This window comes from Larimichthys crocea, chromosome X (genome assembly GCF_000972845.2).
Source record: "Larimichthys crocea isolate SSNF chromosome X, L_crocea_2.0, whole genome shotgun sequence".
NCBI classification, from domain to species: domain Eukaryota; kingdom Metazoa; phylum Chordata; class Actinopteri; family Sciaenidae; genus Larimichthys; species Larimichthys crocea.
Window position 1 is genome coordinate 18,057,310 of NC_040020.1, and position 72,089 is coordinate 18,129,398.

A 72,089-nucleotide genomic window follows, 5' to 3' on the forward strand; every position below is an offset into this window, starting at 1 on the left:
GCGTCAAACAGTGTGAGAAGCATTCACCATTTCAGTCTGTTGAGGAAACCATGTTCTCAAGTCAGAACAAGCCAATAAGATTCAGTCAGTCTGAACTCCATCTGATGACAGTGGCTGACTCCACCTACAGGTGGATCACTGAAAAAAAAAAAAAAAAAAAAAAAAAAAGAAGCTGGATGTGCATGTGTCTGAATCCCAGACCATCAGCACTATTTCTCTGGGCACCATCATGTCTCCTCTGCTCCATGTACACCACCAGCTGCACTTCCAGCCATCAATCAGCCAACACCACCCTCACTTACAGGTGGGAGATTGACCATGTGGTGACCTGGTGCAGACAGATCCAACATGGAGCAGGAACAGGAGGAAAGGTTTAGGTGAGAGGAAGAGGCAAGAGAGAACTGATGGTTTTTGCTGCCATCTAGTCTCAAATGAAAGTAACCACAACGCTTGGAACAACATTCATCCATCAATCTATTATCTGTAACCACTTATCCCCATCAGGGACATGGTGGGGCTGGAGCCTATCCCAGCTGACCTTGGGCAAGAGGCGGGGTACAGCCTGGACGAGTCGCCAGTTCACAGAGACATGGGGAGAACATGCAAACTCCACACAGTGGTTGTCATTTTGATTTATTTAATCATACAAAACCTATAACTCAGTATTTGCTGAAAGATGAGAAAACATTGTATTTTATATTGAAGTCATGTTTGTTTCATAGAGTGTTCATAAGGAGGGTTTAATTGTGAATGTTTTAATAAATCATCTCTCCCTCTTTCTGCTGAGCGAGATGAAAAACAGACGCAGAGTTCGCCCTGTCTCACTTCTTTCTCCTATTTCCAGAGAGAACATATAAGCTGTCTACATGGTGCCAGCCAGTACCTGTAACAATATAAATAATCCTGTAAATATTACAGAGCCGCCTTATTACTGCCATCACACATGATAGAAATATAAAAATCTGTAGATCCTGCACTAATCTATGTTTTTAGTAAGTGTTCAGTCAGACATGTTTATGGATCATTGGACAGATTTGGCTCAGAGTGTCTCATTTGAAAATATGTTTTTAAGTGAAAGGCTACCGATCTTTATTAAATCACTCGATAACGAGATGAAGAGGAACAAAAAAAAAAAAAAAAAAAACCTGTACAAAGCTACACACACCTCACATATATACACACATAACAGTAGCTATATGCATAAATCAATATACAGAAGAGTCAAACTTGTTAATGAACCAGTCCAAAGAGACAACACAGCAAATCCTTTAGGCTCTTTAAATGGTGGACCATGAGACTATCCATAGGTTAACCCTTTGTAGTGTAAACTCTTAGGTTTTGTTATAGTTAAATTTACATGGGTTTGTTGTTGCATTTTAATCTGTGATCAACTTCCTTTTTAGATTGATAGATAAATTGTAATGTAACGAGAGTAAAAATATAAGTAAGACAATCAAAGCCTTAACAGTGTGAATCAACAAGTGTGAAGATGTGGAATGAATAAAGGCCAAAGTTAAAATAAAGTTGAACACGGTATGTGTCAGCAGTTATACACTAGGCTAACAGTTTAAGAAAATGATTTGAGTCCAAATGATTTGATACTGAGAATCATGTGATTTTCATATTATTATTTTGTTGAAGGAGAATAAAAATGGGTGGTACCAATGTTGCAATTGGGGGTGAGTTGGAGCCGAGAACGAGGGTGGTGGAAGGCGTGGAGGGGTTTAGGCCAGGGCTGAAGGGCGCGGTAGCCGGATGGCGAGGAGGGTGAAGAGCTGGAGTCTGCAGAGAGAAAATATAGGTGAGCAATCAAAAAATCTCAGATAACAATTTCTCTAGGAGCCTGGAAGATCTACCACGCTTACTACCACGCAGGGGCAGATCCTGCCCCTGCCTCTGCAGGATCTGCCCCTGCCTCTGCAGGATCTGCCCCTGCCTCTGCAGGATCTGCCCCTGCCTCTGCAGGATCTGCCCCTGCCTCTGCAGGATCTGCCCCTGCCTCTGCAGGATCTGCCCCTGCCTCTGCAGGATCTGCCCCTGCCTCTGCAGGATCTGCCCCTGCCTCTGCAGGATCTGCCCCTGCCTCTGCAGGATCTGCCCCTGCCTCTGCAGGATCTGCCCCTGCCTCTGCAGGATCTGCCCCTGCCTATCTCAGCGCCTTACTAAAGGCTCACGTCCCGACCAGGGCGCTACGCTCCGCTCATACAAACCGTCTAGTTGTACCCTCGCCTCTCGCAAAGCGAGGTCACTCTAAACTCTTCTCTGTGGTCGTCCCCAAATGGTGGAATGACCTACCAACAGCTACTAGAACAGCAACATCCCTTTCTACCTTTAAAAAAAAAACTCTCTCTTTCAAGACTGCTTCCCTGCCTAACAAAACTAACAACTACTCTGTGCTCCTTTACACCTTTCTCAGCTTATGTCCTCCTCTGTAAGTCGCTTTGGATAAAAGCATCTGCTAAATGCAATGCAATGCAATGCAATGCAATGCAATGCAATGCAATGCAATGCAATGTAATGTAACTATGCAGTGACAATCTGGCAGTGAGCATGCAGGAGGCCAGCTTCTAAATACTGCTCGAGAAGACGATGATGATCTGATTCAGGTGTGTGCAGTCAGCTCCACAGCAAACCACACCCATCTCTGCAAAGAGAGCACATGGAGCCCAACCCCCAGCCTAAACACACCACACTTTGAGACAAAAAAGAAGTTTGATTCTATTTTGTGTGAAGAGAATAAAACCTCTGCTGCACTCTGAAGCTCTCCGATATCTTCCTTCAACATAAGATTGGATTTATAAACAAATGTTGCGGGCTCAGGACTTGGTCTCTGAATCAAGATCCAGACTTCTGACACACATCGCCTTTCAGAATAATGTGCGAACACCAAGTAAAAAACACAGACACAGCGTGAATGCAGTATTAGGCCCAGTATGGCTTTGAGCTAAAGGTTCACCTCAGCAGGTCTGATGTATGTTCACCATCATAGTAAGCATGTTAGGACGCTAACATTTACCATAAACCAAAGTTTAAACCAAATGACATTCATTTTCCTGATGATGACGCTTGAAGAAAAGTCATGAGAGTCAGAGGTCATGGTGGACATGAGTCGAAGGAAGGAGGGAAGCTTTTCCCTGCCACTGTCACCAAGTGCTTGCTCATGGTGGCATTGTTTGGTCTCTGTAGATAATATTATAAAGAGTACAGTCTAGACCTGCTCTGTATGGACCATGAATGTCATGGTAAACTATATAATTGTCATTGAGACAGTCTGGACCAAAGAGGTGGACCAACCATCCTGAGAGCTCAGATGTTACAGTAACATGGCCACAAACACCATGACATGAGTGGATTTGTGCTGTATGTTTGTGCACCTTGGACAGCTGAGTTTTCGATCTGTGCCAGGACAAAACTGTAACATCATCAGTGACACAGAGACAAAGACAAACAGAGTGCAGACAGAAGAGCAGCAGTGTGTCTGGCCTGTCTGAAAGACAGACAGCAGCAGCAGCAGCACACACAAGCAAAGCCTGGCCGAGCGTGACTCATGGCCTCAGAACAAACACTGAGCTTTAATACTGATGACAAACAACACGCTGGCCTCGCTGGGTCACTGCAGTGCAGGCTGGGTTAAAGCAGGACAAGAGCCTGTGTTACTGCTCAACAACACACTCATGGTTTACGCTTAATGTGCTTCGCAAGTCTCAAGAGGGAGTCGTGAGACCGTGGGATGATTTTTATCTTATTAGAACTTGTTTTGATGTCAGACTGGACCTCAGTGTGGTGTTGATCTTTTACCTCCATGTTGCTTTTTGTGAACGCTCAGTTGGAAACAACAAAGTGAAACTCTTTGTAGCAGTATGGTTGGAGGACTGACCCCGAGTGCATTTTAAGCAGAATGCGTCTGTGGCCTAAGCTGGCACATTCATGCTTCATTTGTTCCCACAGTGTAACCCAGGGGCACTTGTTGGGCCCTCTAGTTAGCCGAAGTGCTGCTGTGGTCAGCTCCACTGCCTCACAGTGAAGTGTGTGCACGCTGTACGCATTCTAACTCAGTTAGAGAACTAGTTGGAAAACATCTAGGCAGGCGTGCATATAAAGGCAAAGTCATGCAACTATTTCTGACTTCACAGTCTGGCACACTTTAACCATTGCAGCTGAGACTGTTCTGTACATGATATCTATAGTCTACACAAACAAGCAACAAAACACCAAACTAGTTATAACAAAAAGTCAGCCATGTCAGTTCATAGAAAGAGAGAAAACAACTTCTTGCATTGGATTGAATGGTCACATCTGAAAGTAGCTATTGAAACACCACCGATGGATTGTGAAGGCAAAAGAAACTGCAAAATGGCTGCCAGGCAAACACTGGCTCTGCTCTCTCTCCCGGACCTGAAAACCTCTTCCGTGGTACAAACACAGCTCACCTTCCGGGCAGGCGAGCTAACAAACTTAGCTAACATTAGCTAACAGCAGCTACAGTTGGCAGCAGTTTACTTCACTGTCCATCATAAACTCTGTAAATCACAGAGAGTTGATGTGAAGCAGCTGGAGGACATCAGAGGGAAAACCAGAAAACATTTTCTCCATAAAACATGATCCAGTTTCACCAGAATCAGTCAAATAGTTGGTGGTGTGTGACTTAGTGCTGTAAAGTTACATAATGTGAAAACAGACGTATGAATGACAGAGACACCATTCACCTGATCTCGAGTCAGTGTAACATCAACATGATTTAAAATCTGTTAGTTCATGAGAGAATGAAATGAAGACAGAGGCTCCACTTCTCCTGATCACCCTCTGACAGACAGCCCAGAATCCTCTGCTGTCAGCTGTCAGACTGAGCACTGATTGGCTGTTCTGCTGTCCTGAATCCAGACTGGATCACACACTTCACTTTCATTTTCTGTGCGTGTGTCTGTGTGTGCACGTGCACATGCTTCAGAGTGCTGAACTCATACTGAGCTCTCTGGCATAGTTGCCATGGTGAATTTCTAACAGCCAATCAAAGCTGTGTCTGCTGTGTGTGTGTGTGTGTGTGTGTGTGTGTGTGTGTGTGTGTGCAAACGTAGCACACAGTAACATTAGGCACACTATACTATATAAAGACACAGTACATAAACACACAGATTGCATTTGTGCGCAGATATGTGTAATAAAGCTCGTCTCTGTCAATCCACCCACCCCCAGCCTCCCTGCTCCCTCTGCTCTCCATCCTGGTATTGCCATGGAAACTCAAGTGAGATTGCAGGGTTGCAGCAGCAGCATGAGGGGAATAGGTAGAGACTGAGGGTGAGTGAAAGAGGCAGAGACAGAGGAGGAAAACACGGGTAAAAACAGATTGTAAAGGAGAAAACTCCATCCCTTTATCTCTTCCTTTTTTCTCTCTGTCCTTTCTTCTCTCTCTGTATTCAGGTCATCGATTATCTGACTTTCTTACTCTGCTTCTCTTTTCCCACAAAAAATCTTCATGTCGTTGCTTCCACCCACGGTGAGAGCACATGTGAGCACAGCCTCGGTAAACACTGTGTTCCTCTGTCAAGACCGATCCAGTTTTATATGACCTTATAATACAATAACTAGGTCTTATCACTGTCACTCAGTGTGCTATTAATAGACTGAAATGCTCCTATTAACACACCCTCCTCCTCCTCCTTCTCCTTCTCCTGGAGATGATTATCTGACACGGCAACTTTAAAGTGACTGTAAACAACATCATCACATCACGAGAGCAAGAAACAATCAGACATGACAATTGTTACGACCTCGGCTCTTGGGAAGCAACACCGGTGACAAAGAACAACCAATGCGGCCAACGTAGCTTTTATCATAGCCAAAAGTCAAAACCAAGGATGACAATAACGACAAAATGTGGAGGCTGGTGGTCAACCTACAACTCCCTTCAACACTTTATTTACCAGACGCTGAATCGTAGCTGGTGCATTCCACATTCCGAAAGCCATGACAGTGTACTGACAGAAATCGTCTGGTGTCACAACAGCAGAGATTATACAGGCTCGCTCAGTAAGAGGGACTTGCCAGTAACCTTTCAGAAGGTCTAACTTGGTAACAAAACCTGCAGATCCCACCCTGTCTATACAATCATCCAGTCAGGGAACAGGGTAACAATCAGGTTTGGTTACAGAGTTAACTTTGCAAAAGTCAGTACAAAAATGATCCGACTTCTCAACAAGCAGACACAGGGAGCTCCATGAGCTAGTATTGGGTTCAGCAATACCATGCTGCAGCATATACTTACGTATAATTTGTCGCTTAACAGGATTTACCCTGTAGGGATGCTGCTTAATAGGAGCATCACCTACATCAATGTCATGCTGAAGAACATTTGTGCGTGTCGGCACATTAGAGAACAGGGCAAGATGTTTATGAATCAACTCAGTGATGTCAGAGCATTTGGGAGAATCCAAGTAAGAAAGATGGAACTCTAAGTTAGTCAGAACTTTAGAATTTGGCAACCTACCCTGAGAAAATTCTAGACCACCAGTAACCTTAGGATACTCTGGAACAACATCATTGCCCTCTGCAACAATGACAACATCAGTGTCCTCACCTACATGAGTTGGAGTGTTTAACACAGCACTGATTTCTTCCACAGTAAGGCTTTAACAGGTTCACATGGCATAAGCGTGTTTTTCGCTTACGATCGGGAGTCTTAACCAAGTAGTCACACTCACCAACCCGGCGGTCAATCACATATGGTCCGCTATACTGAGCCTGCAAAGTGGAACAGTAAGAGGCAAAAGTACCAAAACGTTGTCCCGTGGTAAAAACACTCGATGCCTCGCCTTCCTGTCATAGCATCCCTTCATCTTTACTTGAGCTTGCTCCAAGTTTTTCTTGGCTAGGTCACATGCCTTTGTTAGCTTAGACTGGAAGTTACACACAAAGTCTAAGAGGTTGATAGGAGCAACATTGTCTTGAGAGTCTGGTGGAACCTCTCTAGGGCTCTCTGAGACTCTGGATGATAAGCAGACGAAGTACAATGCTGGATCGACAACTGCTTGAGCACTTGAGAAAAGACAGAGGACATGAAATTTGACCCTTGGTCTGTCTGAACAACCCGGGGAAGGCCAAACACCGTGAAGAACTTAATTAGAGCTTTAGAAACTGCTGAAGATGTAATCCGGCACAAAGGAATGGCTTTAGGGTACCGAGTAGCCATGCACATGATAGTAAGTACTGGTTACCTGACTTGGGGTGGACCAACACAATCAATCAATATATGCTCAAAAAGTTCCCCGAAAGCTGGAATGGGGTGTAAAGGTGCAGGAGGTATTTTTTGATTAGGTTTACCAACAGTTTGGCACACATGACATCATTTTTCACTCCAGGCCTTCCTAACTCCCATATGCCCCGCAAGACAATGATCATGGGCCAGATGCAAGAGGTCAGGACAGTAAGCACTTGGAACAACAATTTGAAACACACTGCTCCAATCATCCTGACAAGACATTTTAGGAGATGTCCACTTTCTCATCAACACTCCAACGTTCACAAAATACCCACATGAGACAGCTTTAAGTTTATCCTCAGAAATAGCCTCTCCAAAACAGTTAGACAGAGTTGCATCCTTCTCCTGTTCAAGCCTAAGTTCTTCTCAGATTTTTTGCCTAGGTCTTTCCTGAACATGGCACGTGTAGTAACACATACTGGAAAGGTGTCTGGAAATTTCTCCTCAAGCTCATCTGGACTTTTAATAGCTACAGGGAATAAAATTACTTCAGGAGCAGTAAATACTCTACCCCCAGCCAAGTCATTCCCTAGGATGAAGGACACACTGTCAATTGGGAGATATGGGCACATGGCTACAACTACTTTCCTGAGACCAGAGCTGTTTGAAGGTCAAGGTTGTGTAGAGGACAGGCCAGATAACCCCCTCCAAACCCCTCGACCAGGACGCTAAAGCCCAAAGTGGATTCATCTGTAAACTGGAGGCCATCCTTGAGAATCAAAGACTGAAAAGCTCCAGAGTATCTCCAGATCTTAACAGGCCGCCTATTTGAAGGGTCAGACTCTAAAGAAACAAAACCATCCATAAGAAAAGGTGAAGAGCCAGCTAACTCTTTCTTTTGAGTTGGATGCTCCATAACTGAGGTTCCAGTGGAACCTTTTACAGTTTTTTTTTTTTTTTTTTTTTTTACAGTTATTAAAGCTACAGATTTAGATTTTTGTGTCCTACTCAAGACAGGACAATCAGCAGTGAGATGGCCAGGTTTCTTACAATAAAAACAAGACTTCTCTGAAGTGCCCCCAACAGTTGGTTTACTAGTAAAGGAGGGGTAAGACGACGTAGGCTTTGAAAAAGGAGGTCAATGGAACAAAGCTCTCCCTTTTTGCTCGCCTTGTTTGTCAAAGACAGTCTTATGGATCAAGCTAAACTCATCTGCCAAAACAGCAGCTCTATCAAGGGTGGACACTTGTTGCTCATTTATATATGTACAAATGCTATTAGGCAGACAGTTTTTAAACTCTTCCAGCAGGATCAATTGTTTGAGATCCTCTTTCGTTTCAGCCTTCTGAGATTTGCACCATCTACTGAAGAGGATCTCTTTTTCTTTTGCAAAGTCAACATAAGTTTGTTTGTCAAGTTTATTGAGACTCCTAAAGCGTTGGCAATAAGCTTCAGGGACAAGTTCATAGGCTCTCAGAATAGCCTCTTTAACTGTCTCATAGTTCGTACTTTGCTCAGTGCTTAAAGCAGAGTAAGCCTCCTGCGCTTTCCCCACCAAAACACTCTGTAAGAGCAATGTCCACGCATGCTCAGGCCATTTTGAAAGTGTAGCCACACGTTCAAAATGAGGGAAATATTTCTAAACATCTTTCTCTACAAAAGGAGGAACCAATCGAATATTTTTAGCTGCATCAAATGCAGACAACTCAACATGAGAGGGACGCGACAAAGCAGCATGTTTAAGTTCCAATTCTTTAAGGAAACGTTCATGCTCTAAGTGCATTTGCTTCTCTTTTAGTAACCGCTCCTCTTGCCTATCTTGTAGTTGCAATTCTTGTAAGGCTAACTCTTTAAGCCTCAACTCAATAGCAACATCTGTTTGAGGAGGTTTTGAGACCATTTCTTGAGAAACTGACAGAGGCACAGGCTCTAACACACCTTTCTCAATCAACATAGCTTTAAGCAGGGCAACTCATAGTAGCTGGCGAGCTTTAGGAGCCGATCTTTAGTTAATTGCTCAAGCAGCTCCTCTGAAGGTGCACTAATGAAATTATCAAGCGTTGCCATCCTGGATAACTTCCTCACATTTACACAACTGGTTAACTGCACCTTACACTAACCAATATACACAGTGCACACAGCACTACTCAGTGTCCCACACGAAACGGCCAAAACACAATTGCTCTCTCTAATGACCACCAAGGTCATAGTCAAATATGTAGGCCTAGAAATAACCCATGAAGCTACTAATGTAGCACCAAATATTACTCAAACAAATACCACTAAACAAATGGCACCTGCTAGCAATCAAAACCAAAGGCAACGATCTAAGGGAAAACTAGCCTACACAAAGTCAGGTTACACACACTACAACCTGACAGAACAATAGACTGCACGACACAAGGTGGGGGACAGGACACATCACCACAATGGTACCAAACAGAGCACCATCTTTAACACCCCTAACCTAATGATAATAATGATTTTCTGACACGGCAACTTTAAAGTCACTGTAAACAACATCATCACATCACGAGGGCAAGAAACAATCAGACATGACAATTGTTACGACTTCGGCTCTTGGGAAGCAACACAGGTGACAAAGAACAACCAATGCAGCCAAAGTAACTTTTATTATAGCCAAAAGTCAAAACCAAGGATGACAATAACGACAAATTGTGGAGGCTGGTGGTGTTGCAGCAGGCCGGGCTGCAGAGAGAGAGAGAGAGAGAGAGAGAGAGTGGGTGGAGCTACCCAGAGCTCTTAAAGGCTTCCAAACAGAGATCAGGAGGGAAATGATGAGGAGCCTCTGATCACCTGAAAACTGAGATTAGAGAAAATTTAGAGAAGTTAGAAAAAACTTAGAGAGATTAGCCTTGGACATAACACAATGAATAAATAATAATAATATAATACAGTGTTCATTGATGAAGCAATGTTAAGAAGAGAGGTGTCATATGTAGCTAACAGGGTTGGATAGTAATGGATTACATTACTGTGACTATAATCAGCCCAGATGACATTTGAAAAATGTGTAATTAGATCATAGTTACATTGTCATGGAATGACTTTTATCGTGTCTTTAAAATATGGCAGTCTTAAAATGACTGAATGCCTGGGCAGACTTCACTGTGGTGAAACTGATGGAACGTTCAGTGAATTTCTTTGTAGTGAAAATGTTTTGAGATGTTTAATGTTTTCAGTTTTGAAGTAGTCCAAAAGTATTCAGATTAGATTCTATTTTCTTGTGTAATCCAATCAATGATATTCCTAATCTAATCTATTTCAGACCCAATCCTGCTAGCTAGTTAGCTAACCTGCTACTCAGGGCCTAGATGTTGTCCTCTGTAACATTTCTGGTAATACATGTATTACATGTAGGTATGTGTTGTATTACTTGAGCAAAAATATGTACTTATCACTCCCGAAACACAGTCACTGTGTTAAGATAGCATCCATACATCCATACTCTGACTGTAAATGAAGTAATAAAAACAGAAGAATTCAAAATTGTTGGTAGGTGGAGTTACAGTATGTTGTTACATCCCTGTAGCTACATCCATAAAAAGTAGCGACGAAAACTACTATACTATAAGAATGGCGACAGTTTGTTTGCTGCTGTAGGTCGACATATTTCTTTGTTCATTTGTCATGAACACTGCAGCATCTGTGATATCTGTGGAATAGACACTGCTGATTGGTTCAGAAACAAACAGCAGATTTTAACATAGTAACCCTATAAACAGGGTTATTCTATATAGTAGTATTCTATACTGTAGTGATGTGTAATCTGCAGCAGAATGAGATGCACTCTGTCAAAGTATCTCTGACAAGCTGATACACCATCAGGTGACACGTTTCACAGGTACAAAGTGAGACAGACACGTTTGATATCAAACCTTTATTTTGTTACAGAGACACCACTGAAAACAGATACTTGGGATGTCTGTCACTGCCAGTACACTGTCACTGTTGTACGTGTTCACAGAGTCAGTTCAGATGCAACAGTTCAGTCTGTTAGTCACACAGTTTACTCATCCACACTGCAGTTAGCCCTCAACTTGGTCCCGCTAGCCCAAATATGATGGCACAGTAAAATAATCGTAGTCCCAATAAAAGTCAGTACTTTCCAGCATTCCAGCTGTTCTGCTGTCCACACATCTGTCTAGCCACCCAGAGAAGGAAAATAAAAACAGGAGTGTACTGTGTTTTCTTATGAAGTGTTGCAGCGTTACAGTTTGTAGGCATACACATGAAGAATGTATGAGACGGCTTCATCAGTAACTATCTTTACATGTACACGTTTCAGTTTCATTAGAAGCTTCTTGTTCTCATACTGAGCCCTGCAGGGTCAGGAGATCTGCTCAACTGGCTCATGGTTGGTTTGTTATTTAGCCTGTAGGAATTCAACAAATGATTTAGTTTGGAGCGTGGTGCCAGCCTCAGAGCTTCTTGGAGTTACTCTAATAGGACATGGTGCAGATAGGATATGAAGTTAAACAGACTCAATTCTCTATGATGTGTTGTCTCATTTTGGACTTACATGAAATAATATATAATAGCTCCAATGTTCCAGTAACATAGATACAGTCATGTTATTTTTAGGGTTCTCTTATGAACTGCAATAATGCATAACTTTACGGTATAACAGAATCAAATGTATAGAGTAATGAACAGTATACATGTAAACGTAGCCCTGAGAGCGACCACACAAGATACAAGTTGTGACATCATTTTCTGTCTCCAAGCAACTTCTTTATTAACCAATCATGCTGCTAGCTACAGAGAACACTACACTGTGGATACCTTTGACTTGTTTCTGGATCTTGCAGCTACAGTGTGCATGTTGCCTACAGCTATCAGCATGGATGGAACAGACAGGTTTAAAACCAAGATCCCAAACTTCCAAAGTGGAAAACAACCAAATAACAACATAGAACTTGTCAGGACTGAAGCAGACAGCTGGTTTTCAGCATTTGTACAAACAGACATTTTAAATGATATCCTGGATTATGAAACAAAATGGAAAATTACACCTAAAATGGTGGTCCAAGGTATTCACATGACAGAAGCTTTTGATAACCACTTTCTATTAAACTGTTAGGTGTCTTGTAGAGTAGCAAACCGATGACAGCTGGGTTCAGTCGATTGGAAATGTGATTGCAGTCACATTAACCAACACATAAAAACCAGTGGGCTACAGTCTGAACACTGGTGTGGTGTGTGTGTGTGTGTGTGTGTGTGTGTGTGTGTGTGTGTGTGTGTGTGTGTGTGTGTGTTTGGGTGTGTTTGGGTGTGTTTGAGTCTGTGCTAAACATTAGCATTTCCCACCGAGCTGACAACCCAAAGCATCAGTCTGGGTTCACACACAGGATACAGTGATGAGTATAAAGATACAAATGTCTATTTACAGCAATAGAAACAGCAAACTGTTATTGTGTTTGATCATTATAAAGAGCGAGTAGCTCATGTCAACGGATTACTGTAGAAATCTGATAGAAAAAAGAAAACATCAAACCTAAACCTACAAGAATCCAATAAGACAGCTTCACAGAGTCAGTGTAGAATATCGGGTAACTGCTGGATTCTGTTTATTACATCTTATAATAACAATCTTACATTTTAGTTACATGATCATCATATTAAAGAAACAGTGCAAAACTGTGGGAAAATATGCTAATCTGCTTCCATGAACTGTTTGAGCATGAAGCAAACACTATTTGTACACTTGTCTTTGTGTACAGAGTTAGGTAGTCAGCTTTAGAGGTGCGTTTTTAAAAATCTGGACAGAGCAAGGCTAGCTGTTTCCCTCTGCTTCCAGTCTTTATGCTAAGCTAGGCTAATCAAAACCTGACTCCAGCCCTACAGATGCGAGATTGATCAATCTTCTTATATCATGCTCAAAGTGAATAAGAGTATTCTGTTTTTTTTTAACACAGATCTTATTCCACAAGTTAGTGAGTCTGCTCACAACCGTCCTGTAGAGTCCTGGTATGATGAGAAGAAAACCTAAACTGCTTTCATCAGTGTGTTGTGAGGGCATGTTCGACCTACAGCTATGCTGATCTGACCCGTCTGCCGCGAGGCAACGGCGGTGAGTCACACAAAGTCGTAGAAAATGATCTGAAGCAGCAGCTTTGTGCGCTGACTTACAGTACAAATGCAAAGTGTTGTTTACATTTGATTTGATTTGATTTGATTTCAGGATCCTCAAGCAGCAGTTGCAGAATACTACCATCAGTGTTAGTGTAAGATTTTTCTCAGCTAGCTGTAGGGCTAACTGTACGGTATACCCACCATACACTCATACTGTGTGAGTGCAGATGGTTTCCATGGCAACAAATTTAGATATAAAAAGTTTTCTTTGACATACACTAATCAAAAATATCTGTCCATATATATATATATATCTATATATATGTACTGTATATCATATAATAGAGATTCAATGAAAGAAAAAAGACAAAAATAACTGATTATTAGAAATAAGACGCAAATATTAAATATTATCTGGATCGTTCACATTCATCAGATTCACATTTTTATAACAAACAGCTGGTTAAATATATGAAATATGTGTTATAACCAGGAGGCCAATAATTGTGTAACAATAGGTAGTATGAAGGCTAGCTATGTAGCTGCTAGCATAACAAACAACACCAACCCAGTTACCCTCTGTACGCAAGTGAAGCTAATAAACCACTACCCACCCTGCTCATGTCCACATCAGCTGAGTCCTACCCGTTTTAATGTAGTTGTCATTTATTATTTTCATAAATGAAGTGAACTGAACTGATATCAGGAAGAGGGCTCATTAAGGCTACAAACAGGTTTTGAGTGTTGTGGTTTTCTGCAAACTCAAATCAAACAATACAACTAGAATTAAAATATCAAATCAAAACGTGTCATTACTACAAAGTCAAAGGCTGAAATAGTAATAGTGCTGTACTGGGGTGAATCAGGTCTGGCCCCTGGTTCCAGCTGTTGGGGGTCTACCTCTGTGGCAGTAATGACCGGGCGCCGTGACATTCTTTCAGTTAATGCTCATTCTTGGCCTTAACATGACATTGTGTGCAGGGAGCCGGGCACACTGCACATTAAAGGGGAGGGTCAGCGTAATCACTGTACTTGAAACCTGTGTCCACATATTGCCTGGACGCTGTCTTCTTATCAAAATACATACTTTAGCACAGATCCAGATCCTTCAGTTGTGTTCTCACAGGGTCCATAATACCATAATCCAGCAACCATGTCACTTCTTATTATGAAACTAATAATACTACTTCAGAATAGTAAAAATATGAAGACATCATAACATGAGATATGAACATAAACATGCTGTGAGGGTTCTGATAGTGCCTTTAGGATATAATCCACAGGTTTCTCTCACAAACACAGATCAGTGTCTCTCATGTCCACTGCAGCATATCTTACAAAGCTCATGAAGTGTTCATCAATACATATTTCCTTGTTGCTCTTGTTAAACACATCAAACTTTACTCAAATGTGCCGTTTTAACACTATGATACATTCACCTTAAATATTTGTACTACTATCTTATTGGACTGACTCCACTGACATGCCTTTCACATCAAATTATAAAACATCTCAGCGTTTGATTACAAAATCACATTCCACAACATTGATCATCATCTAAATATACTTCTGAACACTTTGTGTCATGTTGAACACAGTTTGACTGAAATCTGGTGAAAATAAACAAATAGGCCTCGTTCATTAAATCTATCCATCATCTGTAGCCGCTTATCCTCATCAGGGTCACGGTGGGGCTGGAGCCTATCCCAGCCGACTTTGGGACAAGTCGGCAGCTCTTCATCAGATCTATGTATGTGAAAATAATGATGTGATTGTTGTTTTCTGGGTTACATTCCTACAGATTGTGTAGAGTGATAACATGATTGTGTCCTGCCAGTTAATGTGCTCGTCATGAAGAAACAGATTCAGGCAGGTAAAGCAGCTTTGGTTAAGGGATGGGTTATGTGTAGATTATTAAAACTGAAGATGTCTTTTATGTGTATGAAACCAGGTTTTTGGCTGTAATCCAGCCATCCATGGCAGCTAATGTTAACGTTAGCTTTACAGGCTGACAGGACGAGCTGCTTCCGGCTGCAAATCCTGGAGATCATAATTTTGAACTTTTAAGGTGGCAACTTTACAACGAGGCGCTTCAGAGTTTCACAGGTTTGATCCAAACTACTGTTCACACTCCACCGTGTAAACTTGTTTCAACATGCTTGGCTGAACAGTACAGAGCATATCAGACAGTCAGAGTTTCATCTTGTGGTCGTTTAACACGAAAAATCGTCTTGTCTATGTTATTTCACTCCATAGAACTCGTGCTGCTCTACAGTGGCACATTCACTGTGATTTTGTCATTATGGTGGCAAACAACATAAAAATCAACCCTACATTTTAAATACTGAAAATATCCTCTAACATCAACATTAAAATATTGTGTCAGCACTTCCTAGCTGTTCACAGCCGACTTTACAGTGTCAGACTTCTGCTTCACCTCACAGTTGCTGTGAATCAAATTCATTACTGAGAAAATTCAGTTGTAAGATGAACCAACAACGTCTCCTTTATGCTGTTCATCCTTTAAATATTGGAACTTTTGTCTTTCATAGAATATATCTCTGTCCTCTATATTTGTGTTCATACATGTGGTAGAAATCTTGGGAGAGGACCAATTGGATTTATTAGTGTTGACCTGAAGCTGCAGGGTGGAGGAGATTAGACATGTTATGGAGGTCCAGAGGAATGTAAAGGACTCCCAGATGTGGACTTTGCCAAACGTATATAAAGGCTGTATGTGTCTTTGCTATATGAGATTTTGAGACTGCGTTCAACTGATTCAACATCTGGTCTCTTGGTCCAGAAGATCCTTCCTATCAATCTCTGTTTGAACTGAAACTGGCAAAACTAAGCAAGGTGTTTTACATGAAACCTTCATGATGCTGCTTTATGAAGTCAACAATCAGGTGACAAGCGTTCACACCGTCTGCTGCCTGTTCTCTTCTGGCTAAAATGAATAAATGACAACAACAGAACCAAGAAGCACAGAACAAACTGGACTCTGGTTACCACAAGAGCAGGCACAAAAACCTCCTGAATCCTTTCCATCAAACATCGTCAGTGTTTCTTGATGACCAATCAGGTCTCTGCTTTGCAAGCTTGTCCTTTCTTTATTGTTAGCTAGAAAAACACATGTGAAGGAGCAGAGTCGGACTTAAAAACATCTGTCAGCCATATAATCATGATTCATCAGCTTGTTTAACTAAAATACTCCCTATAACTAATGTTGATTATCCTCTTCACAGACTTTTTGTGCATCCCATTAAAAACACTTGAATAGATCTGTACCACACCATTCAACAGCAGCAGCATCACCTAAATCTCCATCGTGGCCCTGCACCTACAAATGCAACAAGCAGAGACATCTGAGCAGAGGAGGGAGCAAACAGATATCATATGTATACTATGTACAAAGCTATAAATATCCACCGTCACTTGTGCTTTCTCAAATTGTAGGTGATCCAAACATGAGGATCTTTGTGTTTCCAGGCAGATTTCCATCAAATGCTGACTGCAGAGTTCTTCTAACACAGTTTATCTATGTGACTAGCCCACAGCCACATGACTTCTCTTCTCATGGCACTTGGGCACTAAGTTAAACAAACAATGTAAACACTGGACTAAGAAAATCATGAAGTCATGTCTGTTGAATAGTCCAGATGTGGTCTGCTGTTGTGTCTGGTAATCAGCGCAGTGTGTTTAAAGGTCCAGTGTTTCAGATTTGTTTATCTGCAGAAGATTGCAGGAAGTATGTTTTCATTGTTTGTTTGGATCATCTACTACGGAGTCTGCCGTGTTTCTACACGACTCCATTCACCTTTTTTTTTCACAGCCACTAGTTCCTGCTCCACGCTTGGAAGAGCCCACACTGGACCTTTAAAATGTCATCCAAACACTAAAGCAAAGTTTCTGTAAAATGTCACACTCCTGCTGCTCCGAGGCAAGTCAACAACTGATTTTAAATAAATTAGGGAGAGAAAAAAGTCATGTTTTAAGAATTTCATGAAACTGTAACATGAAGTCGTAGTTTTGACAGAAAGAAGTCACATTATGAAAATAAATTTCATTCAGTCATTTTCTGAGAAAAGAAATATTTCCAGAATAAATTGTAAAATCCTTTTTAAAATTTTTATATGAATATTCTATTATAGTAAGCAGGTGAGAACAGCCTGTTGAATCTATTCTTGTGACATTATGATAATATTTTACTGTAAAATTATCTGCAATGATCTGGAACATTTGCTTGTAGAATTACATTTTTCTATTACTTACTTACTCTTACGTTTTTTTCTTGTAATGTTAATACTCATATATTATGTTACTATAATACTTCAAAATGTACTGTTATGACTTTTCATTCATAACTTTATTCTTTTAATATTGCACTTTTGTGTAAAATTAATTTTTTTATTTTTTTATTATTTATTTATGCCTTTGATTTATGGCTGTGTTCTTGTAATATTGACTTGTTATCTTAAATTATATTTCATTATTGTAATATGTTCCTCTTTCTTCCTATTTTCATAACATTGTAACCTTCTTCTCTAAATTGCTTGACTTTATTCCTAAAAAATGTTGGATGTCTTTTTGTTTATGGTCATGATGACACCACTGGGAGGCACAATGAGTTGATCAAATGAACCAAACAAAGAAAATAATAATTGTGTGTGTGTGTGTGTGTGTGTGTGTGTATGTGTGTATGTGTCTCAGTTTGTTCAGATGACTCTCATGCTGCATGTGTCAGTGTACAGTTACTACACAGTCAGAATAAAAATTCATATACTGCACATCATTAAAACACAGCATGTAAAAAATGTTTACTATATTTAAACACCATGTTTGCCCCATGATATTGTTCTTATGCAACACAAACACAATACCACCATCGACTAAAAGATACTGTTATTGCCCAAAGGGACATTTTGTAGCCCAGACACTTCAGATCGTGGATTTCATTTCCACTGTGCCCCCCCGCCCCCCATAATCATATGTACAAACACAGCACAGTTATGGGCTTTGAATGCAAACTTCCATCTGATGTAAAGTTTATATATCAATATTGTTACCTGTGTTTGAGAACAGGATGACAGCTGAGAATATACTGTATAAATACTGAGAGGACAATGTTTTCAGTCAGAGGAAAGGGGGGCAGAGTCATGAGGCTGAATCCATCCTCGCTGGCAGGGAGCTATGGGACAGACTGAGGCTGGAGCCTCTTCAGTTTATTTAGCCCATTATCGTTGTGCCTATAAAGCAATTTATTACATTTACAAAATCTGACTGCTGTCTCTAGCAGTCCAAGATTTAAAAAACACACAAGGAAACATGTTGAATCAAACTCAACCCTCATATGCTGGGTCACGACTATAGTCCTTTCTTATTGGCTACTTGGAGATGATCGTGGCAGGGCTAATTGTGATTGTACTCTGGCTTGTGACCCAACGTGGATCATGAACCCATTGCGATTAGGTTTTAATAAGCCTACAGTTCGTCTCCTAGTATGACAACAATCATCCGGTTGGTTACTAAACCAGCTGGGATGCTGCAGGGACACAATTAGCCATATACTGTGCCCTGATTGGCCAAGTGAAGAGGGTTATGGGTGGGACTAACAAGTCTGTGGCCATCCCCTATTGACTGACCCTGGGGGGTTGGCACATTTAAGCAGATTTCCTCAGCATCTTAGTTGAAAATGGCGCCCATTTTGATCACGGGTGTAAATGAACGAACTTAGCGTGTTATTCTTTATAGGCCAACCCCAGAGTAGGAGGCGGAGTGTGAGTCAGGATGGGGCGGGGTAAGGTAGGGGGAGGGGTTGGGCTGGGACGGCCATACATCCCCTGCATCTGCCTGTTGGGATGGTTGGGGTGGTTGGGGTGGATGGGGTTTTCTTGAAAACTCCGAAGGTTTTCGTGGAACCGGTTGCTGCTTTCATTGTCAAGGCGGTTATTGTCGTCACAGAAGCGGTGGTTGTTGTGGAGGTCAGGGGTCGGCCCTCGATCAGGGATGTGGACCATATGGGAGCCGCTCTTCCTCCTCAGGGTCGACTCGCGGCTGGATGAGGCCACCGACTGGCAGTCTGAGCCACCATCACTGCTGGCGGCCGTTCCCTCCACTGGGGTGACCCTGATGGTGGTGATGGCCTGAGGGCTTGGGTGGAAAGGAGGAGCAAAGGTGACGGTGGGGGTGAACGGCATGTTGGAGTTAGTAGAGTTGGGGTTGAAGTGAATGTTATTAATGTTAGGATTATTGGGATTGTTCGGGTTAAAGTTGGGGTGTTGGAAGTTGTTGGAGTTACTGGGATGAAGGGGATGTAAAGGGTGTACAACATGTGGATGGTTTGTGTATACACCTCCTCCACCCCCTCCTGTTCCTCCTCCCCCTCCATCTCCTCCCCCTTCACTCTCACTTTCGGTCCCTGCCACACTCCTCCGCCCATCCATGGACCCTCCATCTTTCAGCGAATCACAGCTGTCTGTGTGTCTGTTCAGGTCGTTGAGGGTGAAAGCTGACTGTCGCAGTGAAGCTCGTTGATCTGGTGGTTTCCATCGCCAGGAACCACTACCGTCGGTGCTCGGAGGCTTCACAATAGGTTTGTGTTGTCTGGACTCTGGGTGGGCTTCAACACGGACTATGCTGCCACTTCTTTCCAAACCTTTAAGGAGAAGAAGACAAATGAATGACTCAATAATTATCTTCTACTGCTAACAACAGTAATCATCATCTTGCTGAAGATGATAGACCGTGAACTGTGAACTGTAACTGCTGTTAGTTAATGTTAGCTCAGTTTGTTAGGTAGACAGCACCAGCATCATGCCAAAACAGGAGCTGGGCAAACAGGTATGTCACCTAAAGACTGAAGAGGATAAGAAGAGAATTCAAAAACTTGGTCATCCAGAGTCTGATAACTTAGGTCCCACTCTTTGCCATGGTTCATACTACCCAAGCCTTATTCAGTCTTAAACACAAAACTAAGCTAGCTCCTTTCCCAGCTTCCATTCTTTGTGTGAAGCCACCACAGTGCTGTAAGCACGTAGTTAAACTTGATATATCCAATCAATCGTTTGATTCTGTGAAAGTAACAAATGTGTCTTCCTGAATGAGAACTGTTACCTTAAAGGATCAGGCTGGTGATATTCTATTTTTGTTACTGCAGAGAAAAAGACAAAAATCAACCATGTGTCTCAGTACTAGTCTACATTCTTCCCTTCACAACAAAAACAAAGTTTAATCAAAAAAAAGAGAAGATCTTAGTCATTTCCTAAAACAGCTGCTTGCTGTAGTACAGTGTGTGTGTTCATGGTAATGAAGGAATAAGAGTGTGGCTCACTGATGTGTTTTTAATAGTTTTTGGACGACATTGGAGCTCTATGGCACCACAGAGGAAGAAGATATATCATCCTTTGACACACACAGGAAACATTCACTGTTGGTTTTGGTCTTTTTTGGGATTTGTGCATGAATTGTATGAATTGTACATAAAGGTTCTACATGTATCACTTTAAATATATAGTCTTTCCTCCACCTGATGGTGTTCTTCTATAACATGAATATTTGCTGTGATTGGCTTAAGAGTACCTCCTCCTCCCATTGCTCCGGTGGTGGAGGCTGGTGGTGATGGGTCCTGGTCCGTCAGGGCTCGGTACCGAATGGATCCGGTACAGCTGACAGTGCTGCCACCATCCTCTGACCGAGGAGAGTGAAGCAGACCCTGCTGTTTGGATAAGGCTATCACCTGGAAACAGGAGGATGACAGTGAAATGTGAGCTTTGGAACACTTCCTCATTGTCAGCTGACCTGCTCCTCTCGTAGTTTCTGCTGCTTATCCCAAATACGCATTTCTTTTTTACCTTTCAGGGAAGGGCTGGAAGTATAAAGACAGACAGGAAATGAGGGAAGACAGAGAAATATACCATGCAACAAGCACACTCATCCAGGACGCAGCCCTGGTTTACATCCCACCGACAGCTACCAACCTGCATGAGACGAGGCTGTCCTCCAGCACTGAGTGGCCTGCAGGGGATGGTCGTCTTCTCGGCCACTCTCAGCCACTTTTCTCTCACTGACCCACCCCCGTCCATCATGCTGTCTTCTGATTCGCTCTCGTGATCCCTGCTGGTGAGGTTTTCCTCCTCAGGAATGTGGACCAGCTGTGAAGATCCAGGTCGGGACTGGATAGACACTCTGGCCCCACCAGCCAATCCGGTGCTGCCATTGAGGGCCAGGTGATTATGATTAGCCATAGGAACAGAGCTTGCTGCTAATTTCATATACTGAGCTGGGATATGGGCCCCAGCACGCAGCTCTGCTTCCTGAGCACTGATTGAAGGCAGGTGTGTTCCTCCTCGGAGCTCTGCCTCCAGGCCCATGGCTGAAGGTTCAGAGGAGCAGCGCAGTTCCATGTTCCTCTGAGGAGATGAAGAGGAGGTTGGTCTTATTCCATCCATCACCTGCAGCGACAGCTTCCTGTTATCATTCTTATTCTTCCATTGGCTGAGCAGCTGTTTGGATCGGGTGGAGTCCATCGAGGCATGGATGGAGGCGTGGCGTCGAGGGATGCGCCCCTCTTCAAATGAGGAGCCTCCGTGGGACCTGCAGGAGGAGGCAAAGAAACGTTATGAGCAACAAGAAAGACGATTCAAGAGTGACTCAGCATTTTATTGATGTGATCGCACTGCTGACTGCAGCTAGCATGCTAATCACAGCAATGTTATGAGCTGAAACAACCATCCGTGAGAAGAGCCCAGCGGGTGTCATTGAGAAACACAAATGATTAATTTATGCACACAAATTATGAAGTCATGCTCTCAGTAAAATAAACTGTAAATAAACTCTCAGCTTAATAAACCAAGTGTACAAATGACTACTTTGTGCTCCCAAATGAACAAATTGCTTTCTCACATTAATAAATTGTGCACACAAACGACCATTTTGCTCTCAAATGAATCTCGGACAACATTCTGTGACCTTTACGTCCTTGAACAGATGTTAAAATGTTCAAAATATTGTTGTAAGTTATGTTATGCTAATTCCTGCAGATGAATAATTTATATTGAGAGCAAAAATAAAGACATTACTTTTGGGAATTACATTGTTTTTCCACCAGACTGAGTACCTCAAAATTCATAGAGGTTTTCTGTGGATTAGAGCAAACACACTGCAGTCAAGTCTAGTTATTAACTCTAGTATTGTGAACAGTGCTGCTCAGTGCACTCATGCTCCGACTGGCTGAATTTTGAGTCACTTTTGTCAATTTTGAGGCCAGTGGCGACTTTAAAACAGTTGGAAACAAAGTGGAATCTAGAGTGTGTCAGTCTCTTCAAAGCAGTGCACCGTGTACCACAGTCTGTGCTGAAGAAAATGACCCAGTGTGAAAGCTACTTCCTCTGATTCCATTCTGTCTGAAGTACAGAATCACTATGAGCTAATACAGATTTTTTTAACAGAGAAATTAAATTAGCTCAGGGAGCAGATAACACATCTGTTCACTGTGTTGTTCTGCACCATTTCAATTCTATTTAAAAAAATAGTAATTAGACACAGAGCAAAAACAGGACCACAGGGACAATGTGCATGGTCACCACTGTCAATGTCTTGCAGGTGCTGAGGATGAGGCCGGTTCAACAACCTCATTTTGTGGCTCATCCTCCTTCACCTCTCTCTTCTTGGAGATTACCGCACGATCTTTCTATCAGCGCTGCTTTTGTGTGGTGTTTCAAATGAATTGTCTTCTCAGTGACCCACACAGACACACATGCATCTTCCTCACATCAACAGTCATTTCTATCTCATCTTGAATCACTTATCCTATTCCCTCAGTGTTTAAACCACAGACAAAGATGACAGGTGAGCAGACAGATCGCTTGTGGTAATAAAAGAGCTGTAAAAAAAACACTGCAATGGAAATGATGAAAGATAAACACAGACACACACATTATTTACACACAGAGGACAGACAGCTGTAATGAGACAAGCTGTTAAGAGACAAAGATGAACTAAACCTTTCAGTCAAAATTTTAAGCTGTAGCCAATATGCTGTAGCCAATACAGATTGAGTCAGCCACTGTGTGGGATATTGCTGATCATCATCATCCTCATCATCATCATCATCATCGTCATCAACACTAAGCTTTTCACCCACCCATACCCTGAAGCAAAAGACATAAAGGCTGGTTTCTCGTTTCCATCAGAGCTTCTAAATGTAGTCACCATTTCACAGCATTAAAAAAAGTCAATAAACTCAAGAGTCAAAAACGTATTCTGATCTAAGTCTCCTCCATCTCTTCATATATGCGTAGTACATCCAAAATACATACTTTTATGGCAGTATTTGTAAATGAATCACTGCAAAATCCTCCCAATCCTCTAACCTGATTCCATGTAGCCACAGCTAAAGCTACATCCAATGAATGTGCAAGATTGACCAGGGTAGAGAATGACTGAGCCACCAAGGGTCCTCATAGGTATTAGTATTTGGGCTAAATACTGTGAATTTACATCCTGTTATTTCCTGGGAATTCTCAGCATTCTCATTTAACATTTGTATGTATCGTACTGAAATAAGGAACCTCATTAATATTTCAGTGCTTCTGTCATAGATGTGGTCTGATCTTAAACTGCCATCACTGCAGTAAACAGGATCAACTTATCTGCAGTGGTTTCTTCCAATTAATTTTTTATCTTAAAATACAGTCCTCTGTTCCTAAAATAGAGCTGTAAGGCCGATAACAGAACAACATTCATCAGGTGGAGGAGTATGTGACAACATCTAAACATGATGTAATATGAGTAAGCAAAGTTCTAGTGCCTTGTTTCCCCTTCCAAACCAAATATTACCTCAACATTACAAATATTACCTTGGCAGTGTACTGCTGCTGAAGGTCATCATGTTGTCATGGTTGCCCAACGGACTGGATGGAGTTATCACCTCCACCTCAGCACTGGCTCTCTTCAGGTTGGACAGCGAGGGCTCTCGGTAGGAGGAGCTTCGTGTCAGGATGGGTTCTGGTCGGTTGGGGGACAAAGTGTGGGAAGAGGTCCTTGTGATGATGGGCTCTGGTTGACTTGGAGCTAGGGTGTGGTGACCTATAATTGGACAACATGGAGAGGTCAAACTTCTGATCCATCCATCAGTCTATCCATCATCCATCCATCCATCCATCCAATTAATTTTTTTACTCTTATTTGTGGCAGTGGGTGCAGGCTAAAAAAGGTAGTCCAGACGTCCATCTTCTCAGCAACATTTTCCAGAACCCTGAGGTGTTCCAAGGCCAGAAGGCTTCCAGCAAGTTTTTGGTATAGCCCAGGTTCCCCTGCGAGTTAAACTTGCTGCTTGAAAAACCTCTTTAACTGGCTTCTTTTGAGGCAAAGAAGCAATGTCTCTGGGCTCCTCACCCTAACTCTGAGGGTAAGTACCTAACCTACGGAGCAGCATTTCAGCTGCTTGTATTTGCAATCTCATTGTTTCTGTCACTACCCAAAACTCATGACCATGGGTGAGGATTGGAACATGACTGATCGAAAGCTTTGTCTTGCAGCTCAGGTCTTTCTTTAACACAGCACACCAATCTGCCTATTCATGTCATGTATCATTTCACCATCAATTGTGAACAAGACCCTGAGTCACCCGAGAGATCTTCATTTGGTACAGTGACTTGCTCGCAACCCAGGTCACAGTCTGAAGCCAACAGAACATCATCTACCAAGAGTAGAGACACAATTCTGAGGTCTCCAAACTAGACATACCCCTCCCTCCTCATTCTGATGTTTGACAGTTGTTTAAAGCCTCCGTTCCAGCAGCCTGCAATAAACTTTCCTAGGGATGCTGAGCAGTGTGAAATACTAATAATTGGAGCACATCTTCTGGCCCCTCTTTATAAAAACATCTAAGAGCCTCAACAATGTCAAGGGCCTTTAGCATCTCAGGGCGAATCTAATCCACAAATGTGTCTTGCTGCTTCTTAACTACCCACAGACCTCTGCATCTTGAAACTCTGCCTCTTCCAAAGAGAACATGTTGGTTAGGTTCAGAAGGTGCTGCTGACCCAGCTATGAAGAAGGACTTATCAATGGAAATTTCAATTGCTTCCCTTGGTTGGCCTCGATTTGCCAATCTCAAGCTGTAAAGTGGATCCCTGATGGTGAGGTCTGTATCTGAGGCTGCTCACCATAGCAACTGGTTATGGTGTAAAGAATAGCGCTCCTCCTTCAGGGCTTTAGGGCATCAGCTGGGCTTTCATGATGTATGAAGTCTCAGTAACTAGGGGGGTGTTAAAGCACATGAGGATATTCTTGAACACCCCCTAGTTACTGGGACTTCATAAATCATTAAAACCGAAAGGATGCATGCTGGTAGATCCAGGCTTTGACTCTGTCAGGTAAACCTGATTTGTTTTACTGTATATTAGCCCAGACTCCATTCAACACCAACATTGCTCATTTCAGGAATTCTACCAATCTGGAATCATTAACAAATTAGCTCCAAGTGAAACACATTGAGACACACAGACAGGCCCGTTGTACTGATATATATAATATAATATACATGATATAATAATAGTATAGTCAATAATTGTGAGTCAATATAAAAACTGGATGCCAACAATTATTCTTCTACCAGCTGCACACTACGCATAGAGACATCTTAAACTACAGTGAAAAATAGAAGACTGCTCAAATGACTAAAAATGTTTTATGTAGCGGATTAATATAAAAAACGGTTAAATGTAAGCAAAGACCTATAATTATATGCCTTGTTTTCTGTGCTTAGCATTTTCCTAACAGAGCAAACATTTATTTTCTCCTTTGACTCCGTTTTGTGGCATTTCACCTTGTTCAAAGTCATTGGCCTGTACACAGTGTGACTGTGCTCATTAGCATGACCAAACTCAGACATTTAGGAATAAGCAAAGCTGACCCACAAGATCACATCATGATGTGGGTTATGTGTCGTACTTTTTCTGAAAATGTATTCTAGCAGATGACATGTCACTGTGTTGTAATCTGAAATTCTAAAAAGCCACCTGGCAGGCACGTCTTACCTTGGTGATTGTTGCTAATTGCTGATTGGCTGATATTAGGTAGGGAGGAGAGGGGGGGCTCCCTCAGGGTCGGGGGAGATGGTCGACTTCTGGACCGATCCTCACTGGGCTGGAAATTCCCCACTGCATACACACCCTGCATGTAAACACACACACACACACACACACACACACACGCACACGCACACACACACACACACACACACACACACAGTGAAACTCAAAGACTCATGCAGCAAAAACAGAAGCATAAAAAGAGTCTGGCATATCCATTTTGCAGGAAACAGCCATGTCTCCTCAGTCCTTTACTAAAACCTTTACTAGAGGGATTTTAGTCAAATCCCCTAGAAACGGGCCCACAGCCACATTATTTGTTTTCAGTTTTACAGGGTGTAACGAGTCCTCAAAAATATTTTGGTGTTTTACAGGCTGAAATCCGCACACAAACCTCCTTGTTTGATATTGCTATGCTAGCTACCTAGAAGCTAATATCATATCATTTATATTATAGATATTGTCATGTAACAAGAATTAAATGAACAACAGGGAACTTGTGTCCCGACTCTTTAAAACTGACTTCACTAGTTTTGCTGATGGTGGGATGCAATTACATAAACAACAAAAACCAGTGAACAAGTGAAGGTCATTAGCTAAAAGCCAGCATCCATCTTGCAAAATGCCTCATTCAATTGGTGTATGCTTTTGTTTGGACTAATGACAACATACTTACAGTTACTGCCTTCATAAAATGACCTGCACAATAAACGCTGCACAGTGAATGACTTAATGCAGACAATAGGACTTGTATGTTAGTACTTACCTGTGTTGGAGCGTAACAGCCTCAGTGACAATAGACTTAATAACACTAGACGTGACACAGTAAGTTTTTATTATTTGAATGTAAACTGAACAACAACTTTCTTATTATCGAGTATTATACTTTAAGTGAGACCATGCACAGAAACATCTGAAAAAAGAAAGAACACATTCTTTCATTTTCAAATGAAAATCTAAATCAATACGTGATAAAACACAGCCTTACTCAATTAATTACTTTTCTCATTAAAATAGCAAATGTATACAATATTATCCTTAAATTGTATTGCTAGATAATGTTAGCTAACATTACACATTCAATGTTAGATAACACAATGTAATCGATATTGAACAGTAAATGGTAAATGGACTGTACTTGTTTAGTCTTGCGACCGCTCAAAGCACTTTTACACTACATATCTCGTTCACCCATCCACACACATTCACATATTCATTTCAAGTCATTAGGTGCCAACTGCTGATCAGTTTTTAGGAGCTAACCATTCATATGCATTTCTATATAGTCATATATATACATTCATATAAAGAGTACGGTCCAGACCTGGGGCCTCATGTACAAATACTTGCGTGGATTACCTACTAAAACTTGGCGTACGCCAGAACCCGAAAACTGTTGTACGCACAAAAATATTCAGATGTATCAAAGTGTGCGTTCGCATGGATCCAAGCACGTTTCTTTTGTACATGCCAATCAACGTGGAATTGAGCGCACGTGCAACTCCTCCCTGTCCACGCCCCCATTTACATATGCAAATCTATTTAAATAGGCCCTGGACCTGAGATTCACCTCTTTGTCCGATCAGATAACGCGATGAACAAAGGAAAGAAAATGAATTTCACAGAGTCTAAGCTAAAGATTCTAGTGAATGAAGTGGAGATTCTGTTTGGTTCCCTGTCAACAGGGATAAATATGACCAAAAAAAAAGACGTGAGTGGGAGCGTGTGTGTGAGGCTGGAAATGCCGTGGGATGCGAGCAGCGCACACACAGGTGTGGACAGGTGTGGCGCTGCGGCTGACATTTTACGCCCGCTTTTACTGACAAGAATACTGAACACAGGGAGACAATCAGGGGCTTGTTAGAAAGCTCTGCAGCTCTAATTTCACCAGCAGAAAATAAAGAAAACCAAAAACATGATATTTGAATGCGCACATGCCCAAATATGCACTGGCACACTGGCACGGCTTCTGGGTAAGTAAAGAGTTTATTCGTTTAATTGTTTCGTATGTAATCCAGCGTTACATACGGGACAATTAAACGAATAGAAGCCACCCATCGCGCACCGTGCCAGTCTCCAGCCTGTTCTCAGCAATGCTGTTAGTCATAATGAATGAGTCGTGCGTTGAACCAGGCCACCTTGCCACGATGTTAGTTAGCTGCATTCGCGCATCACATATGATTTGAACATTGATGGAATGAAAATGTTTCCTACTAACATAAAAAAAATCATCCTGTGATGGCGCTTTTATAGCAATGTGTGTGCAGTCAATAGCTCCGATTACATTAGGGAAACCGGCTCTCGCTGCAAACTGTGCTTTAATGTCGGCCTGTTCAACAGCATTGTACGGGAATCTGATGTACCAGGAAGACATTCGGATGATTCCGTCCCACACAGCTGGCATGGCTCGGCTCAGGGTTAACTGGCACACTCCTGACCGATCGGCCAGCTCCCGCTGGAATGCCCCTGTTGCCGGGAACCCCAGCGCAGTCAGGCAGCCGGCCCGCCGGCCCCCGTTGCGCTCTCGGGCCGGCCGCAGCTCTGCAGTAACTCCAGTAACACTGGCCTTGGTAACCGAAATCGGCTTATGAGCCAATTATCATGGTTTGCAAGTAAATCCTTGCGTTCCTTAAATCGCTCACGGCGGTCCGTTGCAAGGTCCTCTAACAACGCTAACGCTGTCTTTGTCAATATCATTTTCTTAATCACATTGCGCATGCTTTTATATCCACTTATATAATTGCAAACACCTGCGTGTGTTAATAGTTCATAAGTGTGTCTCTGATGTGCACATCACTCTAATGACTACTTGTTTTCACATTATTAACAGTTTCCCAGCTTCACCTCTAAGTGTCGCCAAAGGAACAATAGCTGTAGAAACGTGCGTACGACAGCTATGAAATTGGCGTGGGGCACGCACATTTCTACGATTGTTTCACGTTTGATACATTTGAACGTGAGCGTGGAAAAGGACGTACGCCCCTTTTTTGTGCATACGCATGCTTTGTACATGAGGCCCCTGGTCTTTATGGAAAGTGTCAAGAGATAACCTTTGTTATGATTTGGCACTATAAGTAAAACTGAATTAAATTCATACATCTATGCTAATGTCGATGCCTTTGATAGCAATTTAGGGTTCAGTATCTAGCCCAAGGACACGCCAAGGATTGTACCACCGATCATCTGATTAGTGGACGACTTGCTCTACCTCCTCCTCTACAGCCACAGCCGCCCCATTTTTGAACATTTTGATGTTTTAACATTTTTTGAGTGTCACTTGCTGCAAAATGGATGTGTTTTAAGTTTTCACGTTTGAGAAACCTGCACATTTTCAATTTTTAATTCTACTATATTAATTTCACAGTTACTAACATAAGGGGTGATTCTGACAACTAATTTTCATTCTTTATATTTTTGTTATGGAGCATTTTCAGTTGTCTCCTCTATATCTCTTCTCATACACCACACACAACCCCATCCCTACTTCATCACAGCCAGAGCAGAGACACAATCAGCAATATACAAAGAGCATCTGACATGGTACCATTAGAAAACAATGTAACTGGAATCAGTTGCTTTTCTGCTAAACCAGTAGTGATGCACTTCAGCACAGAAAGAGGCGGAGGTTGCCAATCTTTTCTTTTCATTTTTCCTCTAGATCAAACAATGCTTACCTTAAAATAACCAAAGTTATTGTCTGGAGAACAAATATGAATAATCATCCTCTCTTAAGTTAATCATAGTTCTCTGGATTTACATAAAAATAAGCGGCCTTGGTTGGGGAAATGTATCTAGTTTAATCTGTGTTGAGTAACTGGTGATTCTGGATCTTCTGATGGAGAGTTGATGTTTTGGAACACAGCCTCACATATCTGTCGCCAACGTTTCTTCCTGCAGGAGGAGGCTGAACAACAAATGTGTAGGCAGTTGAAGAGGGCTGTGTTGGTGGTTGGTGTGTGTGCAGAAAAGTGTAACTGCTCCAGTTCTGCTCATGTCTGTTTGTGTATATGCTGGACATGTCTATCCGAGTGTGTGTGGGCTGCAGGGTGATGGTGTGTGGGAGGTACCACATAGTGCGAATATCCACCAGTCTCTACACAAGAGTTGAACATCCATTTCTCCTTTCAGCCCATAAAACTGAATAACACACTGATACACACATACCATCGTACATCGCATATGCTATCACTAATGAAACTGACTACAACAAATGGTTAGTAATTAAACATAGCACAGCCTTTCTTTATTTCTTGTTTTAGTAAGTGGCGATAATTTAAAAGATCAGTGTGTGTGTGTGTGTGTGTAGGATTCAAGGAGAAGAAACAATAGAGGCTGCAAAACTGGTGAAAAACACAAAAGGCCCTATTAAGATCCAGTTTGTCCGACTGTAGACACATTGCCAATTCAACATGATGGATCTGTAGATTTATTGGTTCGGTTCTAAGGTAACAAAAACAGAAGGATACCTATTTTCAAGTGATTACACACACATACACAAATTAAAATATAGTTATTAATATTACATCCTGTTTCTACCAGTAGAACTTTCAGAGTAATAAAGTGTGTGCCAGTATAGAAAATAACAGCCTCAACATTGGAAAAGGCCACATCTCATCCATTATTTTCTTATATCAGCATACTTTGTTGTGTATTAGCCTTTACCCATCTGCTTGGGTTCTATATTGTACATTTCTGACTAAATTTCATTTTGCCACAAAATATCATGACCCACCGGGATCTCAAGACTTTCCAAAGACGAAATCGCTCAATCTTAAGCCTGCTACTTATCTCCAGTTACTGTTGGTATGAGCTTGAACAACATGGGTCGACATTTCTGGAGTCCTACTGGCAGCGTCCTACTGGGAAGCTGAGATGGTTGTCCATAAACATGAATCAATTTCCTTCTATTAAAAAATGTCCATGTCTATCCTTTCCACAATAAACCAACTTAGAAATGAACAGACACCTTCAGATGTTATTTGAATAATGACAGAGAATGTTGAAACCACACTGCAGGACTACAGTTTTCATAGATGTAATGGATTCATTATGGCATTGGTAATTAGTAAGTAACTTTGAGAAGCAATGTTAATTTATAAAATGACTTTTCCCTTTTTGGGGGTTTTGTTATTGTGGTTCTTCCATCTCTTTGACCATTTATCCATAAGAATTATTACAATAAATGTTTAAGCTACACAAGAAACATTTGAGAATATCAGATCGCTTGTGATTGGCTGACTGTGTTACCAGATAAACGGCGATGGCAGCTCCCAGTAACCATCCACAGTAGACATCGACAGGGTGGTTTCTGAACTGGATGATCCTGGTTAACCCGGCCAGGATGGCCAGCATGACAAAAGAGAACACCAGGAGAGGCTTCAGCAGCTTGGCCGAGTCTGTCAGTACTGTGTTAAAGTACATCTGAAACACACAATTTCACTCAGTCCATCACTCTATCTATATATCTATTAATGTAAAAACAAATGATCTCACACTTGTGAAAGTCATCCTAGATAAGCATTTAAACCATTTGTAAATAAAGTTTCTGTCATTTTAAATTTTATCTTCAGCTACAAGTCTCATCCCACATACAGGTGTGTATATTAACCACTTACTGAGATGTAGACAGCGGCAAATGCAGCCAGAGTTGCATGCTGGGAGGGGAAAGACTTCCTATAAAGAAAGAAAAAAAGCAAATTATCATGACCAGACAGCAAAGGACAATGCTGAATATTCATCAACAACAAGAAAGTGACTTTCAAAGAACCTTGGACGTTTGTGTGTGTTTGTTTTATGGAAGTGTGTGTGTGTGTTTGTGTTATGGAAGTGTGTGTGTGTGTGTATCTGGTGGCAACTCTGCCCTAGCAGGTGTTTAATAAATGCAGTGTATGAAGGTCACAGCAAAGCCAGCAACTCTGGATCTCTGATGTGTTTCCACTTTGTAGCTGAAGTATTACAAATGTATAGACTGGTAATATGTACAGTAATGGTAATATGTACAATATGTACAATATGTATAGTATATGAACCGATAGAGGACAGTGTCAGTGTTCCAGTAAAAGTAAGCTGAAATAGCTATTACCAGTTCATGTCTAAAATGTATCCATGGATGTACAGACTATCACTGGACTTCTTTGACACTGAAGAAAACTTAAAAACTCGATGATTCTCAGGCTAGTTTAAGCATCTTTTTTTCCTGTGGTTTCTGAGCGGATTTATGGCCGTTTTCATGATGTACATGGGGGATAATGACGTCATTGTGATGCAAATTGCAGTCATCAGGGACTAAGTTTTAAAGTACCTTCATTGCCTCCATCAGCTAGGCCACAGCCACTACTGCAGCTCCAACTTCTGACTGTGTCGAGAAGTGAGACAAACTAGCAAAAAAACTGTAACTTCCTGTTGTTTTTAAAGCAGCAGCATGCATCGTTGCCTTGTGTTTCTCCCTAAAAAAAAAGTTCTATCTGTCACTGCTTTGTTGAGAATCAACACTTACACATGTACCATGGAAGCAAATGTAGCTCTCAGGTTGTTGCATAATACTACACACTGTTGAGCAGGGCGATGTGCCACTCAGCCAAAAAAAAAAAAAGTTTGCATCATGAACAGAGCCCCCTCGAGAACCCTTGCACTTCTGCAGAGTAGGTACAATGATGGCATTTCCATTTAGCTTTTCAGCTTCTCCTTAACGCAACAAAAAGAAGTGTTGTGACGAGAAATCTCAATTCTAGTTTCCACAAACCAGGACACTGTCCTTCTCTTTGAGGTGCAGAGCTTACCAAATACAGATATCCATTCTGAAGCAGCTGACGGGTATCGACGTGCCAAGCGGAATGCGGCCTCGGGCGTGGGAGGAGTTCGGTGAGGCCATGGAGACCGACTTTCGAACGGCTTTGAGGAGGTTCTGGACCACCATCCGGCGGCTCAGGTGGGGGAAGCGGTGCACTGTCAACACTGTGTTCAGTGGGGACGGGGTGCTGTTGACCACGACTAGGGACGTCTTGGGTCGATGGAAGGAATACTTCGAAGACCTCCTCAATCCCACCAGCACGTCTTCCTTTGAGGAGGCAGAGTCTGGGGACCCCACGGTGGTCTCGCCCATCTCTGGGGCTGAGGTCGCTGAGGTAGTTAAAAAACTCCGCGGTGGCAGGGCCCCGGGGGTGGATGAGGTCCGCCCGGAGTTCCTCAAGGCTCTGGATGTTGTGGGGCTGTCTTGGTTGACACGTCTCTGCAACATCGCGTGGACATCGGGGGCAGTACCTCTGGACTGGCAGACCGGGGTGGTGGTTCCCCTCTTCAAAAAGGGGGACCGGAGGATGTGCTCCAACTATAGGGGGATCACACTCCTCAGCCTCCCCGGGAAGGTCTTTTCGGGGGTTCTGGAGAGGAGGGTCCGCAAGATTGTCGAACCTCGGATCGAGGAGGAGCAGTGTGGTTTTCGTCCGGGCCGTGGAACTGTGGACCAGCTCTATACCCTTAGCGCGGCCCTGGAGGGTGCATGGGAGTTCGCCCAACCAGTCTACATGTGTTTTGTGGATCTGGAGAAGGCGTTCGACCGTGTCCCCCGGGGGATACTGTGGGGGGTGCTCCGGGAGTATGGGGTTCCGGACCCATTAATAAGGGCTATCCGGTCCCTGTACTCTCGGTGCCAGAGCTTGGTCCGCATTGCCGGCAGTAAGTCGGACCTGTTTCCTGTGAGAGTTGGACTCCGCCAGGGCTGCCCTTTGTCACCGGTTCTGTTCATAACCTTTATGGACAGAATTTCTAGGCGCAGCCAGGGCGTTGAGGGGCTGCGATTCGGTGGCCTCAGGATTGGGTCGCTGCTTTTTGCGGACGATCTAGTCCTGTTGGCTTCATCGGAGCGTGACCTCCAGCTCTCTCTGGAGCGGTTTGCAGCCGAGTGTGAAGCGGCTGGGATGAGAATCAGCACCTCCAAATCCGAGGCCATGGTTCTCAGCCGGAAAAGGGTGGAGTGCACTCTCCGGGTCGGGGATGAGATCCTGCCTCAAGTGGAGGAGTTCAAGTATCTCGGGGTCTTGTTCACGAGTGAGGGAAGGATGGAACGGGAGATCGACCGGCGGATCGGTGCGGCTTCTGCAATGATGCGGACTCTGCACCGGTCCGTCGTGGTGAAGAAGGAGCTGAGCCGAAAGGCGAAGCTCTCGATTTACCAGTCGATCTACGTTCCTACCCTCACCTATGGTCACGAGCTTTGGGTAGTGACCGAAAGAATGAGATCGCGAATACAAGCGGCCGAAATGAGCTTCCTTCGCAGGGTGGCTGGGCTCTCCCTTAGAGATAGGGTGAGAAGCTCGGCCATCCGCGAGGAGCTCAGAGTAGAACCGCTGCTCCTCCGCATCGAGAGGAACCAGCTGAGGTGGCTCGGGCATCTCGTGAGGATGCCTCCTGGTGAGATGTTCCGGGCACGTCCCTCCGGGAGGCGGCCCCGGGGAAGACCCAGGACACGCTGGAGGGACTATGTCTCTCGGCTGGCCTGGGAACGCCTTGGGGTCCCCCTGGGAGAGCTGGCAGAAGTGGCTGGGGAGAGGGAAGTCTGGGCCTCCCTGCTAAAGCTGCTGCCCCCGCGACCCGATAAAAACGGATAAAGCGGAAGAAGACGGACGGACGGACATTCTGAAGGTGTATTCATGTTGAGTTTGGATACCCACCTCAGCAACAGACACACTCAGACAGTAAGACTCAACTCATCTTCTGCACGCCACCATACATAATAGTCTCACAAAGGGACTACAACTAGCATTTCATTGTGCAACCCTCTCTGGTAGAATGAATCTTGCATTAGACATGTTGATAGAAGGATATACAGTATGTTTAGTTGGGCTACAAACACATTACGTAAGTCATACCTAATGACATTTACAACTAGAAGTGCATTCAAAGTGTCCCGAGGTGTTTTGTTTCTACAGGGATGTTTCAGGTGCACATAGCAGGGTTGTGCGGTGGTAGGGGGCAGGGGCAGACTGGCCATCTGTGTGATCTGGAGAATCACAGGATGGCCGGTACTCTAGAACGGCCAGCAGCCCACCACCCGCCACGCAGTCATCACCTGTTTTTCCCCCCTGCTAATCTACTCTTTCACACTCCAGTACGATAGGTGGCAGCAATGCACCCTTAAGTTGGATGCCAGCTGCCCCGCCCGTGCCCACCAATTAAGGAGAAGAAGAAGAAGTAGTAGCAGCAGCAAAGACGTTGAAGACCATAGAAACAATATGGATAACGCCGGTAAAAAACAGAAGGCGAGGGGAAAAAAAATGCGACATTTAGAGAGTGAAGCCGCTGTGATGATGAGGGACAGAGAGATAAGCTGGTTCCACAGACAGATACAGGGCAAGTAAATATGGAACATGAGAGAGGAAGAAAGAGAGTTACTTGCTAGGGCAGATGTTAGGAAATGTTATTCAGGTTGCTACATTTTCATCTAGAGGGACTGCAGTGTGAGGATACCTTCATTTCTATGTGAGTATTCAGGTTAAACTAGAATACTATGCTCTTAACACAACATCTAGTCAACATCAGTGCATTCACTCAAATTTGGATGGTATAGTATCATGAGCCACAATTAAAGTATTGTGACACTCATGCCAGGCGTCGTTGTTGTTGAGTTTTCGCATGCTGATTGCTTTGGGCCAGGCCTAGTCAAAGTCCAGTTCCATTTTTAGTCCCAGTCCGTCCAGGGTAGGGGGGTGAGGGGAGCTGAGATGTAGATCTATAAAACAATCAAGAAAGAACTTTTATATTCTCTGATTAACTGACTTTATTGAGGCCAGCGCTTGCCCAGTGTCATCGACTGTCTATGTCTCTTGACCAGAGCTCTCCCTCTCTCTCTTAAACCATTGTTCGATGACAAATCAAATTAAACTTCTTCGTGTCACTGTTTGCAGCGTAAAATTCAAGTCTGAATCAGATTTAGAAGCTGGTACATGAAATAAACAGAGACAGCACACACACACAGGTAGATTATCAGAGTTCAGATAGTTTCAGTTTTACTTCAGGCTGACTGTGGAGGGTTTACACCGAGTGCCTGATGAGCAGCCAGAGCGTGACAGGCTCTTTTTTTCCAAAAGTTGGATCTGGCTCAACTTCTTCTCCGTACGCCAGATTGTTTTTTTGCTGACACCCCTGCGGCTCGGACCGTCAGAGCCGAACTCAAATGAATGGAAAAAACTTTTTGCCGGAGTGCTCGCTCCTGTCTGAATGCAGCCTGACTTATTCTACAGCCAGCTTCTAGTGGACCTTGAGGACCTGCAGTTTTTAGCACTTGCACATCGACACAGAGGTTGCTGCAATGGGCACGGCAAACATGGAGGTAATAACTGTTATGGAATTTTCTATCCTTAGGTCACTTATGGGCCTTGAGGTCCTCGGCAGTGTTAGTTGTTTGGCTTTGGTTGAGAACAGTAGGTGCCAGGGTCAAAGAGACCTGTTGCTGCATTCCTAGACATAATAGATAGCTTGCCGTTGATGTTCCAGTCTGCGTAAACAGACATCTGTGTCTCCAGACTAGAATGTGCTGACAATAACACCTGCATGGGTAAAAACATTCTCTTTGACTAATTCTGGGCGTATAGTATTTGTGGTGTTATCTTTGGGTTTAAAGTCTATCCACCAGCATGAGTTGGGCAGAATGTGAGACCGACTCAGGCACTTCTGATGAACTTTGAGAGTGTCTCTAATTCTCCTTGAACAAGCGTCAATAAATAATACAGCATAAGACATCAGAGGCTCCTGAACACTTTCTTCCTTCCTAAAATCACCATTGACCTTTGATTCCAGAAATTTCTCCACAACAATAACTGCAGCTGTTTACACATTTGCATGAAGAAAGCTCCCTCTAAAAATAATATTTATGTGACAGGGAAAAATATATTTCAGTTATGCAGAGGACACAGTGTTCTGATGTTTAATAAAAACATATCCTGAGATTTTTTGAAGAGATGTATCTTGAGAACGTCTGCTATAATTTCACTGTACAAACTAAGAAAGAAAGAAGCTCACGCGGCTCACCAGTCTGGCGTGGAGAGAAGCACAGAACATTCTGTGCCATTTTTGCTAAATCCTGCTGTGGTGTCAGAAGGTTTAATTGAAGCATCCGCACAGGTTGAATTGTGCACATTTGTGCAGTATTTTTGTAAAATGTTACATTTATGCCATTTTGTGCCTCTGCCATCACTAACTGCTCTGTGCACTTTGCGATAAGAGATCATTTAATAGGTAGTAACACGTGCAACTCTGGGTGACTAAAACTGTACTCTGCTACTTGATCTCTATATGCACAAGCTCAGCTGTAGCACTCAATCCTTCTTAGTACAAGTAGGTCATCTGATGCCACAAAATTAGCCAACATGCTCAAGTGCATAAAAAAGGATGCAGGGGTTTCTCCATGTCTTCCTACGTGGTTTGCATTTTTGCATAAATGAACCTGGATTGTGAAGCTTGTTTAAAAAACCATTTAACGTTCTGTCACAATGTTCTGTTGCAAGTACTCAACTACTGTCATGCAGCTGCAGTATCCATCACTTCCTGGTTTGTTAGGATATAAAACATCATATTTTAGGCCATGAGGAGCCCAAGATGTTTTCACACCTCAGCATATCTCACTAAATCTACACAGAAGGATACTAGATGGATTTTTACAATTATGTGCGATCCAGCCAGCCTCTGACTCCACTGAACCCATTTATTACAAGGTCATAAATACAGTGCCATCTGAGCTCTCAAGCTTAAGGCAGAATGATCACAAGCACAAGCTCTGTGCGGGTTTCCTCGACATGTCCTGATTTGTTTTCCTGCTGCAGTCCAAGGACACGCAGTCCAGCTTCATCACTCATGCAGCTTTGTTTTAATACATTTTGCCACATGATAGAAGCAGGTCTGTGCTGAGTAAACAATGAGCTGTGTTGAAGTGAAGCACAGGAGACAAGCTTCATGGATGTGGCTAAGCCACGGTTAAACAAGCTGCCACTGTAGCTGACGATGGAGTGGGCAGGAAAAACTGTGGTCTCCAGAGCTGAAGTGGCATTTACAGTATAATGAGAGCTGCACATTGAGAGCAGACTTCAGCTTTAACTTGCAATGTGACTGACAGACACATACAGTTATCCCCCAACCACAGTGTTTCCAAAAATTCATCAGATGCCTCAGTACTTGAGAGACTGTTGAATGAGTGACAGCAGTTTGCCACAGGTACAACTCTGGATTTCAATAAAGTTGTGACAATGTGTAAAATATTTAGCCTGGGGGAAACAACGTCAGTGATTTTTGAAAACAATGAAATGTGTCAATAAAATGTGGACTTGTTGTTGATATCTGTCTTCCTCTTTGCATGATCATGTCCAGACTTACAATTGTGGATGTTTAAGTTTTGCTTAAGTTTTGTTGAAGTGTTGCTGAGCCCATGTAGTAACATCCTTTACACACAGTCATGTCTGTTTTTAATGCAGTGCTGAGCCCCTTTTATATCCAATCATGATACTGTCACTTGTTATCAATGAACCTGTTTACCTGTAGAAGTTTCAAACAGATGTTTTTGAGCATTCCACAACTCTCACAGTGTTTTGTTGCAGGCATCAAATTCAGAATGCGTAATTACAAAGAACACGTCTTTGTGCTGCATTTAGGTGAACAACAGCGTTTCATTACAGTTATTTCTGCCTGTCCAAAATATAAAAGCATCACATTACAAACTGCTGTGGCTCAGGAGGTAGAGCGGGTAGGGCAGTTCGATCCCTGGCTCCTCCACAAGAACCCCAAATTGCTCCCGAAGGCTGCGCATGTGTGAATGCATATGAATAGTTAGCTCCTCAAACTGATGAGCAGTTGGCATTGCATGGCAGCTGATGCCATCAGTGTGTGAATGAGAAATGTAGTGTAAAAGTGCTTTGAGTGGTTGGAAGGCTAGAAAGGTGTTATATAAGTACAGTCCATTTACATTCATTTGTTTTTTGATGTTTTTGTCCAAAGTGCTTGTTATGAGCCATTTGTTAAATGTTGTTTAGCTCAAGGGCATTTAAGATGTGGACAGGAGATACCAGGGCTCGAAGCCACTGCTTTCCAATTAATGGACAACCTCCTCTACCATCTGAACTACAGCTGCCAACCACAGTATGTATGCACCTCCAGCATCATTAGAGTGCAATACTGTACAAAGCTACAAAGCAGGTGCAACAAATCTGTTCACAACAGAAAAACAGGAAGCAGCAGATGATTTGTGAGGAAGGAAGTTGAAGGTAGCTAGCTACTCTATGGTTGTGTATTATATATATATATACTATAACTCATGATAGAGCAGCATTATTCATTGCATTCATTTGTTGTATGTTCTGTTACTGAAGAAGACAATGACATGACATCTTTATGACATCGTCAAATTCTTTTGTTATTGTTAAAGCTTGTTTGTTAAAGCTGCAGAAATGATTTCATACATGAAATAGGAAATATTAAAGAAGTCAAGCAGAATGTACAGTACGCATCATCCAACCCCATCCTCATGCTGATACTGTGATTCTCTGCGCGTGAACTACTGAAGCAGAGTTGTGGCTGTGTTAGTGATTTCAATTTGTTCGTGAGCTGATTGGATCGTTATTAATTGCACACCATCAAACTGAAAAAATCATTGTCATTGTTTTTTTGTTTGCATCAACATGACAGGGCTCATTACCTGCAGCAGCTGACTGACTCCGAGCACAACTCGATGACTTTGTCACAGACAGGAGCTCCTTTTAGTGCAAAAATAGACCAAAAACTCCTGACGCAGCCAGACAGGAGCTACATTTAGCATTGGAATGCTTTGTGAATACAGCCTGGATGATCACTCATGTAACCATGGGTGTAAGTGCTTTAAAGGTCCAGTGTGTAAGATCTGTCGGGATCTATTGGCAGAATATGGCAGAAATGGGTCATGATAATTATAAGTATGTTTTCATTACCCAGATAGCAGACCAATATGGATTCAGCATTGAATCAGTGTTGATGCATCAACAAAATTGTCATTGAATCAATGTTGATCAACATTTAATATAACTTTGATTTTTCATCAGGTTTGCACCCTGAAATAATTTCAGTGATGAAAAATAGATCAAGACAAACATAAAACCAATGTTAGTTCAATTTAAAATCAATCACTGTTTTATCATTGAACCAACATTGAAATAACATTAATTAAACCAATCCCCAGATAGCAGACCAGCATTGAATCAACACTGAATCAATGTTGCCTTTATCACTAATTATTATCACAACCAAAATGATAACTCTCATGGAATTTCAACATTGAATCAATGTTCCCATGCTATCTGGGTAGTGTTCTTGCTACCTTAGAAAGAGACTTTTATATCTACAGGCCCTGCAGTTCCTCTTCCACAGAGTCTGCCATTTTTCTAAAGAAGCCCAAAATGAACAAACACTTTCACATTCTCCATGAGTTTTGTGGCCACTGTAGTTTGTCTTACACACCTTTTAAGGCCAGGCTGAGGCAAATATTCATTTGGTTTCAATCTACTGTCACTTGAGGCTGGCTCCAGAAGTGGGTTAGTCTCCATAAGTGGGCGTTCAGACAGGGACAGGCAAACCGTGCGCCAGCGACGTTTTTTAAGTCATTTCAGTGGGGTCGTGCGTTTCCGCGCCGGCAGCCTGCAATGCAAAATTTTTCTAGCGACGAAGTGGATTCACGGACTAAACTCACTTTGTTTATTTCATGTACCAGCTTCTAAATCTCAGTCTGACTCGCAACTTACCCAGCAAAATATAATGACACAAAGAAGTTTCATTTGATTTGTGTCCAATGATGAGAGAGAGAGAGAGAGAGAGAGAGGGAGAGAGAAAGTGAGAGAGAGGGAGAGAGAGAGAGAAAGTTATTTAAGCGGTTACATTCAGCAGACACACCCACGGCAACCCACCACAGAATAAAGAGCTGGTTTTAATAACCAGCCCATCTCAGCTCCACCCACGCTCCACCTCTTTGCCCATTTTTGGATTAGCCAGCAGAGGCAGGACTGTCAAGATGGCGGCAGCCAGAGCCACCACACTGAGCTTCAACATAGCTCTTCAGTGGGGGACGTCACAGAGACTACGTCCATTTCTTCTTCATGGCTGTTAAACATGTCCTAAATGTGACATTCAGATGTTTTGTAATCTCATCACAGTAGAGCAGCCATCACCAGTATATGTATTAGCACATGACCTTGGCAGACATGAAGCACAGTGTCCTACTTGCTGCATATTTTCTCAGTACTTCTCCTGAGGGCAGGTTTGTAACCATAACAACAGCAGAGAACTAGTCTAGGACTGCAAATTACAATGCGATTATTATCCTCCAAAAATTAACAATGACTCCATAAACACACTTTTTTACAAACACCCACACACATCCTCTGACACACTCACTAGTTCACTACTAGTCCCACTCCCACACTCTCCTTCTTAAACAAAACCCTACCTCCCAGCGTTGATGAGCCCGCTGTCTTGTCCAGAGCAGATATCCTCCAGAATAAAAGCCTCATCACAGGTGGACATGTTAATGTGGGTCAAGTTGGGCTTACACACATCCAACCAGTAGGGGGTGTGCTGACCCGTGGACAGCTGGAGAATGTCAGTTATCAGCGCCGTCACACACAGGCCAAAGATATGGACTCCTGTGAAAAACAATACATGTTAGTAGTCAGTAGTCGAACATGAGCCCTTCTGTAATATTAATAATAATATTATATTATTTATTTATAATTTATTATTTATTTTATTTATTCTTATTAAAAAATATTCTCATAGTCAGTCCATTCCTTTACAGTTGGAGTGTGTTACTGTTACAGCTGTTTGTTTCAGTTACTGAAAACATGCACATAATGACTATAATGCATGTGTCCTCCCACCTATGAAGCGTACAGCTCTGCGGATGTAGGAGTTGAAATTACAGCCTGCAGCGTTGATGTTGGCCTCCGTCTGTGTGGCTGTTGACCTCCTGGATAGATAGCAGTACAGAATGGCCTCTCCTATGAGAATCTACACACAAAGAAAGAAGAGATCAATGCAGATTTTTATATAGAGAGACTTTGTATATACTGCTCCATTTATTGTTTCACAACTGAAAATAGAGAGTATGGTTTGTTTACACAATAATTAGAAGATTAAATGTAAAAAACGGACAAATGAAAAATCACAGATGAGAAAGAATGCAAGATGCAGTTAAGAATGAATTTTATTTAACATTAAAATGTGAAATGTTGCATCAAAATTACATTAAAATGCCAGCAAGTTGCACAAGACTTTTTGAGTTATCCGATTTCTTAAATGTCATGTAAACAGGAAACTGGATTTGATTTTGTATGGGAAAGTAGTGAAACAGAACTTTTTTACAGGAAGAACCTCTAAAAGCTTCCAACTCACCGAATAAATGTAATGGCAGAGTTAAGACCAGGATGTGATTGAAAATAATAATAACATAGTTCTTGTTGTTCTTGTTTGTACACTATAGAACAAGTTAGGTTTTCTTTCTCTGAGCCAACCCAGCATTGTCTGTGGTATACTGATAAGATTTTAAGTTTTTCCTCATCTTCTCGACGGCTGGGGCTGAGTTGGGAGTAGGGATTGGCGATATGGACTAAAAAATGTATCCCGATAATTTCTGGTATTTATCACGGTAACGATAAAAACAACGATAAATAAACACCAATTCAGCCTAATCTTTTTGACTATAACTGTGCTATATTTGTCTATACCTGCTAAATGTAACCGCTGTGAAACAATCAGGAAATAACTTTTTATTTCGCTGATTAATGACACTTTATCGAGGTCTGCGCTCGCTCTGTTATTGTTGTCTGTCTGTCTCTCTCTCTTGCACTCTTTTTTCTCTCTCTCTCTCTGTCTCTCTCTCTCTCTAATCATCGGACACAAATCAAATTAAACTTCTTCGTGTCATTATATTTTGTGGCAGACTCAGATTTAGAAGCTGGTACATGAAATAAACAAAGTGAGAACACACACACAGGTAGATTATCAGAGTTTAGTCCGTGAATCTGCTTCAGAGTCATTTTAGGCTATGGAGGTTGGACCCAGTGTCTGATTGGCGGCCGGAGTGTGGGGAAAGAGCTCCTCACTGCCTGGCGTATCTGCTATGCCTTCCGCCATGTTTGTCAATACATGGGTGTTTGTCAATACATGCGTGTTGGGCTGCAAATGTGTCGCACACATACATACGTCATCAATGGGAATTTACCGTTTTTATCATGGGATGACATATTCTTACCGTGGGGAATGTTTTTGACGACATATTGTAAACAATGACATATCACACATTCCTAGTTGGGAGCTTATTGATGGTGGCCTCAGTTATTCTATACAGGGGACAATAAAAAATAGACTTGTTGGAAGAAAAATTAATATGTCTAAGGGCAGCACAGGAAGAAAGATCTGTGTCCATTATGTGTGGACTCGAAAGATTCAGTATTATTTGAATGACCTTGTTGTCTACATATCCCTGGAGGAAAAGTTGCAAAAATGGATAGAACCTGAATACTGGATTGTAAAATCTCTGTGAGGTCACAGAAATTCTGATCAATAAATTCTTAGCTGTGAACCTACAACAGGCTCTTTATGCTGAGCTGAAAATAGAAATAAAGTTATTACTGAGAGCTGCACGAGGCATTTCAACTCATCAAATGGCAGCTAGTTTAAAAGAATCCTCCTCAACATGTTTCAAGATGCTGGCTGATTCCCATCAAAAGTTAGTTTTGCGTGGAAACAGCTCAGTGCTTCCACTTGTACTCAGTGTGGTCGGACGCCCACAACATGGGCACATTTTCAAAGCTGCAACATGTAGGAGAAAACTTCACACTGATTTCCCATCACTGCCTATATTTGTCTACATTTTATTGTCAGATAACAGAACATACTACTCCTGTTAGACGAAATATTCAGTGACTTGATTTATTTATGTTTTATTAATGGTAACAGATGTTTGCCTTAGTGTGGACAACAGCTGAGTCACTTCTGTATAACACATATAATCACAAACCAATTAGCCACATGTAGATATTATTGTAAAGTACAGACACTAAAGAGGGGAAGGGCTTTACTTACAGTGGCAGTAGGAGCGGCGAATGCCAAGCTGAAGAGCAGAGGCAGTGGGCAGACTTCCTGTCTGGGCAGGATGTAGGGCAAAGACAGACTGCGGTCATTACAACTGTACCCAGAATGCACCGGCTGGAAAATGTCAGTCAGCTCCAGGAAATAAAGACTGACAACAGAGGAGGCCAGGATAGGGAGCTGCAGCGAAGAGACAACAACAACACAAACATAAAGAATTACAAAAGGAAAAAGGGTGTTTCAAAATGTGCTGACATGTATGTATGCTTCAATAAAAATGATATAAACATGTTTTTGCTTTTTTTTTGTTATTACAATGAGTTTTTAACTAACCACACCATAAGAAGAAAAGACTGTCAGCAAGAAGATAAGCTGTTTCTTGTCCAACACTGCACTAAAATGGACGAATCCACACACAGGCTGCAGTACGTTAGCCAGTGAAAAGGAAGCATTCTATCTTGAAGCTGATACTGAAGCAGCATGGGCAAAAAAAGAAAATGGCAGCAATACTTTTGAATGGAAAGGTCATCATCAAAAATAGTGAATACCAAACCAGTGGTTCGATTTGCATTCAGTGTGTTAAAAAGTCTAACACTCAGAGGCACCACATTAAGAAACACCAAACTTTCTGGATACACTTTAGGAGAATCACAGGAGAGGGACACTAAAGTGCAGAGTTTGATTACATCTTTCGATTTGAGTCGTATTATCCTGATGTGGTCATGCATAGATCAAGAGAGCTACAGCAACTTTTCTTTATTCATGCTGGGTCTAAGTAAAGAAGAAAAGTCCATTCCCAGACTCAGAAAATGTAACAGAAGGCACGCTGGCCATTGCGGATACGGTATATGGTGACAAAATTACTCTGACACGTTCTGCTTTTCAGAGTTCTGGCTATAGCTCTGGCCAACGTATTGGAAAATACAGAAGTTATGATAAGAGTCAAAAGTCAGAGGATCACTAAAGTGGTGACAGGAACATGAATGTGACTGATATTTAATGGCAATCTATTATCAGAAGAGGTTATATGGATACTCATTTCACATTTAGACATTTGATGTTTTTCCAGTTCACTTCAACACGTTCATCGTGTTCATGGTGAAAGGAGCATCTAGTGGTCATGCTTACATACTTAGTCATGGTAATCAACGTAACATTAAATCCAATCTGTGATTTGTTTGAAAAAAATGTATGAAAAAGCACAGGTTAATGACCACACAACATGCAGCATCTCATATCGGAGGGTGGACAACACTGACCAGATGATTCATGGAAAGGAAATATCACCCTCAGTTAATCCCAGATATGGCTGCATAAAAATACAGACACAAACACATGCAGTAACAAGTGGAGCTCAGCAGTCTGACAGTCACACTATCAATGCTTCTGTCAGGTTCTTTTGTCAGCTGCAGACAGAGGATTATTAAAATAACTTTAAAGAAAACGCAAGGCCAAATACTCAATACCTAACCATGAACAGAAAGAGTTTTACTTTCTGCACTTTAATCTGCATTATAGTACATATTCAAGGTGATGCTAAGTCAATGCTCTAAAGAATTTATATCAAATAAAAGTGGGTGAACGTTGGCATAAAGAAAGGGACATGATTTGGTTGAAAACCAGACTTCTTGAAAAGGTAGTACTGGAGATTCAGCTATTCTACCCACTCACTGCTGAGTTAGAGATAAAGGACAAACAAAAGGAGACATACTAGACTGTCTACTGTGTACACGATCAAATGCCTGAGGTTCAAAGCCAACAACAACCAGAGCTCTTCACAGTAACAGAGCAAAAACAAAATGACAGGGTCAGGGACGTGAAAGTAGGGCTGCCACAAACGATTATTTTGATAGTCGACTAATCACAGATTATTTATTCAATTAGTCGACTAATCGGATCATACGTAAATTGACTGTCCCGGAGAGGGGTGGGTGTGCAGGCGCTGTAAAGCCGTGAGCCACCTTCGCCCCCGAAGTCTTTCCATGCCGACCCAGAGCCACCGCGGAGGAAATGCGCCCGGCGGAGCCCAGCCAGCACTGTGCGGCCGTCCCTGACCCGCCGAGTTGAATCCCCCGGGCAGACTGCGCGGATGCATCGACTACTAAATTAGTTGTCGACGATTTTGTTCGTTGACATAATCGTGACTAATCGACTAATCGTGGCAGCCCTACCTGAAAGGTGGCAGCCTTAAGTCATGGCTTTTATCGTGAAGTAGCTCTACAATACAAAGACATGGTCAGGATGTGGCCGACAGCATTTACTGAAACAACGTGATATCAGGTGTGTTCAGCTCTTTCTGTCTGATTTCAGCTCAAATCAAAGATTACATTTACATGTTGACGGTTTCCCCTGAACACACTGCTGCCCTTTCACAGTGTGTACCATTATCCTGAAGCACTTTGCCCTTACACAAGTTAATTAGTACTTCATCTCAGCAACCTTGTGTGACAACCTTTAGAAAATTATGCAAACTTGTTAATGTGCTGCTTTAAATGCAGCAAAGTAAAGTCCTGTCTACCCTTGACAAGTTTGTTTTCTAAACTTTCATATGACTGAAAAGACTGACGAAATAATTAATTAACAGCAACAATCTTTATGACAGATTCATTTTAGTCAATTATTAAGCTAAAATGCCAAACGTGTTTTGGTTCCAGCACGTCAAATGTTTTTTTTTGTTTTTTATATATCTTTGGACTGTTGGTTAGACAAAACAAGCAACAAAAGGATGTTACCTCAGGCTAAACTATGATTTTATAGACTAAACAATTAGAAATGCAAACAGAAAAAAAATCAGCCTGAACTGATGACATTGATATTAATATGAGTCAGATGCATCATGACAATCCTGAATAATATGCCACATTCACTTTATTGCTCTGTATTAGCAGGATTACAAATTGCTAAATGGTGGATATTGCCCAAACGTGGCTGTTTCTGGAGTTAGAGGTTGTTCAAATTATCAACTACATGATCTGCTTCTTCGCCTGCAGCACTCACATTTCTGACTGCTACAGTTACGTAAAGACCTGCCATTGACTGTGAAATGCTCTCTGTTTTCCACAGCCTGCAAGCCAGGATTACCCAACAGGGCTGTTATGACTCTCATGATGCCTGTGGCATTGGACATTTACCAATTTTCACCTTTTGACACCATGACAACACCAAACATTTCACAGTCAGTATGCCTGGAGCCTGACAAAATCACAAAGTAAAGGTGTACATTCTGTTTGGCCGTGTCATAACAAGACAGGGAGTCTACCTGTCAACCCTGTGAGGCTCAGGAACAGAGGTGCTTTGAGCTAAATACCACACCAGTGTGGCAAAATGGTTACAATGACAATGATAACCAAGTTAAACATCTTACTGTAGTGGGGTAATATGTGTCCGTCTGGCGCAATGTTTTCATGGGTCACTGAAACATCGCATTCAATTGAGGGTTAGATTAATATCCTCGTCCACAGGTAATGATTTTTGTATTTTTATTAATTATAACTCATTCTAATCTATTATTTTGACTTTGATTTGGATTATTTCGGTGTTCAAGCGTAGGCGGGTTTATAAAACTGTTTCATGGGTGCCAGTCAATAGTACCTGCAGCAAAGCCTGCTTCCTGCTCCGAGAAGCTGCTCAGCCACCTACATGAATTTCAATACCCTGCCTTTGAAAAAACTCTGGGGGAACACTTCACACTGGCCATTTCTTTACATAAATATCAAATCTACATAGCATATCACATTATTAGACTGTGAAACCTGAATATGACAGCTCGGACACCGCAGTCTGGCTTTGTGGGTAGAAGAACATCAACGTTTATCAGCGACCCAAAACTTGGTGTGTCAGGTGACAGAAAGAGTGCTAATGGACTACAAAAGTGGTGCTAACTGGAAGTAATTAGCTGTGGATGGTGTTCCCTGTATCAGCTACATTCTTCCGCAGTAGATGTATCGTGATCAGACCAGATCATTAAAGTCTTGGTGATATACAGCAGCTTTCAGACAGGACAAATTGCACCCCTGAGCAAAAAACACACAGTAACTAATAAAAACTATTAAAAGTATGTAAAGGTCACTATTAAAGCTGCATCTACTATTTATGAAGCTGATACAGGGGCTTTATTAGAACTCTTTCACTAATAACAGCTGCTGCTGAAAGCATGATTGAAGAGAACTGAAACAAAACAAAGAGCTAACAAAGCCCAAATGCTTAAGGTTTTTAAAAAAGCAAAGAAAGACTGAGAGCTGGCTGGAAGCAACTCTGTGTTTCACAGCTTCAGTTCATTTCAAACAGATGTGTTCATCAACAAGCCAACAGAAGAATATTCATTATCACAGCAGACTTCCCTAAGGTTATCAAGGTAATTGAATGGACTCCATCCAAACAAATGAAGCCAATAAGCATCAGCCTGTGAGCACTTCACAAATACTGAAGATAAAAAAGCTACTGTAACATAGACATCTAAATCAAATCAAATCAAATCAAATCAAACCAAATCAAATAAATTTTATTTGTATAGCCCAAAGTCACAAAGTACATTTGCCTCAGAGGGCTTTACAATCTGTACAGGGAGTGACACCCTCTGTCCTTAGACCCTCGGTTCGAGTGAGGAAAAACTTGCCCACAAAAAACCTTTACCAGGGAAAAAAGGTGGAAGAAACCGCAGGAAGAGCCACAGAGGAGGGATCCCTCTCCCAGGACGGACAGACGTGTCTGAAAGTTTCCCAACATTTTGTCAACATCATTGCTCTCTCTATTGACTGCAAATAGATTTTTGAGGGTATAAAAGAGGTGTTAGAGGTGTTCAATAAATTAAGACCACTGAATACTGATTCATTAGTGACTCATCACTGACCAAACATCCTCACAGGTTGAAAGTGTCACAGTCAGCATAGCTGTGGTATGCAGCGTGTGCCATTCTGTTAAAAATAAGTATGTATGTATCAGTGTATGTGCGGCCAACGAGTAAGAAGAAATGAACAGAAATACTGAGGATATGTTTGAGGTCATCTCCAACTGACGTGTTTCCATTTCCATTTAGTCATTTAGCTGACGCTTTGATCTAAAGCAACTTACAAAAAAGGGAAACAATCATGGTTCACTGCAACTAGGACATGTTCTGTACTGTGACAGTACTAGTGGGATAGATTTAGCATGAGGTCTTTAGGAGTTTTTCAAGGTAGAGAGGGACGGCCCTGGACTTTTCTAACGTCACTGGACCATATTTCAATTAAAAACTTCATTCTATGCACCGAGGCTCATTTTGTTTTTGTTGTGTTGTATTCCTTTTTTTTTTGGTTCTGGTTCTAGTCTGTGTTACTTCCTGTAACCATTAAAAAAAAAAAGAATTCACATGAGAAACAAAGCAAACCAAGGTCAAAGACTAAAGAAATGATGTAACAAATGAAACCTTCTCTTACTTTCTTCCATCTGTTCAGCAATTATTGCATAAAATGTGTGAATTGTTCTAATGTCTTTTTTTTTGTTACCCTGAATCCACTGTTGGAAAAGGGAATTCCAGACGCTGTTCTTTAATCTGACAAGGACTTTGCTTGAAGCACACTAAGGTCCTTTATGATTTGCTTCCTCTAAATAATATGTGGCAAAAAAACATTGAAAACTGAAAGCTAGTAAATGGGGAAGCACTTAATTAAGCATCAAGGTCTTAAGGAATTATGAATTAATTACTGAACTGAGGACCTTCAGAAACAAGGCATAATGTCAAAGCATTAAAAACATGTAGGGTCTGATGTTCTTACTGATGTATGCTGTAATGCTGTTGCAAATTCTTAGCTTCAAAATATATACAATACACTTCCGGGGTGTATATCCTCTGGGGTGCTCAATACCATGCATATCTGATGAATATGAATATGAATACATGGTGATGATTATCTGAAAGACATATATTAACTAAAGCCTCAGTGGTCACTGTGCACACAGAGGAAACTAGGCTGCAGTAGGGATGTTTTTCTCCTCTTAACGTCTCTAGCCCTGAACACACAGATATAAAAATACACCCCATTCAGAGGACCATGTTGCCTAGCAGCCAGTTAGTGGGTAGGATGGTGTGACAGTGTGTGAGAGAGAAAATGTGGGAGACACAGAGAAGCTCTGTCAGGAGGAGAAAGAAGAGATGAGCAATAATTATGATAGATTCAGAATGTTTTCAGCCCAAAGTGAGGAAACCTCAGCCCTATCACCAACACTAATAAACATGATGTGCAGATCTCACGTTTATTGTTGATTCCTGAAAAAGAGGCCAGGCTCTGCGCGTCCTTAATCACGCGCTCTGTTTACAGTTAACACTGCAAAATTACATGAAAAGCATAAAATCAGCAAAAACTCTGTGCCGATAGGCTTTTCCCTCATTAGTCAGTCATCCATAATTTAGTGCGCCGAACACATTATGTACAACAGCGCCTATAGCTTGGTGGGATCATGGTTGGATCATATGATGACTCCATTTGGAGACTGGTTTGGAAACTTGCCTAACCCTAACCTAAAGTGGTGTGGAGTGATTTAGCCTGCTTTGATGACTGGTTTTAGTTTTGCAGACTGTTTCTCACGGCCAGCCTCCAGCTCCCTCCTTGCTGTTCCAGCTTCTGCACGTTCATGAATACAAAAATTTCACTACAATGTTGAAAGATTCCAGACAACATGAACAGCCATTTAAATGTCTAACGTGACAGTTATGCTGCTTTCAAACAGTTAGGGGTCACAGCTGTCACCCTGCGTTCTATATTTTGAATGGGCAGCGGCAGGGTACAAACTCACTTGTTGCATCGGATAGAAATACCAAACATGTACCAATATTCTGACACCAGCAGTCCGTTTCCATTGGGTGTTCCCTTGGTAGTACAGTAGCAATCACTCCTGTCACAGTTCCACAGCAGTTGTTGCTGTAACTGACACTGTTATTTTTTGGGGCTTTTTCAAGCTTTATTTGTGACAGAGACAGCTTAAGAGTGACAGGAATTTGGGGAGAGAGAGATGGGGAACGACATGCAGCAAAGGGCCACAGGTCAGACTCGAACCCTGGGTCACTGCTCAGCCTTCGTACATGGCACGGATTCTCTACCAACTGAGCTACTGAGTGACTGACATTGTTTGTGGACATCCAGCCTTTTGTGTCCAGGCAGCTCTTATCTTGTTGGAGCATCATCTGTAGGTATTCTTCTATTGCAACTGTTGTTTGTCTATGATCAGCTATTGACACCTAATGTGTTGGTAATGTAACATTACTGTAAGTGCTGAATTACTGTTGGGATACGTGATGTGTCACTTACCTTTACTCGTGTGGACACTATTGCTTTGTTTAGACTGAAGGACAGTCAGATTTGTGTCTCAAATTAGATCCTTAAAAGAGACTGTCCACGCTGTTGATCAGATTGGATTTATGTGTCCAAACATCGTCACTGTATCTGCAGCAGTTGCTGTGGTAACAACGTAGTAACCATGTACGTTGGTGAGACGACTTTCAAACACATAGGATTGGAAATCGGAGATCCATCATATCGCTGTCCAAATAATTGCGCTGTCAAGTAGGGGTGGGCGATATATCGAATATACTCGATATATCGCGGCTTGTTCTACGTGAGATGTATGAAATGACTATATCGCGACCATCGAGTACTTGTCACGTAAATGTTTTAAGCCGTCGGCATTTAATTCTCCGGAGTTTTGCCTGTGACTCCTGGTGCTCCTCACAGGACGCAGCACACTGCCCCGCCCACCCAGAAAGATCCCCTGCGCGCATGCGTACTTTTTGTATCGAGTGAGGAGAGAAGTGATGAGCCCAAGCGAGTTAATTGAAGATGGAGACGGACGACTTGGTTCCGAAGAAACTGCGGTCACGCCAGCCGTCTCTCGTTTTCGCGTGGTCACGTCAGCTGCTCCAATATTTTCAAGTGCGCCCTTATTGCCGACTTTATGTCAAAAACTTTGAGAAAACTGGGAAAGTCAGCGCTAGCTTACTGCAGCGTGTGGACACTTCCGGTTTTCAAAATAAGACGTGGGTGTTAAATTTATTAAAGGTTTATTTATAAAATATGAAGAATGGTTAAAATTTGATTTAAAAAAGTGTGTCTCATAAGCCAAGTATGATCCTGCACTGCTTCAGTGCTCATATGTACATTATGAAATATATTAAAAATTCATAAAAAATATGACAAGTCTTAAAATGCTATAAAAAGAGGTGTGTCTCATACAGCAAGTGTAAATCTACTGTTCTACATTGATTCTGAGCAATTACAATGCTATCAAGGTAATAATGACATTATTATTTATTAGAAATAAACAATACAAAACAACAACAACAAAAATATCGAGATATATATCGCGTATCGCGATATAGCTTAAAAATATCGAGATATTGGTTACAGGCCATATCGTGCAGCCCTACTGTCAAGTCATGTGTTGTCTTTTTTGCTTTGCTCATAGCAGCAGGATTCTGCTCAGCCGTCTCGTCATTCAAAGTCGTTGTGTTGCGTTGGGAGTGACGTTTAGACACTTTGATAATTGATTTGAGTCCCATTTCATGTGGTTTGAAACTAATTTACAGAAACCACATTCTGTGTGTTTGTGCTGTTTAGACTTTCCAAAGTCAATCTAAATCTGCCAAAAACAGATTTGTGCTGGCAGTTTGAACATGGCCAAATTACTGTTGGGATGTCTGATGTGACTCTTGTGGACACTGTCTGTTTACTAGATTAATGACTGTGCTGTACTCCCTTCCTTTCACTTTGTCCTGAATACTTCAGTGACTCTACTTTCCTTGTTACTGAATCTTTATTGATTTGTAATTATCATTCATGTTTGGTGTCCAATACTGTTTTCACTGTTACAATGACTTCCAGCTTGAAGCCAATCTGTTGTTACCACCCTTTAGAGATGGTGTGAGGGCAGGACCACACTCTACAGGTTGCTGCAATCTACCCACTCTAATCCAATGCTAAATCTTGAATATTAAAGAGACATGTCACTGACTTTACACATGGTTGTTGTCATTTTCTAGCCACTGTAAATACGACTCAGCCTGGGTAATATCTTCTGCAGCTTTGGGGAAGCTGTGTAAAGTCAGAGAAGATAACCCTGATCATGTCATCAGGGTTATCGTGGCAGAAGATCACAATAGCTTATCTTTGATGAGGCCATTGTGGGCAATGTTGCAGTTCAGGAAGAGGCAAGTATTCTGGATTGTTGTCTGAAGGTGTGTCAGGTAAAATTCACTGGATTAGGCAAAAATGATTTCTCATTTCAGTTTTCACAAAATTGACATCAATATTATGATTTGAAGGTAGACATACCAGCAAAAAACATGTTCAACATGTGTTTCATCCCTACATCTAGAGTCTAATCAAAACTGCATGATTGCATTATGGGAAGTTGGGAGTCCAGAGGTTTTTAAGCTTGACCTATATTAAAATGTAAAAAACATTCATCAAACTCCAGGACTAAATGTTTTTTTATTTAACTGTCACACAGGAAACATATGCCCACTGTGAACCACATGAATGTCTTAATTCATATTACATGAATCTAGGTTGCCTGGTAATTCTGTGATTTCTAAGTATGTAAAGTGTGTGTGTGTGAGAGAGAGCTGCCACGCTTGTCAGTTCACTCTTGCACTTCATCCTCAGATTCAATACCTGGTGATGCAAGCATGGTCTGAGAAGCAGCAAGCAAGACTTAATGCAGTCGCAAGATCATTCGTGCCATTTAAATCTGTCCTGATGCTGCCCAGGCCACATTATCCATCATCATCAGGTGGTCATTAGAACTGAGTCATGCTCTGCAGTGAACTGTACGAGCAGTGAGTCTAAGACAAGCAGAACAATCAGGCTGACACTTGTTGAAAAGGTGGAAAATTACAACAAGTAACTGATTTTCTCATGTTGACAGTGATGCAGAGTCTACTGTTATTGTCTTCATACTTCGATGTCTATGATGACCATATGATCACAGTACTGTGAGATTGATATTCAAATATGGGTGATACTACTATTACTGATGATAATAATTTATCAATAATACTTCAAAAAGGTGTTGAAAGAAGAAGGTGCTGTTCCACAGTCTGGGGGAGTGTGATCTAAATGCAGTATCACTGTAGGCTTTAGTCCTGGGGCGAGGAACAATTACTGTGAGACAGTTAGTGGAACGCGGCGATCTGACTGGGGCAGGCTTAAACCGGGAGCATTCATTTCTTAATACCGCAGATTAAATGGATATTGTGTTGGCGGCGTGAAAATGAAGTATGAGCTCATAGTTGGAGAGTTGTTGTCATAGTGACATCTCTGTAGTAGTTCTGGTGGCTAGACTGCCACTTCACTGCTGTGTTTTTCTTCGTCTATTCCCGTGCGTGTTTGCTGTTTTGTGTTGGATGAGCCACTGGATGTCTACATATCCCTCTGTATCTATCTATCTATCTATCTATCTATCTATCTATCTATCTATCTATCCATCTTTGCACCAGCCCTTCAAAAATTGCCGTATACACAAAGAATCATAATATCCTGTGGATGGAGACTGCAGTGTCACTGGCTGCAAAAAGAACGGGGTAAACAGGGATGAGGTGAATACAAATTTTCAGCATCACTGCTATCAAACTGCACACACGGTTACAGTGCGTCTGCCTCACTGTTATGATGATAACTTCATATTTATTTACATCATTAGTGTAACCCGATTTCTGCCTTCAGACTGAGTCCACAGCTACATGTTCATGAGACAGATGCTGCCAGATGCCTGAGCATCATCTGTCAAGCAGCATCCACCTCACTTCAAAACCAGACACGCCAGCAGCAGCAACAGATACAGACACATGACTGACTGAGAGCATTCATTCAGCCGCTGTTACATGAGGACATGTCAGCCCAGCAGTCAGCCAGTGACTACAAGCAGCTGACCAGTCAGTCAACCAGCCTGCAACCGAACCTCTGCAAGGTGTCACTTCACACAGATAGATAGATAGATAGATAGATAGATAGATAGATAGATAGATAGATAGATAGATAGATAGATAGATAGATAGATGTCTCACCTCTACAAAATAAAAGCACGGCAGCAGAGTGACACTGTCCTTGGTCTCATCTCCGCCTTTCAGCCGCTCCTTGGCACGAGACATCACGAGCGGACGGTGGTCTCTCCCGTTGCCGGGAGACAGGGAGCTGTACTTGATTCCCGTCGTAATTTTGGCGAAATTCCGGAGTTCGGTCCCCCCCACCCCCCCACACCCTTCACCACCACCACAAGTCCTTTAACGGCGGACCTTCATCGCCCGGAGAGCTGGAAGTGCCGCTGCCCGTTAACGTGATTTCTCCGTGGTCACCCCTAAAATGCGTCTTTTTTGGGTGGGGGTGCGGGGGGCTTCAGATAACGGTGTCAGCGCAGGGCTGGCGCTGTCTCCCCCTGAACTGTTGTCCCTGTGTGCTGACATGAAAGTGAGAGCGGCTCTGTTCAGCGGACACCCCGGGCACCCCTCTGCTGCTCCGGCTCTGCCCCGGCTCTGCTCTGCTGCAGCAGGTGACCGCCGATAAGTTAGCCTCACTAACCAAACACGTTTCCTGTCAGGGTTTTCAAAATAAACGCATTTGACTATTTCTTAGCACGTTTGTTTCCCGCTCAAGCGATAAATCTACTGGACATGTGTGTAAAAGCTCTTGCTGTATTCCTATGATTTCCAGAGGAGCTTTGTTTGAATTTGAACGTAGTTTACTGCAAACATATTAGCCACATCTGGTATATTGGGGCTAATTTCCGCTAACTTGACGCACATCAGCAGGTGTGAAGCGGTAGAACTACGTTATGATGTATCACTCTGCATACATTTCAGTTTTATATGGAGGCTTTTTATGATCCACAGACCCTGACGTGAGCTGATTTGATAAAGACCTTTTTGCTGAAGTAAACGGTTATCACTGTAAATTGTTCCCAGCGGGGTCTGTGGTTTACTCAAAGGAGCCGGGTCATTTGGAAATAAACAAGAAAAGAAAAGAACCAAGCTCTGGTCACAGTCACTGTTTTGGAGATGATTAAGGCTGGACATCAAACCTTACTTTTCTGGTAGTCCCTAGTCAGCAAACTCCTTGTCTGTGTTGTGAAGCCAACAAGTGCCAAAAAAACTGCAGCTCCTCAAACGTCCACTTGAGGCTGGCTCCAGAAGTGAGTCAGTCTCCATAAGTCCCCATGTTCAAATGTCCAACTTCACAGCAGAAATAAACAAGTTTACAGCCTTGCTACTTGCAATACTCTACAGGGGACTACAATACTTACTTTAGGTTGATACTATATCTACAGTATCTCACAAAAGTGAGTACACCCCTCACATTTCTGCAGATATCTCATTATATCTTTTCATGGGACGGCACTGAAGATATGACACTTTGATATAATGTAAAGTAGTCAGTGTACAGCTTGTATAACAGTTTAAATTTGCTGTCCCCTCAAAATAACTCAACACAGCCATTAATGTCTAAACCACTGGCAACAAAAATGAGTACACCCCTAAGTAAAAAAAAAGGCCAAATTGGGCCCAATTGGCCATTTTCCCTCCCCGGTGTCATGTGACTCGTTAGTGATACAAGGTCTCAGGTGTGTTAAATTTGGTGTTATCGCTCTCACACTCTCCCACACTGGTCACTGGAAGTTCAACATGGCAAAGAACTCTCTGGGGGTCTGAAAAAAAGAATTGTTGCTCTGCATAAACATGGCCTAGGCTCTCAGAAGATTGACAACACTCTGAAACTAAGCCGCAGCACGGTGGCCAAGACCATACAGCGGTTTAACAGGACAGGTTCCACCCATGGTCAACCAAAGAAGATGAGTGCATGTGTTCAGTGTCCTATCCAGAGGTTGTCTTTGGAAAATAGACGTATGAATGCTTCCAGCATTGCTGCAGAGGTTGAAGAGGTGGGAGGTCAGCCTGTCAGTGCTCAGACCATACACCGCACACTGCATCAAATTGGTCTGCATGGCTGTGGCCCCAGAAGGAAACCTCTTCTAATGATGATGCACAAGAAAGCCCGCAAACAGTTTGCTGAAGACAAGCAGACTAAGGACATGGATTACTGGAACCATGTCCCGTGGTCTGATGAGACCAGGATAAACTTATTTGGTTCAGATGGTGTCAAGCATGTGTGGCAGCAACCAGGTGAGGAGTACAAAGACAAGTGTGTCCTACCTACAATCAAGCATGGTGGTGGGAGTGTCATGGTCTGGGGCTGCATGAGTGCTGACGGTAGTGGGGAGCTACAGTTTATTGAGGGAACCATGAATGCCAACATGTCATCATGAGCATGATCCCCTCCCTTCAGAAACTGGGCTGTTTATCTGGGTGATCACCACCTCTCCAGGCAGGTCTGGATTTCACCAACAGAGTGACTTATCCTGTGAATATACAATCTTAGGAGGAAAACCAAAACCAATCGATGGGCGTGACGTCACAAGTGTGCTAAAAACCTATTTTCCGCGCGGGTGGTGCGCGTGCGTGTGTGTGTGTATGTGAACGAACCCCTTTTAGCACAGCAGAGCTGTACTCGTGATGGTATGTGGGACACGCAGCCCTCAGGACACACAGGCATCAAACACTGTGCCATGTTATGGCCTCAGGACACTGCCTGCAATATGTCGGCAGTGTTTATAGACTGATTCCATACATATGATGTGATGTGCCACCTTTAAGTGTCATGAAGAAACAGGGTAGAGGAAACGGTAGAAGTACTCAAATGTGTGAGAAGTCACTGTGTTTTCATATGCCATGTGTGAAAAAGCTTAGAGCTGGTGTGTATGACAGTCGTCATCTCATTTCATCAGTGATACTCAATGCAAAATGTGTCCAAACGCTTAAAAATGTGTCTCAGAAATTAGAAAAAAAGAAATAATACATGGCATACAGCAAAAACACGAATGGGACTGTTCAAATCAACTTCATGGTGCACCTGTTTCTCTGATTACTACCTGTTAAATTGGACCAGGTCAACACTAATCATAATCAACAAATGCTTATGACTTATTCAGGTTTGAAAGCTCATGTTGTCACAGATATATGACAACAGAATCTATTAAAATGTTTAATTGAATTCTTATACTAGAACAGATGCAAGGGAAAAAAACCCATTACACAGTCCTCCACTATCCACATTGAATTCCACCATTTGATTCATTACTCCAGACAGCTGTGGCACTCAGTGAGTTCACGGTTTAACAGTAAGTTCAGCTTCACTGCTCAGGTTCACTCTCACTCCTCATAGTGTCATTTTTGTCAGCCACAGCAGGCAGCTGTTTTCAGCCAAAAAGCTCTACAAACCCACTGGACACAACCTGCTAAGGTGCAAACAGCAGCAACTAAAGAGGAGACCAAAAACAGCTCAAAGAGAGTGAGCACTGGACTTAAATTAAATTAACTTAATTAAATGATACTGTTGCTCTATAGCTGCTTGGTGTGTAAATACAGAAAGACACACACATCTTAGAAGGTGCTGATACGTCAACATTGAGGTCACAAGTGTCCAAAAACTCATAGTGCACTGAACTGCATAACAAACGAAGGTAGCAACACTTCATTCCATGAAGCTAAACTTACTGATGGGTTTAACATGCAAATGTTGCAATCAATATCTGTGTGTGTGATGACTGCTTTGTGTAAATGAATTGTCTTGCTGTGACGTTGTACATCTATTATACATCTATTTCTTGTGCAGGATATTCCCTAATTAAATAAAGTTGAATGCTAATGCTCCACAAACGTCTCAGTAGCATGGACAATAAGTCTCATCTACTACATGACCTCCTGCTCAAACAACAGAGCAGTTTCAGTCTGAGACTCTTGCAGCTCCACTGTAAAAAAGTAATTCCTACCAACTGCCATAACTCTGTATAATGACTATGCAGAGAGAGGAGACTCATTCTGGAACAGTTGATTTCATAATTGCACTCTCACAATTAAGTTAAGAACCATATGTTCTTCCTCCTTAGAGTTTATTCTATTTACACTGTTGTTACCTCATGCCTGTATATAGTGTGTGCCTGTTCTGTGTTGTTACTTGTACTGTAAAGTACTCTGTCTATATATCTACAAGTAACTGTAGCATCTTATTGCAGTTATACTTAATATGTGATGGAATTGCAGCTCCTGAGTTGCAGAATGTAGTACAACTGACTGGCTAATTGTTGACAAATGTCAGTGTGTGTGTGTGTGTGTGTGTGTGTGTGTGTTTGTGTGTGTGGAAGGGGAAGGAACACTCCCTAATTATACTTAATTATTCATCAAATAGGAACAAATCCCTTCTGGCAACAAAGTAACAGGCTTTACACCAGCTGGAAAATGTGAACCATCACTGCTAGAAATGCTGCCAAATGTAGATTAATCCGCCTCTGAAAGTAGATCCCAACAAATGTGCTATTTGCACCTATTTGAGTGATGTTTGTTAAAAACTACAGTGACCAGCTGTTTTAGGGAATGACTGAGCCTTTTCAAAAATTTGATTATATGTTTATGAGCTTTAGTTAGTTAGCTTTGTTGGTTTGGTCTTGTGATTTGTCCAAAGAATAAAAAATATAGAATAATGCAAAGTCTTATCCTGCAATCTGATGTGATTCTAATGAAACATCTAGAGCAGATTTTAGCCATGAGGTTTCAGAACCTTTTCCACACTGACAAAATGAAAGTTCTGAACACATCTCTCAGTTTATAACCATAAAGTTATCTAATTTAAAACGACAAAACCAGTCAAAAGTTACAACATAAACTTGAACATTTCAATGTAAAGTATAGCCTTTATGCTGTATTTACACCATGAGGTGAGATAGTATAAACCACTGTTAACACGACTGCTTGTAACATTTGTGAGTCTCCAGACACAGGAATACTCTCTGTATCAGCTGTATTTAAAGCGCTGAGGGTGTGTTGTAAGGTTCAGCGTGGGCGGCAGTGCTCAGAATAATTGCAACAATCTCGTAAGAACTAAACCCCACGTGAGAAAAGCTGCTTCCAGTCTTCTTCTGTCGTCCTGCTGTGATTTGGTCCACAGTTTTGACTCCTCTGTGATCTTTACTGTGGCTGTGGTCATTACCGACCACACAGTGATCTCAGGCTTAGTCTGCTATAGGCCACTACAGTGTGTAAATGGAGTGAGAGATGAAGAGTGAGACTGACCTGTGGTCTGATCCTCATAATGTCTTCATGGCAGAGATCCAGAACCTGCACTGTGTCACTGTATTCTAATCTGCTTCGAATGTTGTCTGCCTACTTCTGCTCTGTTATCACTTATAGCTTCTGGGCCAGCAAAACCATGCCAGTCCAATGGGGGATAACTCTCTCTCTCTCTCTCTCTCTCTCTCTCTCTCTCTCTCTCTCTCTCTCTCTCTCTCTCCTTCTCTCTCTCTGTAACTCTAAAGACTTTATTTACTGCCATTATCTCTGTCTTAAGAAAGACCAGACTATTCATCATATTGAGTCTGTCTGTCGAGGCTGTTAGACAGGCAGGTGTCATAATGACATATATACCGTCTTGCTTTGCAAAAAGTAGGTGAGCTTCTGAGACAGACAGAGGCCACTGGGACATGATGGGGGTTCCTGATCAAGTATTTAAAGTACGTTGAAGATGCAGCTGTTGTAAATAAATGAATTTGTTGAAATTAATCAAGTATAATTGCTGCAGCAACTTAAAAAACTCTAAAAAATAGATTATGATTAGCATATTGAAATGTATACCTGCACTATATTTATATATCCTGTTCATATGTACAGTACATACTCTGCACTTCTGGTTAGATGCTAAACTGCATTTCATTGTCTAAGTACCTGTTACTTTGTTCAATGATTTATTTATAGAATATGGCAGAAATTGAATATAATATTCATAACTATGTTTTCTTTAGTGTAAAATCACCTAATAACAATAAGAATGAATATGTTTTAGATAGAGCATTTTATATCTTCAGAGTGCACCATGTTGAAGTGTTGCTGCAGCAGCCTAGGACAAACATTTAGAACAGAACAACAGTATTTCTAGGTTATGTATTGTGTCTGTCGTGTTTTTGGTCTGCATGTCATACTTCAGCCTGCACATACCATTACACTGTATAATAACAGCTAAAAATATACAGTCATAATTTACACTGCACATTTCTCCTTTCTTACATTGCACCAAATCAACACTGCCAATTTGCTGTATGTACTTTTGTACAATATATTTTATTTACTATTTTGATATTTTATTATGTATAGTTTGTTCTTTATATCTTCATTCTTATTTCCCAGCTTGGGATAAAAAAAGAGTCTATCTATCTATCTATCTATCTATCTATCTATCTATCTATCTATCTATCTATCTATCTATCTATCTATCTATCTATTGAGGTGTCTGCACAGAGATGCATAGTCTTAGCATAGTCTTATAGGAATGCTTTATTGTAAGATGCCTGTGTGGTCACAAACCCAGGCTATTGACCTAGGGGTCATATGACCCAGCCAGTGCCAGATGGTCAGGAGAAGTAAAGACTTCTTTAGACCACTCCTGGAGCCAGAGGCTATAGGGTTATCCTACAATACCTGTGTAGTCACAGGCTGATGTCCAGTCCACATCTGGAGCAGGGGCTATCTGTCCGAGAGGTCAGACCGGCCGGAGCCTCTGAGTTCTCTTTAGATGAATTGATGAGGAGTCAGGTCAAAGGTCAAGCCTATAGGGGTTTTTTCCTGGGAAGGACTGTTTATTATCTTTCAGTGTCTTTGGGCTTAAGTAACTTCATTGTATGTTTGCAGGGGGCTCTTGTTACCGCATGTCATGGGGGGGCACAAAATAACCTATATAAGGGCTTGTCCGGCATAGGTCGGGAGAGTCTTTCATCATTCGGCCAGGAGCTCTCCAAGTAACGTGTTACTTGTACGGTACTGAACTTGTTGTAATAAACTTGTTATACAACTAAGACGGTGTCGGCGGAACTTCTCTTCAAACATCAGCATCATCACCGAAAATACACTACACTATCTATCTATCTATCTATCTATCTATCTATCTATCTATCTATCTATCTATCTATCTATCTATCATAACAACGCCTCCTACAACAGTTTGTAGTGTGTCCTCCAGGACGGCAGGTGGCAGTGTGCGCTGTTGGCTCGTATCTCTACCGACATTTTTACCGCCGAAGAAGAAAACACCAGCTCGCAGTTAGCTCCTATCAAAGTAACAACAGTATGGAGTAATAATAATAATAATAATAATAATAATAATAATAATAATATTAATAAAGGGTGTCAGAGTCTTCCCGCCTGTGTCTGCGCGGTCCTGAGCTCTTGGACAGCTCCCTGCAGATGAACTCTGTGGTCACTGTGACTGGATCAGTCATGGAGAAAACGTTCCGCCAGTGGAAGAAGCAGAGTCTGAACAAGCTGGACCACAGTAAGAAGGGCACAGTGGACGAAGACATCCAGCATGTCGTGTCTCTGCTCAACAGCCGGGAGGAGTACTTCACCACCAGCTCCTGCTCCGGGAGAATCGTCCTCATCGACGGGGTGAGAGAGGCTGGACTCCGGGCTGGACTGTGAGGACAGTCCACCGAGCTACAGCTGCCTAACAGCAGTAAAACAGAGACATTCACCTCATTATGTAGTATAATGACTTATTATAAGATAGGGTTTTAGCACAGCATCCTGCCTGCTGACAGCTCGCTGTCCTTTCTTCTCTCCAGGCTGCAGACAGAAGTGATGTCCAGAAGCAGGACTGTGTTTGGCTGTTTGTCTCACACCACAAATGTCAACCAGAGGACGTGGTGAGACATGACAGACCTCTGTACTCCTGATATTCCATCTCTTAAAGCAGATCCAATAATAACAAGAGTGCTCTGTGTTTGTCCCGCAGATATCTGGTGTGTCCAGGTCCGGTGGAGACGCTATGTTGAAGTTTGAGCCCTTTGTGCTCCACGTTCAGTGTCGGCGGCTCGAGGACGCACAGCTCATGGTGCGATGACAGTCTGTGTGCCATTACATCCACCTCACGTTACCTCTCAAAGCATACGTCGCTGTGTTCAAAGACACCAGTCATTTCACCTCATCACTGCTTCACACTTTATTCAAACTCAACACACAGAAAGTCAAACTCACCAAAACCTACAACTTACAACTCTGGTGGAAATAAACTGCTCAAGTCACAGAGTAAGATGTGAAATCTTTCTGACCCTGCACACAGTTTCTCCCCTCTCACCCCTCTCCACATATTTTCACATCTAACTTCATTTTGACCAATCCAGAGTTGCTCCTTGCAATTTGAAGTAAACATTTCACAGTGTACTGAAATGAACCTCAATCTGCGTTAAATCTGTGATCAGTTCACTGTCAGGCAGAATTCCTCCCACATCGAATGATCTCATTAGACGTTCACATGGGGTCATTTTTTCCAGCATAGTGTTATTATGCAGTATCTTCTTTAGAAAATAAACTGAGCGCTGAGTCATTAAATGTCTTATCTCTTTCTTGTAGCACTCTGTGGCCATCAACTCAGGCTTCAGGAACTCTGGTCTGACTGTCGGCAAGACGGGGAAAATCATCACGGTAGATTTTGTGTTTGGCTGCTGTTACTCTCTCAGCATCATTACATTTCATTGCTTTGCTGCATGTGTTGGTTGCACATACAATGTAAAAGATGTAGATGTTTCCCTGCTGTGTGTTGTCCTTCTAGGCAGTCCGGAGCACCCACGGCCTGGAGGTTCCTCTCAGCCATGAAGGAAAGCTCCTGGTTGAACATGAATACATCCATTTCCTGACTCAGATAGCCAATCAGAAGATGGAGGAGAATCTCAGACGGATCGACAGGTCAGTTAACTGTTTGGCTTTATGTGATTCAGTGATTGGTTGAACCGACAACGGCTGTTTGCCATTAAAAGTTAGTTCTCACTGAATAATATAAGGTGTGTAGGGAGATACAGGGAGCTCTGATTTCATTTTTTTAATCATCTCCAGGTTCTACCAGAATCTCCAGTCAGCCCTGTCTGCAGAGAAACTACAAAAACTACAAATCCCAGATCCTCCCGCCTCACAGGAACTTCAAGATTCCCCTCATAGTCTGGAGACAGAGAAGGGGGAGTCAGAAGAAAAGGAGAAGAAGAAGAAAACAAGCGTGTACAAACGGAGGCGGAAGAGAGAACAGCACCGTCAGACTGACTGTTGCCATGGTGACGGGTCCAGCAGTGTGTCTGAGCCGGACCACAGTCTGGATCTGTTCACATGAAGTGGCGCTGACATGCTGCTTTTATCACAGAGTGTGTCTCTTTTGTGGATGTTTTACTGCTGATTATAAATTTGGTCAGACATAGCTGGTCACCATGGTAACTGGCACTGCACCACTAACCTGCTCCAGGGCAGCTTTAAAACAAGTGAACAGCCTGCTGCTGATGAATCAGCTCAGCCTTTGTTTCTGTAGGATCCCAGTGTGGACTGAAGTATTCATGGACAGTGACATGATAATAAAGACGTTTTCTACATCAGGGTCACCGTCATTTGACAAATGAAGCAAGCATCTACGAGCTACAACTACAGCTCCCATGAGGCTTTGACAGCATAGTTTAAATGTTTAAATGTAGTTTGAATTTTGTTAAAATAACATGGTGCACACATTGACTGTCCAATACAGATATTCATTTACACTATGGAGCAGTGTTTCCCAAACATTTTACCACCAAGATCATTTATTGTTGACTAAAAGAAAAGCAGTTGTACTGATCTGCACTTCTCTTTCTAATATTTCCAATTTGGAGCCACAATTTCAAAAAAGGTTTTTTAACTGTTTATTTTTATGTCCTCTAACTAATGTGCCATCACATTCCGCTTGTAACTAATCATAGATATATGCACATATGCTACATGCAGTGATTACAGAGCAGGCTCATATCGAAAAACAAAGGAAATACAGAACGTGTTACATTACATTACAGAGAGTTTATTTTCATTTGAAATGTCATATTTTGATACTATAATATGTTTTTTAATTCATTTATTTAATTTTTAAAAGGGTATTTCAGGCATTCCTCCAAGTACCACTACAGCGAGGTCACGTACCACCCCGAGGTACACGTACCACAGTTTAAGAAGCAGTGCTACAGACTAAACTACACTTTCAACTCAGACAGAGATTTCAAGAAGTGTCCACTGCATCAGACAGAACAACAACAACCAACTAACAACTTAACCTCGTCTATTCCACCTTTGTGAACACTGTAATATTAATATTAATATTCATCATCAGGATCAAGCTGTTGGAAAACCACAGGCGGAGCTACAAACAGGATACTTAAAGACAGGTTATGACACTTGATGAACGAGGTCAGAGAAAACACAGGATAAAAAATCTGATTCAATCTTGTATGATCTTATTAACAAAATAAACAGTCCTTCAACTACAACAGTGAAATGAATAACTGACTGAAGCAAAATTGATTATGCTTCCTACTGATCAGACAGAGGCTGACAGGATGATGGTCACTTTATTAGGAACACCTGTACACTCAATTAAGAAGTGTTTCTAATATGATCCACTTGTGTAGTATGTAATAATAATAATAATAATAATAATAATAATAATAATAATAATAATACTATGAGCTGATTTAACATGTTAAACAGTGTTGACAAAAAGATGATGAACTTCAGTGAGACGTCTGGCAGGTCTGTGGTGTGGACGTATTAGCGTGTACTTTCATTGTAGTGAGCATCGTTGAAGGCACTGTTTGAGGTGACTCTATCCAGCTGGAGACCTGATGGAGTTGTTCCTCTGACACACAACAAACCAGTTTACCTTTTAAAAGGTTTACAGTCGCTGATTGGAGCTCCCTGCTGGTTCAGCTTCCAGGTATGTAGGACACGCAGTCCTGTGTGTTGTATTGTAACTCTCACACTCACTCAGTCTCTGGTAGTCCTCACTGAAAGCTGGTTATGTCATAAAGCAGAGTGCACACATGCACACTATGCATGTTATTTACGTTATGTTGCAGTATTACCACCGGATGGCAGCAGTGCTCACTGTTTCTGACTACAGGAGTAACGTGAACCTGTTTCTGGACCCCATGCAGGCATCTACTGGTGGACCTGTACTGGTCCATCCCACCTCCCAAACACAATGCATTCTACACACCTTGTTACCTCCAGCAGTCTGTACGCGACAGCTTCATTGTATCCTGAGACCACACAGTTACAGCAGAGACCAGCTGGTGAACATGAGACCAAAAACAAGGCTAAAAGAGAGCATTGCATTCATCAGATTTACATGACTAAATGAACTGTTTGCACTATACCTTACCAGCTTTGTAAGGTGGTAATGTTAGTGCTTTAGCGTTCAGCATCAGTTGAGAAATGTGTACTGTCTGCCCTCTACTTTCTCTTATTCTGCAGTGATGTGAGTTTGTGTTCAGTAGACTGCAAGTGGCTCTTTAGAGATTGTTCAGTCACATAGAATGAATTCTCTGCTTCGATGCAGTCAGATGATTCAGGAAATTCACAGGAGTGGAAGGACAAGGTTTCCCTCCCACTGAATCACAAGAAAACCCTGCAAAGAGCGATATTCTTTGTCTCTGAGGGGCAAATCATCATCATCATCATCTTCTTCTTCTTCTTTAGTATCACCACCATCATCTGTGATTTGATTCTACAAGTTCAAGTTCAAACTGAAGGTTTTACATTATACTTGTTCTGAGATTTGGATTATAAAGCATCATGGTGGGTGACATTAACCAGAGGTCACCATGGTGATATACACTAGAAACTGGCAACATTGGATTTAAAACATCCGCAGTGACTGGACTCTTCATAACAATATCCAGGACCTTGTAAAGCCAGGTTGTTGGAGGCTGACCGCACCATGCTGTACTTCCAGGTGGTGATTTTGGCATCTACGGTGATGCTGGTTTACTACTGCGAGTTCACAGACACTTTCAGTCCGGCACAGCAGGGCTTCATCTGCAGAGACCCGACTTTAACTAAACCAGATCCTGGACCTGAACAGGACAGCCGCATACAGCCTGTCATACTGTACTCTGTGGTGGGTGGACTGCCTGTTGTACTGGTGAGTTTAGACACACAATGTGTGACTTTTCTTTGTTGTGATGAAGATAGTACATGATGCCACTGGAAAGAGAGCTACAGCCAGCCCCAGGTCATACATGTTAAAGTGGGAACAAATATTTTTTAGTGCTCCACGCTCAAATTTTTGACCGTTATGAATGTACCGTCCAGGTGCTCACAGTACACTGCATTTTGACATAACTGACAGTGTGAACACACTTATAGACACGACACAAGAGCTGTATGAAAAAGTAGTTAGAAACTCCCACATAAGAATACATATTCAGATGAACATTTATGTTGCTCTGAATATTCTTAAATTAACTCATGACTCAGCATAAGATATAAATGCAACACTTTTGTTTTTTTTCCTTAAATTTGATTAACATATTTGTTCAACTCTGTGTTAGTGAGCAATTCTCATTAATACACAGCACCGTGACATATCAAGATGCTGATTAAACAGCATGGTTATTACGTGGTGTGACTCTCGCCCTTGTGGAAAAAGAAAAATGATAACTGTAGCACCACGTAAGACAGCTATAGTTCAGAGCCTAATGAATGTCTTTTTCCAAGATAAAACTGTGCTTTTTATTTTTTAACCAATTAATGGAAGCTAATATTCCAACAATACTGTAATATTTACTCACTAACTTGAGACCCATTTAAAATAAGAGACTTTCTGTGTACACATACATCACTGCGAGTCCACTGCACGTCTGAATGACAAACAAACACAGGGCTGTAGATTTCCTGTGCTCAGGTTGTGGTATTCCAGTTATGGTATGAATGTTGCTTTCAAGATCATTTGGAGGACAAAGTCAATAATCGGAACAGTTGGTGTATGTACATGTGTGTGTAATGAGCACATTATCATTACTAGTAACTTTATTCCCTTTAAAGTTAAATTCTCTCCTTCAAAAGTAATCTTGTTTTGTCATTCTGTTTCACAGATTTCAGGCGTAGAGCTGGTTATCTTCCTCCTTCACTACAACTCAAACAACCTGTACGACCAGGAGAAGGTTGTTGTCATGGGCGACTGTTGCTACGTGAACCCCATGTTGCGCAGGACCTTCCGTTTCCTTGGTAATCCGAGTAAAAATACTGGACCCAAATAACTAAACACTGTACCACTTTACTCCATAATTTAAATATCTTTTGTGGTTTCCTCAGAAGTGCCTCATGCTGATCATCGTAGGCGTCCTCACTGATGCAGTTCAGATTTTATTTTATGAGGAAAAGGTGAATGTTTACAGTCCACACACCACTGCATCCATCATTGCTCATTGCAGCAGAGGACGATCACCATGGGGGTCGCATGGCTAGTGACCACTATTCAGTGAGCAGGACTGTGATGAGGTCTCTGACCCTCTCTCTCTTTCGCGGGTCACGGTTGATGACCGTCCACCAATGAGCTTAGTTCTGTCTGAGGTTTCTGCCTGTTAAAAGGAAATTTTTCCTTGCCACTGTTGCCAAGTGCTTGCTCATGGTGGAACTGTTGGGTCTCTGCAAATAATATTATAAAGAGTACGGTCTAGACCTGCTCTGTATGGAAAGTGTCATGAGATTATTTTTGTTATGATATATGTTGTATAAATGAAATTGAATGAAATTGAGTTGAATTGAAAGCTGCCACCATATATCACCTGCTTTCGAACCCAGCCAATAGCGAAATGCAGATGCAATAGCCAAGTTTCAACCAGTAGAGGGAGGTGCATATTTATAGCACAATATGTTGATCAATAACATACACTGGTTTACATCTGAAAAAAAAGAGGTTTGAAGTTTCGTTTACACTTAAAAACTACTAAGAATAATGTAATAAGATGACATTTTTCTAGATACGAGTAGGTACAGAACCTTTCACCTGAGATGCTTCTCTGATCTGTTTGTGCTTCTCCGTAGGTGTGTACGTCTTCGGTCTGTTTACAACAGACATCTTTGTCAACGCAGGTCAGCTGATCACAGGAAGTTTGGCTCCTCACTTCCTGTCCGTCTGCCAGCCCAATTACACTGCCCTCGGCTGCGAGGACGCAACACTCTTTGTCAGTCAATCAGACGCTTGTACTGGTGACCCCGATGACATCATGAGAGCCAGAAAGACTTTCCCCTCCAAAGAGGCCGCACTGAGTCTGTATACAGCTGTTTACCTGGCAGTGAGTGACCAACAGCCAGTTTATCTTCACTGCTAAACACCAACATTGGTTCTGAAGTGTCACAGAAAAGAAACTGATCTTCTGTTTCAGATGTACGTCATGTCCTGTGTCGGTTCCAGTGGAGGTCGCCTGACTGGCCCTCTCCTCAGCCTCTCATTGGTCAGTCTGGCCGTGCTGACAGGCATCAACAGAGTGGCCGAGTACCGCAACCACTGGAGTGATGTTGTTGCAGGACAAAGCATTGGAGGAGCTATCGCTGTCTTTCTGGTCAGTTATTGTAGCAGCACGCTGTGCATTAACCCAGGGGTCTTCAACCAGGGGTCCATGACCCCTAGAGGGTCCGCAGAGGTACTGCAGGGGGTCCGCCAATTATTGTCATAATAACTGACAATTTTCACAATAAATAATGGTGAATGTGAGGGTGCAGATAATTGAGAAACTGCAAACAGTGGAGCACTGCGATCAGATGAATCAGTGGACATAGAGCTCTTGGCATTTAATAACCAATAATAATTATGCATGAACTTTTTATCAATCATCAACACATACAGGCTAATAACCCAGTATATAAATAGGTTAATAAGGTGAAATAAAAGTTGAATAAAGTAAATATAAAAGTTATTATCGACCAGGCTTAAAATGTGACACATTTAAAAATATTAATAAAATATTAATTACACTCTGTTTGTGTCTTGTCCAAAGGGTCCTTGGGCTGAAGAAGGTTGAAGACCCCTGCAGTAGAGGACAGTCAGTTAGTGACCACCGCTCAATATGTCAGGAATACAGCTGGTGGTAGTCAGAGATAACAAAAGCTGAAAAACCAGGTTTCAACCTGTAGAGGGAGGTCAGTGCATGTTTATAGCACAATATGTAGAATTGAAATAGTTTACACTAATATGTCAAGATCTGGAGCTGACAACACTACTAAAGACCCACACACTAGTTTACATCTAAAAAAGTAGTTAGATGCTTTAGTTAAGTTTGAAAGTAATCACACTGCATTATCTAACTGGAGGTGAGCTCATTCTTTTGGGATTAATACATTTCTCAATTCAGGCACATCAAAGTCATGTTCACATTCAGCCTTTTCAAGCTTTTTTCTTTTTCCCCTAAGGGAACACTTTTGTGTCGTACAAAGCTCTCAAACAAAATGTTAAAATTCAACCCTCAAAGACGTTTGTTGGCAGTAGCATACTGCTAATGCTAAGAAACGTGCTGTTCTTTATCATGGTCAGTGTTGTTGTGGAGAAATTGCCGAAGTCAAAGGTCAATGGTGAGGTCAGGAAGGAAGAAAGTGTTCAGGAGCCTCTGATGTCTTATGCTGTATTATTTATTGACGCTTGATCAAGGAGAATTAGAGACACTCTCAAAGTTCATCAGAAGTGTCTGAGTCGGTCTCACATTCTGCTGAACTCATGCTGGTGGATAAACTTTAAACCCAAAGATCACACCACAAATACTTTACGCCCAGAATTAGTCAAAGAGAATGTCTTTACCCATGCAGGTGTTATTGTCAACATATTCTAGTCTGGGGACACAGATGTCTGTTTACGCAGATTGGAACATCAACAACAAGCTATCTATTATGTCTAGGAAGGCAGCAACAGGTCTCTTCGACCCTGGCCACCACAGTGTTGCGATATGGTGGCACCCACTCAAAGCCAAACAGTTAATACTGCCGAGGACCTCAAGGCCCACACGTGGCCTTGTGTTACTTAAGGATAGAAAATTCTGTAACAAGCGTAACATCAAGTGACACAGTAATGTAATAAAAGTAATCATATTAATAATTTGGACTGAACTAAATGTACCGATCAACGGTCAGTTTACATATGAATTCCAGTTTACTTCTTCACATGAAGGGAGGCAGCACTCATGGCTGTCTGAAGAAAATCAACATTACAGTTAAACTGTCCAGAAATCATTTTAAAAAATGGATTTACAAAAACTGATTAAACCCTTCAAAATATACGGAATAACTGTGATTACAGTGTTCTCTCACGTGTTACATTCTGTTACATTTTAAGGTCATTTTCAAACTAACCAGAGAATCTCTTTTTCAGAGAGTCAGACCACTCTGCCGCTGTCCATCAACATTCATAGAAAACTAGTCTAATGGACTCATTTGCTGCAGGACACTCGCACACAAGGCACACACGTTGTTGTTGCTTGAATGAACTTGAATTCCTCTTTTGTGTAACAAGTCACGCACAACAGTCTCTGCCGGGACAAAAAGCTGGGTCACACACAACATGATGGAGCTCCGTCTCCTCCAGCACAATCACAATATCTCCATCGTAGAAGCCCCTTTGTGTTAGCTGCAGTATGCTTTGGTTTTATGACCGTGTTTGTGACATACAAGTAACTTTTTTGGTCATGCAAGACATCATTCACCATTTTACGTGATT

The 72,089-nt window shown here is 42.0% G+C and overlaps 3 protein-coding genes across 3 annotated transcripts in view; 2 read left to right on the forward strand and 1 right to left on the reverse strand.

Moving 5' to 3' along the window:
• Positions 1-16,868: 16,868 nt before the first annotated feature.
• Positions 16,869-56,048, reverse strand: LOC104933488 (phospholipid phosphatase-related protein type 4). Its single transcript, XM_019266778.2, has 11 exons — positions 55,517-56,048; positions 44,476-44,661; positions 42,270-42,399; positions 41,840-42,035; positions 32,001-32,058; positions 31,633-31,806; positions 26,332-26,467; positions 24,148-24,376; positions 21,268-21,883; positions 20,870-21,026; positions 16,869-19,946 (listed from the first exon to the last, which is right to left on the reverse strand). The coding sequence occupies exons 1-11, from the start codon at positions 55,598-55,600 to the stop codon at positions 19,030-19,032; spliced, it is 2,883 nt and encodes a 960-aa protein (XP_019122323.1). The 5' UTR covers positions 55,601-56,048; the 3' UTR covers positions 16,869-19,029.
• Positions 56,049-62,660: 6,612 nt separating this feature from the next.
• On the forward strand, positions 62,661-65,353 carry tyw3 (tRNA-yW synthesizing protein 3 homolog (S. cerevisiae)). The gene is made up of 6 exons (XM_010748949.3): positions 62,661-62,989; positions 63,166-63,246; positions 63,336-63,434; positions 63,953-64,024; positions 64,152-64,285; positions 64,433-65,353. The coding sequence occupies exons 1-6, from the start codon at positions 62,789-62,791 to the stop codon at positions 64,698-64,700; spliced, it is 855 nt and encodes a 284-aa protein (XP_010747251.1). The 5' UTR covers positions 62,661-62,788; the 3' UTR covers positions 64,701-65,353.
• Positions 65,354-67,322: 1,969 nt separating this feature from the next.
• The window catches only part of LOC104933489 (phospholipid phosphatase-related protein type 5-like), a 5,204-nt gene continuing 437 nt past the window's right edge, over positions 67,323-72,089 (forward strand). The window contains exons 1-4 of the mRNA XM_027282596.1: positions 67,323-67,526; positions 68,479-68,611; positions 69,431-69,681; positions 69,772-69,948. Coding sequence (XP_027138397.1) covers positions 67,323-67,526; positions 68,479-68,611; positions 69,431-69,681; positions 69,772-69,948 — 765 coding nt within the window. The remainder of the gene's footprint in view (positions 67,527-68,478; positions 68,612-69,430; positions 69,682-69,771; positions 69,949-72,089) is intronic.

Excerpts from the sequence above, each read along its gene's own strand:
- LOC104933488 (XM_019266778.2), bottom strand. The coding sequence starts at position 55,600 with ATGTCTCGTGCCAAGGAGCGGCTGAAAGGCGGAGATGAGACCAAGGAC. Across the intron at positions 24,377-26,331 it reads AATTAGCAACAATCACCAAG|GTCACCACACCCTAGCTCCA; the intron begins GTAAGACGTGCC and ends GTCCAATTATAG. Across the intron at positions 19,947-20,869 it reads CGGAGCAATGGGAGGAGGAG|GTTTGGAAAGAAGTGGCAGC; the intron begins GTACTCTTAAGC and ends TTCTCCTTAAAG.
- tyw3 (XM_010748949.3), top strand. The coding sequence starts at position 62,789 with ATGAACTCTGTGGTCACTGTGACTGGATCAGTCATGGAGAAAACGTTC. Across the intron at positions 62,990-63,165 it reads GAATCGTCCTCATCGACGGG|GCTGCAGACAGAAGTGATGT; the intron begins GTGAGAGAGGCT and ends TCTTCTCTCCAG. Across the intron at positions 64,286-64,432 it reads AATCTCAGACGGATCGACAG|GTTCTACCAGAATCTCCAGT; the intron begins GTCAGTTAACTG and ends AATCATCTCCAG.